Source organism: Stegostoma tigrinum, chromosome 47 (genome assembly GCF_030684315.1).
Source record: "Stegostoma tigrinum isolate sSteTig4 chromosome 47, sSteTig4.hap1, whole genome shotgun sequence".
NCBI classification, from domain to species: Eukaryota; Metazoa; Chordata; class Chondrichthyes; order Orectolobiformes; family Stegostomatidae; genus Stegostoma; species Stegostoma tigrinum.
In genome coordinates, this window is record NC_081400.1 from 8,256,134 (window position 1) to 8,328,222 (window position 72,089).

Here is a 72,089-nt window from a genome sequence, read left to right on the forward strand (position 1 = left end):
AACACTTATGAGGATTTTGCCAGGACAAGGTTGACCAAAATAGGGGTTTATTCCTTGGAATGTAGGAGAAGGAGGGGGGTTCTTACTGAAGTGTATAATGTCATTGGGGGGGGGGGGCAGAGGTAGGATGAATGTATATAGCCTTTTCTTTTCCCAGCGATGGGGAATTGGAAACTACAGGGCATGGGTTAAAGTTAAGAGAGGGAAGATTTAATAAGGACCTGTTTGGTAATTTCTTCACACAGAGAGTTTTGCATAAATGGAATGTGTTGCCAGAGAAAGTGGTTGGTGCAGATACAATGGCATTTGGTTAGGTACCTAGCTGGGAAGTGTTGGGAGGGATATGGACCAACTGCATGCAATTGGAACTAGCTGAGCGAGCACCATTGTCGGCATGGACTGGTTTGGGCAGTATTACTTTATGATTCTATGATTTGTTGATGGGTTGATGTCGTCTGTGGAGTTACTTTACATGTATGTTATAAACAGTCAGACAATAGGACGAGAGAGACAGGACACTTCTCAAATATTTGTAGCAACTTAGGATGTGTGAACGACCTGGAAAAAGAAATCAAAGCTGGAAAGTTGTGATTGCCTGTGGGGTCATACAGTTTGACAGGGATACGAACAATGATTTCTGCGTTCCTCTGCATTCAAGTGGTGCCCATTGAAGCAAAGTGCACTAAACTGCTGTTAATATTTTTGTGGAGAGGAGAGATTTCCCTAAATGGTTTACAAAATAAAAACCAGAATGCTCAGGATAATAGCATGTACAACAAAATTTGAACTAGTGTATGGCCTGAAAGTTGACCAAAAAGAGAATAAAGTGATGTTTCAATTAATGGTGTAGCATTTGAAAACAGATTGGTCACGGAATAAACCAGGCAGTCATACACTGTGGTTAATTATAATTCAATTTCATATTAAGGAAGTTGACAAGGGAACACGACATGAGAAATAATGAGAAAAACATTCTCAGCTATGAATGCCACCCGTTTTGTCAAGGGGAATGGCCAAATGCAATAAATACATGAATTCAGTTGTCGACTGTAAAGAGGCAATCAACGAGAAGGTGCTGTTGGTGATCAGGATAAATGAGAGGCAACATTAAAAACAGTTTCAAAGTTGATCATTGAAAAGACGAAGACACCATTCAGTCCAGCTGATATTAGGATGGGGAAACATTTGTTTCCAGTCCTATTGCCAGTGCTGAGTGAGTTGAATCTATTCTTTATCATTTTAAAATGCTTTCTCAAACAGGGCAGTCACATTTCAAGGTTTGTATGTGTGTTCATTTCTGGTCTGACTGTTCTCGCAACCACCTGAAAATGGAAACACTTGCATTGCCTGTGTTTTCTATAAACATGTGCCATATGCTGCACACTTACATTAAGTTGTTCTGAAAGTTGTGTGCACATACCATTGGAAACTGATCAACTTGGGGTTGAATACTTTCTGTCCTCTATTTATTAACAATTCTGAATTTCATGCAATGGGTTATTTTTAAAACAACATCGCCTCTTTAGCTGATGCATATATGATAGTTTCACGATTGAAGTAGTGCAAAGAAAAATGGTTCAGTCTACAAGAAAATGTTGTATTTCAATGAACTTGTGGCTGATCTGTTGATTCTTGGAACTCCACATTCACATCTAATCCCAATGACCCTTTGTTCACTACTAACAAAAATCTTTTCAAATCTGTGTTATAAACATTCAATCGCCTCATGCTTACAGCCCTCTGAGCTGCACAGTAAGTTGTACAAACTTGTGATAGAGAAAAAAAATATGAACGGTCTTCATCCTTGAATTGAAAGATTAGTCACTCAACTTGAAGGAGTGTCACCACTGCCACTGCTATAAGAGGAAATGTCAGATCTATACGAAACATGCCAAGACAATTTACAAACCTTTCCAATTCAATTAATTTCACTTCCCTCTTCTAAGTACAGTGGAAACAAGTCAAACCTGTGTCACCTATTCTTACAGGGAAAACAACCCTTGTTCTTATCAAACTTGTCAATCTCCTCAGAACACCTCCAATGGGATTGGACAATCTGGAGGCAGGAAGCATGTTTCCGTTGATGAGGGAGTCCAGAACCAGAGGACACAGTTTAAAAATAAGATGTAGGCCATTTAGAACAGAGTTGAGGAGAAACTTCTTCACCCAGAGAGTGGTGGATATATGGAATGCTCTGCCCCAGAAGGCAGTGGAGGCCAAGTCTCCGAATAATTTCAAGAAAGAGCTAGATAGAGCTCTTAAAGATAGTGGAATCAAGGGTTATGGGGATAAGGCAGGAACAGGATACTGATTGTGGATGATCAGCCATGATCATAATGAATGGTGGTGCTGGCCTGAAGGGCTGAATGGCCTACTCCTGCACCTATTGTCTATTGTCTAATGTATTTACATCATTGTAAAAGCAAGTGATTCATTGTTGCAGATGTGGCACCAAAAATCAGCATTATACCTGAAATTTAACAGCCTTACATTTCTGTGTATTTCCTCCCATAATATACCAGAACATTCAACTATTATTCTTGATTCCATGCTACACCTGCATAGCAGATTTTCTCTGACTAAACCAGTGGAAGATCTAAATTTGTCTGAAGCTCAGAATTCTTCGTCTTCCCCATTTAAGTAATATACTGACATTTCACTCTCGCAAATACCAAAATTGATTTACTGTAACCTTTCACAGTATTCTCTGTTTTGTTTCATGTTAATCTGGCATCTCAGTCAGTCTCATTATTTCACTAGTGCAATGTCTTCCACCTTTTATGCGTGAGGTACCTTTTCAAAATTCATTAGGAAACCAGAGAATATCACAAAAGCAATGGCAGAAATAAAATGACAATATGTATCACGACACTAGTTTGAAATTCTCATATGGTACATCGAATCTGTTGGCTTTCTCAAAGCTCATTCCAGTAAGTAAAAAAAAGCCTCACACCTTCTGTGTATCCTTAAATTTAGTCCTCTTCTTTCCTCTCTGAGAATGTTTGTGCTTGTATGCCATATGTGGCAGGCTTCATTTATCTGTTCCATCTTTTCTGTTCTGCCACAAGTCTGATCCGCCCTCCACCTGTACTTGAGGGTGAATTGGGAGAGTATGAGTTTCTGTCGAAGAAAGATCCCGAGAGGTGATTAGGTGAGTTAAGGTCCCAGTAAGAATGGTTTTATTTTTATTAGATATTTTACTGTCCAAGGGAAATGATGAATCAGAGCCTAAGAGTTGGTGCTCACCTTCTGGAAACAGCAATCAGTGACATGAATCTTTCAGAATTCACTTAAAAACAGTGTTGAGTTTGAACATGAGAGTATGGAGAGAAAGATGTGTATAGCGTAATATGGTAAGAAAGGAAACAGAGAGACTGATATAGCAGTTGATATACAAATAGATCACAATGAAAAAAAAATCAACAAGTTATGAGACCGAAGCAGGGGCCAAAATGGAGAAAAAATAATGGCTATCTGTGAATATTGTGTTGGTAGAGTCATTGATATCAACAGCACACAAAATACCCTTCCAACAATTGAGTCTGAACCTGTAAAAACAATCACCTATTTGTTATGATCTGATTTTGCAGTGATGGCCAGTCCCCTTGCATGCCTTGGTTTCATAATTTGACATCTAAATACTTCTGAAATATTATTCAGGCTTCTACTTCTACCACCTTAACACACAGTGAGTTGAAAAGTCCCACCAAGCTAGAATTATTTTTGTTTCGTCATCCCTACTATGAAACTTCTGAATTTTACAGTACATCTATGACCATTGGTCATTTATCCTTTCAGCAACAGGATAGATTTTTTTTGTTCACCCTCATAATTTTATGCCTCTTCGCCCCAAGTCAGTCGTACCTGCTAGAAGGAAGACACCCCCAGTCAATCCAGTTTCCATTCAGAACTAAGATTCTCCAGCATGGACAATATCCTTGTAAATCTCTACTTTCTTATGCACTTGCATCCCTCCTATGATGTGGATTCCAGAACTGCACACAATGCTCTACCTGTGCTTGAAATGACGGAAATCCTCCAATTTAACAGTACCTGATTCAGTAGATGAGCAAGGTGTAAATTGACAAAAATGCACATAATGTTGGGAACTTGATTTCATGGCTCATAGACTAATGGTTTCCTGCTTCTTCAACAGGAAACGTGGGATCTGTCTTTCATGAGTGAACAATGTCATTATCATTCTTGATTGGAGGTAGATTGTTGGCTGTCCCAACACTGAGCTGTCTGCATTCTTGCAGGCTCAGACATCCTGAATCAGAAGTGCAACAGAGAATATCCCCCTGATAAATTCGCCATTGGAACTGGCGCCGATGATGCACCATTGTCAGCTGTAGGGCCTGTAATCTGTTCTGATTGATCCTCTCATGCCATTGAGATCCCATCATCCATCTCCATCCACACTCATGTCTAACCTGTTTGGCACATAGAGGCCTAGTTGTGTGTCACAACAAATGTTTTCAGTAGATAACAAGGTGTAGAGCTGGATGAACACTGCTCCTCTGATGCTGGTTGGCCTACCGTGTTCATCCAGCTCTACACCTTGTTACCTCGGATACTCCAGCATCTGCAGTTCCTATTATCTCTTATGTTTTCAGTAACCTGTGTTAGTTAACGTCAGGCATTATGAATTATTTTCGGTTGACTAGGCTGCTCAAGCAGAATTTCCACTGCAGCCCATTCATGTTCTTCTGAGGTTGTCTGCTCCTCCACTTGCCTTTGAAGACTCAACAGATTTAGCTGCACGTGCTGTGGACTGGATTCCCCATTTAGCGTCTACAAGCACGTGTAGCCCATCTGACTCTGACACAAAGTAAGACATGCTTTGTTATGTTCCTGTAAAAACCATTACTATAGCCCTCCTGCCACATAAACCCATTTACATAAAGAGAAACATTTCAACGTTTTGAGACTTTTCTATCGGAGTGACATGACAGCTGAATAGTTTATTGTCCATTCACTATTGCAATATCCTAAACACATAGGTTCATATTGTGGACTTCTTCCCAGAATCTGGAGTTTTAATATCCCTCTCTTTCATGAACAATTGTTAGTAGATTAGCAGCAGCAATTGGTTCAGGCAGTTGACGTTTTATTCCTTCATTTTGTGACATCACGGTATGACTTCTTATTAATTGCCAAAGATTTGGAAGAATCAGAACAGAAATTCCTATGTGTATTCTGTGAATGTCTGTTTGCATCTTGCCTGCTTTCATGACTTTCGTCTGCTATTTCATCCATTCAGTCACAAAGTGGAACAAAAACTGACGTTTCCAATTCAGTATTTAATATTTTACTGACAGTTGTGACAGACTTTTGTCTTTGTTATAAACATATCCAGTGAGTCGTAGCACTTTGGGCCACAACAAGTCAGACATCTTTGCATCCTTTCTGCCGCAGTGAGGTCCCAAAGGACTGGAGAACAGCTAGTGTTGTTCCATTGTTTGAAGCGGTAAAAGGGTATCCAGGAAATTACAAGCCTGTGAGCCTCACATCAGGCATCAGGAAATTATTTGAAAAGATTCTCAGTGACAATATCTATATGCATGAAGAAGGAAACAGATTGATTAGTTGAATACAACATGGTTTTGTGCAGAGGACATCGTGCCTCACTAACTTGTTTGAGAATTTTCAGGACGGGAAAAAGAAGACTGATCGGGAAAAGAAGTTGATATTGTCTATTTGGACTTCAGTGAGGCCTTTGCAAAGGCCTCTCATGGTAGACAGGTACAAAAAAGTGAAGTGACATCCTATTGGCTTGAGTTGTCAAGACGGATATGCAACTGGCTTATGCATAGCAGACAGAGGGTAGCGGTGGAAGAAAAGTTTTTTTTTGGAATTGACGGTTGTGACTAGTGGTGTTCCACAGGGATCAGTACTGGGACCTCTGCTGTTTGTGGCCTATATAAATGATTTTGCGGGAAACACAGCTGGTCTAATTACTAATGTTGTGCATTATACAGAGAATGGTGTATAGGCAGATAGTGAAGAGGATTGTCAAAGGACACATGAGGATATAGAACAGTTGGAGGGGCATGGACAGATAAAAGGCAAATACTGTTTAATCTGGGCAAATGTGAGGTGATGCATTTTGAAGGTGAGGTACATGTGGAAATTATACGGTGAATGGCAGAACGCTTCAGATTTTTGTTATGCACAGAGATCTGGGTGTGCAGATCAACAGATAACTGAAGTTGACAGCGCAGGTGGATAAGTTGTTAAAACGAAATCCTATGGCATGATTGCCTTCATTGGATGAGCAATTGAGTATAAGGATAGACAGGTTTTGCTGCAGTTTTATAGAACTTTAGTTGGGCCAGAGTTGGAATATTGTTTACAGTCTGGTTACCATGCGACCACAAGAATTTGGCTGTTTTGGAGAAGGTACAGAAAAGATTTACTAGAATGTTGCCTGGCATGGGGGATTTTAGCTTTGAAGAATATTCAGATTGTCTGCTCTTTTTTCACTGGAAACCAGGAGGTTGAGAGGCAACGTGATAGAAGTTTATCAGATTGTGACTGGCATAGAGAGAGTTTAAAGCATGAGACTCCTTCCCAGGACAGAGTGGTCAAATGCTAGAATCACAGGTTTGAGGTGCAAGAGAGGAATGTTAGAAAAGATTTGCAAGTCACCTTTTTCTCACAAAGGGCATTGTGTGCCTGGAAAGCGCTGCCAGAGGAGATGGTGAAAGTAAACGCAACAGCAGCATTCAAGAAGCAACCAGGATGAATGAATACATGAACAGGAAGGGAATAGAGAGATACAGAATTCTGTAGGCGAAGACTACAAAAGTATGAAATGGAATTATATGTAGGCACAGTCTTAGAAAGCAGAAAAGTCCATTCCTGTATTGTATTGTTCTTTGGTCTCTTTGTTCTTAACCAACAAGTTGATGTCACATTTAATCTTTTCGTGGCTTCCAGACTCACAATCAGTCTATCACTAAAATCATCTCAATCTATTGTTGCAACATTCACTACTCATCACATATCACAACTGAACTTCTATTTAATCCTTCATTCTCACTTTTGTTTTACCTCTAAACTTGCATATTCAAGCACATTCCGAGCTGGTATGAGATAATCTATCCCTGTATGCTTCATGTGATCGTGAGCTCTTCCAATTGTGCCTCTATGTAGTATATTTCAGCTATTTCGTTCAAATCACATATTACTTCAACTCATGTGTTATACTACAGCTGAATTTCAAAGAGCTCATTCCTCTTTTCAAATGACCTCATGGGTTAGTGCTTCTGCTTGATTTCTGCCCCTTCCTGTGAGGAATTTTGGCCTATTAAGCCTATTTTAATACAATAACAGCACAATATAAGTATTTCCTGTGCCTTCTTTTATTAGAGGACTCAGACTTTTTACAATAAATTGCACAGTGAAGAACACAGTTAAATTTTCAGTTCAGAGATCTTCCATCAGCATTTCAAGTGCCTGGGATCTCTCCTTACATCAAATTATCATCAACCTTGCTGTCTGTTATTTGAGCTACAATGATTCAATACTTTATAAGATATAATAATGTAACTATAAATCTAAATCTGTTAACATTTTCAAATTTTAATCCATAGTTTGCTTGTATTTTTCTTTTTCCTTCCTCCCAGTTAATATATTGACGATTATGATTCTATCTCGGGAACGTTGCGGTCTCTCCAAATGTGTGACTCGATATTTGGTCGCCATGGCACTGGCAGATTTATTGGTCATTATCTTTGATCTGATATTAAGACACATTCCTATTGCTTATAAGGAACATTTCATTTTTGTGCAATCTATCCATGTATGTAATATCCACGCTGTTCTACTTTATGCAGCCACTGACTGTTCAGTCTGGTTCACCGTCACATTTACCTTTGATCGCTTTGTGGCAATTTGTTGGGGGAATCTGAAAAATAAATATTGTACAGAGAGAACTGCAGCAAAGGTTCTGGCTGCATTGACTGTATTGATCTCTTTGAAGAATGTGTTCTGGTATTTTATGTTAACAGGTCAGTATTGGTTGTGGAACGATCCTTGGTTTTGCAAAGTGACTCCGGATGTTCAGATGTCTCATACCTGGGGATTAATTGAGTTGCTGCATCACTTTATAACCCCAGTTGTCCCATTTGTCTTAATTCTGCTGCTAAATGCACTAACCATCAGACACATTTTCATGCAGAACAAAACTCGGAGGAGACTCATGGCTCATAAAAGAGCTGTCAGTGACAGAGACCCGGCAATGGAAATGCGACGAAAATATATATTTCTGCTGTTTTTTCTATCAGGAAATTTCATCCTGTTATGGGCAGTGTTTATGGTATTTTCTATATGGAGGCGTATGTGGGATTTGGGTCAATCTTCTGTATGGATAGAATTTTTTGTGCTGGAGTTAGCTTTCATGTTGCAGCTCCTAAGTTGTTGCACAAATACAATGATATATGTTGTAACACAAAAGAAATTTAGAAAACAGTTGAAGCATGTTATTACATATCCTTTTACTCCCATATTACAAATCACTCAGTGTCTGTAAAACTGAATCACTACATCTCATCTTTGTATCTTCAGTTATATTTATGTTTTGGGAAGATATCATTCTCAATAATTACAAGTCTAGCTGTAGCCAATTCATTAAATTTACACAGAACTGGAGTACTCTATTTGTTGAGGACACCGATACTGCAGGACAAGAAATTTCCACATGTCTATCATCATGCACATCATGATCACATTTGCATGATGATAGACATGTGGAGGTTTTGAATGTGTTTCATTGAAATGGCCATTGGAAAGGTGAACATCTCATCTGCATGATGATAAGTTCGTTCAGTTGCAGCCTATTTTTATAATGGCTTGTGCGTGAATTTCACTTATTTGATTGTAGTACGATAGAAGCAGACCGTTATCAATTACTCCTTGAAGAAATGAATAAGTTCGAAGCATATTTTGCATCATAAAAGAGAGGAAGGTGATGGAATGTTAACCGTTTTGACTGGCAGTGGTGTTACCTATCAACATTGTGAGGAAGGAATAGGGATTTTACGTTTGACATGGTGGGTCCTTCCTGTTTTAAACTGCTTGAAATTTGGTCAGGAGTGTATGGGGCAGAGGAGAGGGTTCCCAAGGGTAAAGGCGGAGTGTGGAGCAGAGTTGGTCTCCATGTAATGGGTGTTGAGTCTGGTTTTAATAGTCGACTATAAGAAGAAAACTGAGGTGGGTATGTGCCACTTGCTGATGTGATGATTATAGTCAGTGTCATCAAAATGGTTATAGGGGATTGGGGCTACAGTCACTATTATGCCAAGTCACTGTAGGAATTGATCCAGTATTGACCTTGGAGTGAGAACTTAACTACTTAGCATCGCCCACGTGGGCAAGTGTACACAATGCTGAGTGAAATTTGTGGCGACTTTCATGACACCATGATGGGAAGGAATTAATAGTGATTGAAATGTTCTCAAAGTTTTTTTGTGAGTGTTTTTCTTTAATATGATTGCATGTGTTGGTTATTAGAACCTTCTCCAGTCATGTTGAGAATATACGTGAGTGCCGTTGTTCACTACAATTATGACTCATTATGATGAATCATGATCAGAATAAAATTTTATATGAAATTTACTCTTCACTTACTCTTCAGCTCTGCCTTAATTATGTATCTCCTTTTTCTAAATTATTAATCTTTGATCCTAGTTGTAGTAGTTGCTGAATCTCCAAACAACAGGGAACCACATCTTACGAATGTTATAGACGCCCCGTAGAAAGCATCCTCTGCAGATGCATTATGCTAGGTATGGTAAGAAGGTGATGCAAGACTGCAAGAAATTCGAGAGAATTATGAATGCACCACAGTCTATAACAAAAAAAAGCTTTCCTTTCAACGACTCCAATTGCATTTCACCCTGCCTCAGGAAAGCAGCCAACATAATCAGCCCCCTCTGAACCAGTTACATTCTCATCCACCCCCTTCCATCAGGCAGAAGGTACAGAAGTTTTAAAAACATGCACTGACAGATTTAAAGACTGTTTCTTCCCCGCTGTTATCAGACTTTTGAACGAACGTTTCATACATTAAAAACGGTTAATTATCTGCACTTTCTCTGCAACTATAATCCAATTTTCTGCATTCTGTTCTGTAATGCTGATGTGCTCATGTATGTTATTATTTGCTTTTATAGCATGCAAAGCAATACCGTTCATCGGATTTCAAAACGTAGTAATAATCAAATTCAACCAAATCAAAGATGAATTGTTTGATTATAAGTTTGTGTTGACAGTATAGGAATAAAACACTCATTAAGCAAGCAAATTAAGTATTGACAATATTACATGAATAAGAACCGAAATAACTGCCAATGCTATAAATCAGAGACAAAAATAGAAATTGCTGAAAAACAACTCAACAGATCTGCCAGCATCTGTGGAGCGAAATGAGGCTTAACATTTCGGAGCAGATCAAAGAATTTGATGAACCAGCAAAAGCTGAGAGTGTCTGGAAATTTAAAGGAACGAGTGGTTAAAAGTGGAGATGTCACATATAAAACTGTAAATTTTTAATCACATCTTTGCTGTCTTTGAATAAAGTTGTGACGAGCTTCATTCACTGCTAACTTGTAGTATGGAGTCATCTTTCTGATAGAAATAAAAGTACCTGGGTAAATTATTTTTATGCATAGAGGTGGAGGAGTCCGCAAGGTTCTGGAAACAAACTGTCACGGACAATATTTTGGCACCTCTGTCAAAAGGCGTCCATTGAAATTGACACTTAAGGTCCTTGGAACACAAGCTGCCAAGCTGTGCTGGATTTTCATACGGCTGTCTTGGGCTGGTTTTTCGGAGGGCATCTACTCCATGTGAAGATTGAGGTATAACTTGAATGAGAGCACCTTCAAGGCAGAGACCAGGCACCCTGACTGGCAAACCATGATACAGTTGCATCCACAATATAAAGTTGACTTTTAAGTGGATTAGATTAGCGATAATGCGTTTATTACGACGAAGAAAACATAACCCCAAACTTAGCAAGGCATTTCAGACAATATCTGTGTTAAAAATGACACAGATAAACAGGGTTTTGCAGTACGCTGGTCTGTTCTTGTACAGAACATTGCCCAGCACAGTAACTATGGCAGGAGACCATAAAGAGCGAGGGAAGAATTTTGGAAAGCACACCCCGGTGACTGCTGCGGCTTGCAGCCTGGAAGACTCCCCGGTCAGCAGTTGAGATACGTTCACTACAGGAAAAGCAACTAACAACGATTGATGAAATTGCAAGGTTTGAGATCTTAGACGTAAAACAGGACATAAAGTTGTCTGAAATAAATAATTCACATCGGACAGTTCCAGTCAACTTTGAAAGAGCAAATTACTACAGATGCTAGAATGTGTGCTGACACCCACAAATGCAGGAGATAGCAGTGGGCCAGACAACATTCATGGAGAGAGCAAGCTAATGTTGTGAGTCTAGCAGACTGTTAATCAGATTTCAACAAATTTGAAAGAGCCTATTCAATTGAGAGGATGGGCATTGAAACAGCGAGGCAGCCTTGCATATTGTGACAAGCTGGAACAACAGTGTAGGAAGCTCTACTCAGCAACGTGGGTCCGTCTATGTCTGGAAAATGGAGCAGGGTAAGTCAGGCCCCAGTACAGAGCATTCAAAGTTACAGAAACAAATGCAATTGTTATTGATAATAAAATGTGAGGCTGGATGAACACAGCAGGCCAAGCAGCATCTCAGGAGCACATTGCTATTGAAACAGGTCTCCACTCAGAATGGATCATGCCTGCAATTGGGTTCCACCCCACAGAACGATAACAAAGGATTCCACACTGATACATCCACATCCAGTCCTGAGCCACATATCTGCGACCCTGCTGCATTTCTCCCCTGTGACTGCACCTTCAGACCCACCCCAAAACCGCAACTGAAACCGGAACCCATGATTCTTGTGATCACTCAGCATAGAACAACTGATTGTCACATTCCAGCGAACCAACTGGTGGACATTGCCATAATGTGGTTTCTATTTGATTCCATTTCTAATCTCTTTAAAGTTTTGATGAGGTCCACCGACAGATATTAAGATAGACCAAAACCTTTTCAAAGACTTCACCTGTATGGGTAATATTTACTCAGTTTGAACGAGGGAGTAGGTGCAGAGATATTGGTGTTAGTCCATCTCTAATAGTAAATGATGAAAATATTTGCACTCTTCCTGAAATATTGCCCAAGACAGTGGCAGTTTGTGAATAAATGGAGAGAGGTATGGTTTTCTCTTGTACAATATAAGGCTAGGAAGCCCAGTAAAGACTGCGGAAGTGATAATGGAATAATGGGGAATAAAACTGATTATTCCAGGAATACAGTTTATTTTTGGAATGACTGAGCTGGATCACAGGTTAAAACAATGCCCATTGTAGTGGAAAATCCAAAAGAAAACCAGTGAACTGAGGAGTTAAAGGAAAACTAACCTGGAATTTTCCGGTCTGTGTGGTGACCAGATCCACAGCCATGAGGTAGAACAAGAAGGGAAAACAAAAGAGAAAGATGAAGGATTTGTGATCCAAATAGGTGACACTCTGTTCAATGATAGTAGGAGCTGCAGATGCTGGATGATCTGAGTTAACAACGTGTAGAGTCGGATGAACACAGTCGGTAAAACAGCATCTTTGGAGCACAAAAGCTGACGTTTTGGTTCTAGACACCTCTCTGATGAAGGGTCTAGGCCCGAAACGTCAGCTTTTGTGCTCCTGAGATGCTACTTGGCCTGCTGTGTTCATCCAGCTCCACACTTTGTTCTCTTGGATTCTCCAGCATCTGCAGTTCCCCTTATCTCTGACATCAAGATGTTGTTGGTTTTTGTTGCACCTGTCATACGTTTCAGATGGTGGTAGGTTAGCCACAGCCAGTGATACGATCAGTGTCTTTGCTGTCAATTCCCGTGTTTGAAGAACCATTCACAGGCATTACAATTGGTTATGTTAGTAATCTCCCGAAAAACCAAGACAGAGCCAGTATTTCCTAACCATATCGGATGTGTCTACCAGGTTTCTAGTTGCGATCCCATTACCATATATTGACACAAAAATGTTTCTGGAGACATTTTTTGCTTTCTTCAGCCATTATAGATTACCCTATAGATTCAGTCAGACCAAGGGTCCAATTTTACTGCCACATTATTTAAGGAGGTCGTGGATAGTTTCTGCATCAAGCACTTAAATCTAGTGTGTACCATCCTGAATACCAGGGCGCATTGTAAAGTTGACATCAAACAATTAAGTCAATGGTGAGGGCCTTGACCCAAATAATTGGGGAAAGGTACCCCGTTTATATTATTTGCTATTAGAGATGCTTCAAATGAATTGACTGAGTTTACTTCATTTGAATTGATGTTCAGACACAAAGTAAGAGGACCTTCAAAATTCATTCAGGAAGTGTTGATCTGTCCAAATTCAGAGGTCTTACACTTGGATTATGCATCTGAAGTGAGAGAAAGATTAAACAGTGAATTAGTTAGAAAACGTTTGAAGGTGGCACAACACCCAGTGAAACAAGAAGAAGAGAGGGAATCTAAACTGTGTATGCTTGCCCAGGGGATAAAGTATTGGTGCCGTTGCCAATGGTAGAAGATCACTTCAAAGCAAGATTTAGTTGTCCGTATCAGATTGGAAGTTAAGTCAGGTGAATTATCTGATAAATGTGTCAGATAGGGAAAACAATAAAAGTGTTAGCTGTCTCATGTGAACATTCTGAAACCTTACTATGAAAGGGAAAGGGAACCGAAGAAACAGGTATGAGTTCCTGCCACTCAGATTGATGAATCAAATCCAGATGATTTGGATTTTGATGTGCCTCAGAATTAAATGAATAATGGGGAAGTCTTAAAGGAATGGGAAAGGGTATTGAGCTATCTGTCCCAGGAACATACATTGAATTGAAAGGCTTACAATTACAATGCTATGAAGACATAAGTAGAAAAAGAATGGCGAGGAATAATGTCATAGTGCATGAGGTTGACGTACAGAATGCTGGCCCAATAAAACAAACACCCCCACAGGCTGAATCCTCTCAAAGCAGCAGTGATTCAAAAGGAAGTGTAAGTGATACTCCAAGAAGACATTCGAAGGATTAATGAAATTGAGTGAAGTACGCCGACCATGTTGGTTCCCGAACCTAATAGTACTCAATGATTCTACGTAGATTATTGGAAGTTCAACACCGTGACAAAGTCTGACTCATACCCAATTCCAAGACTGGATGATTGTGTTTAAAATGTAGCACAATCCAATTGCATCAAAAATTGGAATACTTCTCTGTTACTGTGAAGTACCTTTGTCGCAGTGAGCAAAAGACATTTCTGCTTTTGCAACCCCAAATGGGCTATATCAATTTAAAGTAATGACCTTTGGATTTTAAAAAAATGCACCAGCTACGCTTCAAAGGCTTACTAACAGAATTGTTTCAGGATTGACTAATTATTCCATCTACATTGATGATGTAGTGATCTTTAGTCATTTGTGGAATGATCAAATGGAGTATTTGCTATCTGAGACACAGGGGAAGGCAAAGTTGGTCATAAATTTGGCAAAACAGAATTGGCAAAAGCAGAAGTGACATTCTTTGGGCACAACACTGAATACGGAGGAATAAAACTGAGGAATGTGAAGATGAAGACCATCGAGCAATTTCCAAGGCACCTTCAAAAAAGAAAGTACTCCGATTTTTAGGATTGTGGGAATTCTACAGTAAATTTGTACCAAACTTTAGGAGAGTAGGGGCAACATTGGCAGATTTGTTTAAAGAAGCACAACATTTTGATGGCTAGAACAATGCCAGGATGCATTTGAGAATATAAAAGCAGTGTGTGTTAACCACTGCACCAGTTTTGGACACACCAAATATTTTGGAGCCCTTCAAAATCACCACTAACATAAGTGGTGTAAGTGTTGCAGCTGTGTGATTTAAGGAGAATGATTGTGTAATTGACAGGCCAATACAGTAGTTTTCAACAAAATGTAATATCTACCAGAACAAAAATAGCCATTGTCAAAGAGTTATTGAGTTTGGTAATGGCTTTACAACATTTTATTGTCTACATTACAACCAATGCATCAGAGATGATTGTGTACACCGATCACAATCCTTTGACATTTATGGAAAGATTTAAGGACAAGAACACTAGGTTTTCACTTTGAAGTCTCATATCACAAGCATTAAATTGCAGATCTTTCATGTTGTGGGTCGTGAAAATCATAGAATGATAAATCATAGCATTCCTGCTGTGTCAAAATATGCCCTTTGGCCCAACAAGTTCACATTGATCCTCAGCGCACCCCACTGTGAACCTATACACCAGCTAACCTACACCTCCCTGGGCAATATAGCATGGCCAATTGTCTGCACATCTTGGGACTGTGGGAGGAAACTGGAGCATGAGGAGGAAACCCACGCAGATATGAGGTGAATGTGCAAACTCCACACAGACAGTTACCTGAGTGTGGATTTTAACCCGGGTCCCTGGCGCTGTGAGGCAGCAGGGCTAACCACAGAGCCACTGCTCCACTCCCAAGATATTATCTCGGATACCTTGTCACAAGTTTAAAAGAAAAATGTCTGTATAAGATCGAAACGACAGTGTTCAATTTAAGTTGAAGTTTTAAAAGAAAAATATACATCTTTTCATAATGAAGGTTCATTATATTTTGTATTAGGGGAGGTGTTGCCAAGTTAATAAGCGAATTTGTGGATTGGAAAGCAGAAAGGAAGAAGTTGGTCAAAGTAAAGTGCTCAGAGGGAAATCATTGCTTAATCCCTTTAAGTGAATATGTGCATTGACTGTGCTTGCAGATTTACAATGTATGTCTGAGAGTGGCAGCTTGGAAGTTTGGAAAAGGGCACACAGGACCTGAATTGAAGCACTCGTATCAAAATACCGAACAGCAAACATGTCAAACATCAGTTTTCTTTTTAACAAGAGATCAAGCTTCTGAATTAAACCAATCAATTTGAACCATGGACTCAGATACCGGAAACCAATGAAATTTAAATCTAATGGGTTTGACAATATGGCACCAATCCTATTGTGAAAAATATTGATGTATCATCAGGGGTAAAAATGAAGGGGGGCGGTGGGCATTTGGACAAAACCTCAGATCCAGCTGCGACCCACCAAAGCTAACTACCTTCACCTCACAAGACAGAATCGTTGACTCTCATAACATCCCCTATGTCTTAGAAAAGACACCAGCCAAATAGCAATAGTACCAATAGCACACCAAGTTATCATTGCTAACAGAAGGTTCGGCAGAGAATGCATAGTACATTGCGGAAGACACATAACCTAGATGCTTCTTTTAAAACCCTGACACGGGCAGCACGGTGGCTCAGTAATTAGCACTGCTGCTTCACAGTGCCAGGGACCCTGCTAATATTTGGCATGAATTTCTGGAAAGAAAAATCAATCAGGGGCAAGAATCGCAATGCTTCCCTCTTTGTTGGGAAGTGACATGGACATGGGAAATTACCCAGTCACCTTTGTTTACATATCTGGTGCGGCCTTCTCTCCATGTCCAATATGATGGCTGAGGAATGTGATTTCAGCTTTTGCGAATTCGCTCTTACCCATTTTTATCACCAAGCCTGTCTCCTAATGTCGTCAAAAAAATTCTGCTAGATGGCCAACATCATCCTTCCATGTGTCAAAATAAAAACACCCAGACATCAATATCCACTGCACGGTGGCTCCGTGGATAGCAGGGACAGCACCAGGGACCCATGTTCAATTTTAGCCTCGGGTATCTGTCTGTGTAGGTTTTGCACATTTTCCCTGTGTCTGCGTGGGTTTCATTCCACAGTCCAAAGGTGTGCCGGCAAGGTGGATTGGCCATGCAACATTGCCATAGTGGTCAGGGATGTGTAAATGAGGTAGCTTCCAGGGCAATGGGTCTGGGTGGGATTCTCCATGGGTTGGTGGACCTGTTGGGCCAAAGGGTCTGTTTCCACAATCTAGTGATTCTATGGTTCTAAAATGTAAGTGGAACAGCATGCAATTGGAATCATTCTTTATTCTGGAACAGTTAGTTGTTCAAAGGCATTTATTCAGTCTATTAAATGATTAGCTAACTTGTTCACTGTTAGAGTTAAATAAATAAGTTGTTCCTTGTTGATTGTAAAATGAGTGCCAGGGATTTATTTTATTTGACCACTAGAATTTGCCACAGGAATGTTATGCCACTTTTCACACCCCTTTTACAAATTATGGTGAGGTGCTTCTCTTTGGTATTTCGGTATTACTTCTCAGGGTGGAGGAGGTCACCCTCCACTGTATTACAATATTGCATTCTGGTAATGTGTAGTAACCACAATTTACTATTGAATATGTAATAGTTGTGATACAGCTCACTTTACCATCTTAACCTGCATGCTCATTTCAGAACCTGACTGTATCCACGATGGCTTATGCTATAGGTCACGTATGCAGAGGTTCACCTCATAAAACATCTACCTCACGGCAGGTCGACCTTGTGTTTTATATTTAGACAGTGAGCAACTTTCACCAAAGTTCTTTTTGTTCAACAGGAGGAATGCAGCTGCTGCGTCTGTGAAGTAAAATAATGTTAATGCTCAGAAAGAGGAAAGCCAGAAATACACGCATAGTAACTGAAATAAACAGGGGACAGAAATTGTCCAGAAAGCATGGTATGTTAGGAATATGATAACGAAGATATACAGACACACAGAGTCAATTTTGCCTGTGCACTGTTTCTCACAGAAGGCAAGCACAGAGGGTTGAAAACTAGAGAGGCACCAGAACATATTAGAAAAAGAAAAAAAGTCAATTCAGCCTTTGCTGACAATCAATTCACCACGACTTACACGGGCAGAAGTAGAACACAGAACATAGAACATTACAGCGCAGTACAGGCCCTTTGGCCCTCGATGTTGTGCCGACCTGTCAGAACAATCTGAAGCCCATCTAACCTACACTACTCCATGTACGTTCATATGCTTGTCCAATGACGATTTAAATGTACTTAAAGTTGGCGAATCTACTACCGTTGCAGGCAAAGCATTCCATTTCCTTACTACTCTCTGAGTAAAGGAACTACCTCTGACATCTGTCCTATATCTTTCACCCCTCAATTTAAAGCTATGCCCCCTCGTGCTCGCCGTCACCGTCCTAGAAAAAAGGCTCTCCCTATCCACCCTATCTAACCCTCTGATTATCTTATATATCTCAATTAAGTCCCCACTCAACCTTCTTCTCTCTAACGAAAACAGCCTCAAGTCCCTCAGCCTTTCCTCATAAGACCTTCCCGCCATACCAGGCAACATCCTAGTAAATCTCCTCTGCACCCTTTCCAAAGCTTCCACTTCCTTCTTATAATGCGGTGACCAGAACTGTATGCAATGCTCCATGTCAATACAATAAAAGATGAGGAACAATTCTTGTTCCACAAACAGGCATGTCAAAGCATCCACTGATAGCAAGCCATTACAAAATTAACAACATTTTAAGATAATAAAACAAATTAATTCACTGTCCATGATTAGTCAATTCCTTGGACAATTTGCGAAGGCAGTCAGGAAGGAATAAGATCTCAGCCCTGACAACATTAAACATAACTCCCATTCTATAGTCTATCGAGAGAAATGTCTGGACACAGGAAAAGCCAGACCAGGTTGCTGTCCGCTCAGAGTGAGTTGAACAAATATATTTAGAGAGAGAGAGAAAGAGACAGAGACAGAGAAGAAATACAAAGGATGCGATGGCTCAAAGACAATATAATCAAAGAGAGTTGCAGCGGCTGGAATTCACCCAGAGTAATGGTGTCAAAACCAGACGGTACCCAACAGTAAGGTGTTAACCACCGCAAAGTCATTCAGTTGCAAAGTCTGATTCATACCCTGTTCCATGTTTGGAAGACTGTGTTGAGAAGTTGGGAAAGGTGACTTATATTTCAAAGGTGTACTTCCTCAGAGGATATTGGCATGGACCTTAATCTTGAAGAGCAAAGACAATTTCAGCTTCTTTGCAAATGACTGTACAGTACCAATTTCAAATCATGCCATTTGGTATGAAAAATATGCCAGCCACATTTCAAATACTAACCAATGAGGTCATTCCCAGATTACTCGATTGTGTGGTGTCAATCGATATGGAAAGAACATTTCCAACATTTGTCAGAAATATTAGTTCAACTTTGGGAGACAGCCTTGGTGATAAACCTGGCTAATAGTGAATTTGTGAAAGCCTCTTTCCTGGGCCATGTTACTGAACATGGAGAGATGGCCCCACAAAAATGAGAAAACAAAGGTTATTGGGGAGTCTTCAATACCAACAAAGAAGACTGAATTATTACGATTCCTGGGATTGATTGGGTTTTATTGGAAGCATACCAAATCTGAGCAGTGTGGTTTCTCCACTGACTTAAGTATTGAAGTGCAGAAAAGTTTAGCAGGTGGCAAACTATCAGAAGTCGTTTTATAGCCTGAAAGCTGTGAAAACCACTGTCCCAGTATTGTACAAAGCCAATCAAGGTGGCTATCAATGCAACTCACATTGGTGTTGATTCTGTACTCTTCCAAGAAGACAACGAGAAAATAGAAAGACTTCTTGTGCTTTTATTCTAGAAAATTGAACACATATAAACATAAGTATTCCACGATTGAGAATGGAACCTTGAGCTTCATAATGATGTTAAAACAGTTCAATATTTGAAATGCCAAACATTTGTCTGAAAAGATTATATATACTGAACATAACCCATTAAAGACTTTTTGGAGAAATCAAAGGGCAATATTTCCAGACTTTTTAGATAGAGGTCATTATTGCAGCCATTTCATTTGAAAATTATACACATGGAAGATCAAGAAAGCATAATTGCTGATGCATTCTCATGATTTGGATGTAGTAACATGGAGGAATTCAGTGACAGGAGTAAACAGACTGAAACAGAATGCAGTAGTGAATGCATACATGTTTAGAGTCAACACAACCTCTACGTATTTTAACGTACAAATAGAGTAAGGCTAACAGTTTTTAAATGAAGCCATGTTTGTATATTAATAGTTCATTTTCTCTAATGGTGGGAGGTGTGATTGTGCTGTCTCTTTTAAAAGGTAGTTTCGCAGTTTTTTTTGAAGAGAGTTTGTAAAGGCAGAGCTGTCGAAATGACTACTGAAGATGGACTATGTTACAATCAGAGAAGGCTGTTAGATTTTATTTTAAAAAGTTGTAACAATGGAAGGGAAATAGCCAGTTCTCACAGATCAGGTTTTCTGGTTTTTATTAACTTTGGCAGGCAACAGCTGTTTGGATCCCAGAATTTTGCCCTCAAATTTATCCAAAAGACTTTAATGGGTTATGATCAGTATATATAATCGTTTCAAACAAATCTTTGACAATGTAAATGTTGAAATGTCGGAGCTTCAGTCAAATGATTCCTGGCTGATGCATTATCTGAAATCTCTCCTAAATGTTGTTTCTTCCCAGATTGGAGAATAGCACATAAGAATCTCTGTCTGAATTTACCATTTTGACAAGGGGTGTGTTTGCATGATGTTTACAGGCCTGTAGTGAGCTACACTTATTTCAGTTGATATTCGCAGTGAAGTTTGGATCATCCCAGAGCTTGAATTGTAATACTTCACATTTGTGATATTTCGTGGAATAATGGGGCATGCTCAGTAACTGATGATTTCCTCTAGGACAGAGGCAGTAGTAACAATTGTAAACTAGAACATTTTCTCGAAGTGTTAGATATGTAAGGAACACAGATGAATTTTGAGAGATAGTGAAGAAGTCGATTAGCATTTTCAAACATGTTAATATGCTGCAAAGAGCCTGGACTGCAATAAATATGAAACTGAAACAACACCGCATGTTGTTTAAATGGTGATACATTGTGAAGTATAGATGCCCAAATCGGTCTGGTGTCATTGCACATAATCTAATTAAGTAGCCACATTGGTAAAGAAGGTAATTCCGAAGAGAAATCGTTTATTGTCCTCCATTGCATGCGGGTGTGAGGTCAGCAGTAGGATGCACTGATACAGGTGTACAGTGCCTTGGTTAAAAAAATAAAAATCAACTGAAATATTATGGGCAGCTTTGGTATTCCCACGAAAGAAAGTGTATACCTACTAAGGGAAGAAACACAGCAAATCCTTCCAAGTCAGTTCCTGAGATGCCAGAACGCTACTATAAGGAGAAATTTGCTTGACTGGCCCGCTATTATTTTCATATTAAGAAAGATGAGGGGAGATCCAGTTGAAGTAAGCAACAATATGTTAGAATCCAGGTTATGCAGCTTAAAATCTATCTACCTAGCGACCTATCAATCTATCTATAAGTTTCCTAATGGATGAAGGGATGGCATGGTGGACGAGTGGCTCAGTGGTTAGCACTGCAGCTTCACGGTACTGGAGATCCAGGTTCAATTCTACCCTTGCGTGACTGTCTGTGTGGTTTTAGCACATTTCCACCACGTCTGTGGGCTTCCCCCCACAGTCTAAAGATGTGTAGGTGGATTGGATTGGCCATTCTAAATTGCCTGTAGTGTTCAGTGATGTATAGTTTGGATGGCTCTGAGTGTTGTGCACCAAGGGTCATGATGGGACTTGTGGGGCCTGAACTACTAGGAGGCATTGTTTTAAAGTGAGTGGAAGTAGATATAGGGGAGATGTCAGAGGTAGGTTCTTTACTCAGAGAGTGTGTAGGGGCATGAAATGCAGTGCCAGAGAGGGTAGTAGAGTCGGCCACATTAGGGGCATTTAACCCGCTATTAGATAGGCATAAGGATGATAGTATAAGGCAAGGGTGGAGGTTAGATAGACCTTAAGATTAGGGTAAAAGTTCAGCACAACGTCATGCATTGAAGAGCATCTTCTGTGCTGTCCTGATCTATTTTCTATGTTCTAAATGATTCCAAGCTGTTATTTTCTCTGAAATCTGTCTGATGCTGTTTTGTACTGGATTGGAGAACTGAATGTAACAATCAGCGTCTGAATGTATCTTTTTCCCAAGGGCTGTGTTTTTTGACATGTTACTGTACTGGAACAGTTAAGTACTAACTGGTACAGCAACTATTATTTGTTTAAGTTTTTGTTTTCAATCGTTAACTTATTCTAAATTCATCTTACTTTTATTTGTGTTTAAACTACAGTGTTTAAGCAAATTATGTTCTGCTTAACTTCGAGTATTTTGATCAATTGAAACAGATCTTGGAACATGCACTTGATGTTGACCAATAAAATGTGGAAAATCTAATATCGTGTCTACCTTCTCAAAATGTTTTGAGGGAGTCTGGTCTGGTGCAAAACTACGTGGACAAATGGTTCCACAGGATGTGGAAAAAAATTATTGGGGAGTTTTCCAAACCAACAAGAAAGAGGAAAGTACTATGTTGTCTGGGAATTAATGTTTTTTAGGGGAGGTTTGTACTGAATTATTACATTGTGGTTGCGTATTGAAGAAGTGCAGAAATTTTCATTAGAAGGAGGAATCTCAGAAGCCATTTGACAGTCTGGATGCTGCTCCAGTGTCAGGCGCATGTAATTACACAAAGCAAAGCCATTCAAATTGACTGTCGATGTGAGTATAAGTTGGTGTCAGTATTGTACACTTGCGAGATGATGATGGGAATATTGGAAGGCCTACTGGACATTTTTTTCACAATATATTGAATACAATCAATACAGATAATCCACGATTGAAGAGGAATCCTTGAGCAACATGTCAATATTTATATTGCCAGTAATGTGTCTGAGAACATTGCATCTACTGATCATAATCCCTTAATTTTTGTTTTTGGAAAGAAAGGATTTCCCGACGGTCTCGATTGAACTTATTATTGTGGCGAAGAGAGCATATTTACGAGGCATTGCCACGACTTTGTAGAAGGAAGACAGAGGTGTTTGCTGATGACAAAAACGTACCGTAATAGACACTAGTAGTGAATGTTTGAATGCTTATAGTTAATGTATATCATTGTTATTCACTAAGAATGTGAGAATAAATGACTTTTTTTTCAAAATGATATCATGTCTGTATATTGATCAGAATGGGCCACTGGACCTGGACCCGAACTGTTAACTCGGATTTCTCCCCACAGGTGCTGCCACAATGGCTGAGGTTTTCCAGTGATTTCTGTTTTTTCTTTCTGATTTGTACCATCCACAGTTTTTTGGTTTTAATTTTGTATGTTGATGGCTCATTTTTTTAAGGTTGGAGATTTAGTGCTACAATGGCTCTAAGAGATGTTTTATCTTTTATGAGGAGAGATTGACATAGAGGTGCTGATCTGTTTGCTTAGAGACAATAAAGTAAACAGCCGTGAGACCCTTTCTTTCAAAGTTGTAACATCAGAAGCAGGCTGAATTGTCAAGCTCCCACAGGACCAACAGTCTTCAAGCTGAATATGGATGACCTTAACCCTTTCTCTGTCACAAGGAAAGCTGGGATGCACTTCCTGCTGCTAGAGTCACCTGAGAGACTGTCTATTCTCCCGGATTTGTCTTTGCGAAGTGTGTTTTTATGGGATGTTACTATTTTGGAACAGTTAATTAGTAATAGTTAAAAGCATTGATATGTGTGCATGTGAGTTTGTGTTTTATATATATTATTTTGTTTGGCATTTCAAACAAGCTGCAGTGAAGCCACTTGTATCTAATAAAAGAAAAATGTTGGGTCTCAGCTATCTTCTTAAAGTATTTTGAGGGTATTTGGCCTGGTTCATATCTGCACTGTTTACTTACTACACTTGTACCTACCGACACTGTCAAAGCTGTCCGGCTCCCGTATTTCATTTTGTGTTGTTCATTATTTGCCATGTTAGTGAGAATATTTTTCTCCTTTTTCCCTTTCAGATGTTTTGGAATGCAACCTTCAAATCCTCTCATGTAGCGATGCCCCGCTGGATTCTTCACCACTTGCCCTCTGACTCTATCCGTTCTTCTATTCTCATTCATTGCCATAAAGTACTTGCTGACCCATTATAACCAATTTTCATAGGCCCAGTGTTACTTGAGCACCACCAAAACACCTTTTTCTATTACATCAATGATGTCAACAATGCTGCTTTCAGCCCTCACGCGCAATTAAACAACATCTTCAGTTTGGATTCTAAATTCCATTGTTCGGCTTTACCTGGACCATCCCATCTTTCAATCCTCTTCTTTGACTTCACTGATTTTCAAGCTGAGAATATGTATTGAAGACAAACCTAACGACACCCACAGTTGACTCGACTATACTTCGCCACATCTTTCTTCCAGATATTTTTCCATGCCTTTCATCTTTCTTGCATCCTTCATTACGATGCCTCTTTCCAATGAACTTTTTTTTTGTCTCAACACAGGACACCAGCATCCCAACATTTTTGGCAATGGCTGAATTGTGTTTTTCCCAGAACTAGTCATTCTGGTCTTACTCTTACCATCCCTCCCAAAGCATTAACCTTCCTATGTCTTCACTTTCCACACCACATAAATTCGAATTCAAAGGACCATTTTTCACTGTTTCCATCAAATCTAGCAGGATCCCACCATTAAACTCATTTTCATTATTCCACGGTATCTATTCCCTCCCTCCCACCCTGATACATGCCTCCATAAAGGGGAATATTTCCTCACAACTCTCACCCTTCCTTACTCACCAACACCAATTCGACCTTTTCATGCGATCGTCAAATTTGTGGCATTTGCTTATTCACTTCTAACCTGTTCACTGAAGGCTCAAATACATCTTACAGGTGAAGTTGTGTTTTACTTTTTTTTTGTTTTAAAAGTCTAGTTTATTGGTATTCACTCTTCACAATGACCTGTTCTTTTTCATTGATGAACCAATAAGCAGACTAAATGACTACTTTCAAAAACATCTCCATTGCGTTAGTGGGAATGAACCTTGCATTTAGTTTCTTTCTGTTACTGTAAACCTCCTGACCCATGTTAACATTTCCCTTCTGGTATTACTGCTATATTCAACTGAAGCTCAAAACAAGCAGTAGGACAAAAAGGAAGCAATCACACCTCATTATCTGCTTTGGAATGTTATAAAATCTATGACTCCATTTTATGTTCAGCAACTTTAGAGCCTGGTGCCTGCGCTCCACCTTTCTTTTCTTAAATGCCAACACCTCCTCTGATGAAGGGTCTGGGCCCAAAACATCAGCTTTTGTGGTCCTAAGGTGCTGCTTGGCCTGCTGTGTTCATCCAGCTTCACACTTTTTTACCTCGTCTTTATTGTTGTGTTTTGTTTGTGTTGTATCTACTTTGCTTCCTTCAGACCAGAACATTTAGTTCATTTCATAACTCGTGATTATATTCTTTTTGACGTGTATCACCTTTTATCTTTTGCTCTGGTCTCGCTAAAAATCTGCTCCGCTCATGTCTCCCTCTGTCACCAGCATAATAAAACATGAACCAACACCTTTTAGTACTGAAGGAAAACAGGACTAAACTCGAAATGGTAATCCTGTTTGTCTCACCATATGTGCTGTAAGACCTCGTGAGTTTTACACTACTACAAACAAAGAAATCATTTGAATGTTGTGGTGTCTAATGTTTTAAATGATCTCCCCATAAACGATCAAGGCACAGCAGCAGCGTTTAAATATCATAAGAAGCAAAATCTCGCTCAGACCATTTGACAGAAACTCTCCAAACGGTTGTTACCTTTTGTCAAAAATTTCTAATACTCACCAAACGGGGATGTACTGCATAGTCCAACCAAAATTAATGTTGAAGTGCAAATATGCTATCATTCTTCCATTGAAATGACCTCAACATTTTGGCACTGCCCTCCAATGGCACTTTGTTTTTTATGCTCAGCACAAGATGGTTACATATTAAATATATTGAAGTAATCTCCTCAATGGAAATGTTGCATTCACGCAGACTGTTGGCCTTATTAGCAATGCCCACATATTTTGAAGAATAAAAATAAGAAGAAAGAAAACAGTAGCAGCTACATCATTTCTATTTTGGATGATCTCTGATCAGGTTAATTATTCATTATGACAGATATATGTAACATTTGGCAGAAATGATGCAACCTTCATCAAGTGGATATTCAGTTTTCATTGTATCACGTGTTCTTCTGAACCAATCTTCCAACTATATGATTTTGGGATCCAAAACACACTGGCATAGCACAGAATCGAGGAAATATTCATTTGATTAGTCATGAATAAAGTTTCTTACAGACTTCAGAATGAGAGAAAACAAAAAAAAAGATTGGATATGTTCTTCAATTCATGAATGTGAGTCCCATCAGAACGTTGAATCTCCAGTAAATGCTAAATGAGCATACAGAGTCTATGGAGGAAAAAAAAATACCATCAGCATCTCGTAAACCGAGCTGCAGTATGTGTTCTTTTGTCATTTCTGTTTGATATATCATTCAGTTAGATGATAACTAACATTTATCTCCATATAACCGTAATGATTTCCACTTCAACGACCACCTCAACATTGAGTGGCTTATGGATCTCCACACTCTTACACTCTTCACCACTTTTCCCATTGGTACCCACTCCTTCTGCAGAAAAAAACAGCTTTTTGCTGTTTACTGATTATAAGTTACAGCCTCTACTATCCTCATAGTCAGTGTATTCCAGATTTCCTTTCCCTCAAATACTCTTGACAGCCTCTGTCATTCATCTTAAAATTAGGCCTATTGTTATTGATTCTTCAATTAAGGTAGGATGGCTGCCTCCTTTCCAATATGACCGTGCTGCTCACTATCTTATGCACTTCAGTTAAGTCTCTGTTCAGCCTCCTCTACTCTAAAGGAAACGAGAGACTGTGCAATCTAACTTTATAGTGATACTACTCCATCCCAGGTAACATGCTCGTGAATCTCCTCTGCACCCGCTTCAGTGCAACGACATTACTCGTGGAGAGCACATTTAACCAGTTGGTTACATCAGGTGAAGATTACACAGGCAGAAAGGGATGGGTGACTATCAAATAAATTAAGAGAATCAAGGAGGAAGTGTTGGAATCCATTGTGGCCATCACACTCTCAAACAGGAATACTACCATGGATACTTTGGGTGTTTGGCCTCTCAGGGGAAATTAGCAACAGTCACGTTTATACCAACAAGCAGAGTTCTACTGCACATAGGGGAAGGGAATGAGCAACAGGGTTTTAGTGGTTGGCTTCAATAGTAAGGGGTACAGACAGATGCTTCTGTGACTGTGGAGGTGAACTCAGCATGATATATTTATTGTGTCCTGTTCTGGTCACCTCATTACAGGAAAGATGTGGAAGTATTAGAAAAGGTGCAGAGGAGATTTACCAGGATGTTGCCTGGAATGCATCGAAGGTCTTTCGAGGAAAGATTGAGTGGGAATGGCTTTTCTCTTCAAAATGATGAAGGATGAGAGGTGACTTGACAGAGGAGTACAAAATGATCAGAGGTACAGATAGAGTTGACAGCCAGAGACTTTTTCCCAGGCTGGAGGTACCTATTACATGGGGTCATATTTTTAAAGTGAAAGGAAGTAGGTATTGGGGAGACGTCAGTGGTAGGTTCTTTACTCAGAGAGTGGTAGGGGTGTGGAATGCTTTGCCGGAGAGGGTAGTGGAGTCGGCCTCATAAGGTAGCGGTGGAGGTTAATTAGACCTGAGGTTTAGGGTAAAAGTTCGGCACAACATTGTGGGCCGAAGGGCCTGCACTGTTCTATGTTGTATATTTCCTGCCTGGTGCCAGGATCAAGTATGTTCAGGAGTGGGATGTTGAGCAATCGGTGATCATGGTAAACATATATGCCAGTGACATAGGTAATCAACGATATGAGGACATGAAAACTGAATACAGGAAGTTAGAAGCAAAATGGAAATGCAGGACCTCAAAAAGACTAATTGCAGGATTACTGCCAATGCCACTTGCTCGTGAGTGTTGGGACAAGACAATATGTCAGGTGAATGCATGACTGAAGAAATTATGTGTCAGTCTGGGGCTTCAATTCTTGTGGCATTGGGACCATTTCTAGGGAAGGGGGGGGACCTGAGAAACCTGACAGGCTGGTCAGAGCTGGGGCAAATAACCATGCAGGGCCTTTTGCTCGCTCCATCGGTGAGGTCTTAAGCTGGTGTGACAAAGTGTAGGATAACATTGGCCAGATACAGATCAGAAAATATGAGATAGGATGTTAGTTTGTGATGGAGCCAGCAATTTGGAATGACAAAGAAATAGAATTTAAAAAAGTGTTCAGCAAAGGAATTTGATAGGTTTCCGTTGTTTATTCTTCAATACGAAAGGTTTAACAAACAATGTAGATGAATTAATGGAACAGAAAGGCATATAGCAGCACAATGGCTTTGCTACATCGGAAAATTGAATAAAGAAATTGGCTACTCACTATCCCTGGATGTGGATTTTTCAGGCACAGTATAGTGGATTACTAAAAGCAGAGGGAATGCAGCAATATTGGTTAAAGACCTAATGAATGGTATACCAAACAGATTAAGAAACAAGGCTTCAGAGATAGTAGGAACTGCGGGGTCTGAAGAAGGGTCTAGGCCTGAAACATCAGCCTTCCTGCTCCTCTGATGCTGCTCAGCCTGCAGTGTTCATCCATTTCTACACCTTGTTATTTTAGAAACAAAGCTTTTTGGGTTAGGTTTAGGAATATAAAGTGGGGGCAATAACACCGCTAGGAGTCTACTAGAGACTCTCAAATAGTGAGAGGGAGACAGATTAACCTGCATTTAGACAAATTTCGGCTTGTACGAATAACAGAACAATAAAAGGAGGAGACATTTTTTAACTTCCCCAGTAGCAAACAGAGGTAAAACTATATATGGGACATGAAAGAATCATGAAATGTGTCGAGGAAACTCTGAAAAAAAAACAGGCAGTACATGACCATACCAATGAAAAGAGACACAATTCTCAAGGTTTAGTCTTGGGAGATGAAAATGGGTCAGTGATTGACCATCTGACAGTTGGTGATCATATCGAAGATAGTGACCATAAGTCAGTTCAATTTTGTACTATTATGGAAAACGGCAGAATTAAATCAGGACTAAAAGTTTTAAACTGGTGGGAGGCAAGTTTTACTAATCTGAGAATTGATTTGGCTGCATTGGATCGTACAGGACTACTAAAGGATAAATCAGTGATGAACTGGTAGGAAGCACGAGTAAATGAGATCCTTTGGGCATAAAACAGACAGGTTCCCTCAAAAAATAAGCATGGTACTGCCAAATCTAGACCATAATATTTGTCCATAAAAGTACTGGGGAAGATTAAGCAGAACAAAAACTTGTGACAGTCACATAAAATGAAAAGGAAGTTGACACTGCAGATAACCTCCAATAATATAGAAAGAATTGGGATCAAGTTGAAAAGAATGACAAGATGGAGGATGGGAAAAGATTTTGCCTGTAAGAGCGTGGCACCTTTCTTGAGATATCTTCAGTATTAGAGCTGATATGCATGAATTCTAGGAGCAGCAATTACTGTTCCATAGGTTGTTACGGTGTTTTAGAAAAGGAGGAAGGAAGACCAAGGCAGTGACCACATAGTGGCAACAGAATCAATGTAGAAAGAAAACTACGCTGCAGTCTGAGAAAACAAAGTGTGAAGCTGGATGAACACAGCAGGCCAAGCAGCATCGTAGGAGCACAAAAGCTGACATTTCGGGTCGAGACTCTTCATCGGAGGATACTGCAGTCTGACTCAGCCATGACCATTTACAGCGACTGCCTCTACTGTATGATTTCAAGGACCTCTGGGCCTCAGAGTTTGTCTAAGAAAAATAAACCAACAGCGAAATTCACAGCTGATCTTGTATAAACCTGTCAGGTGAGGTCACTGCATGGGAGCACCTCAGTGGCTAGGTATCTTTTTGTGAATCTATAATAGAGTCAAGAGCATATTTTCTTTTGATTATACGTTTCTATTGAGATCTGACTCTTGATTAAACTTTAAAGTGATAAAACCTAGGTACTAAGTTAGTATAGAACAGTGTTTTTCGAACAGTAAGGCTGTGCTATTTTCTGATTCTGTACATTGTTGAGTTGCAAAGATGGCCTTTCTTAGAGGGAAATGCTCTTTCTGTCGGATGTGGGCCATTAGGGAAAGTTTCCATGTTACTGACGATTATGCCTGCAGGAAGTGTGCTTGGTAGCGAATCCTAATGGATCATATAGGTTGATTGGAGCAGCACTAAGAGACTCTGATGAATTTACGGGAGCTAGTGGGTGTGGTGGATGGCCATTGAAGAACTGAAGAATTGGCAATTAATGCTGGCCTTGCCAGTGATACCCACTTCCGGTAAATGAATTAGAAAAGATAATTATAGAACATAGCACAAAGAACAGTACAGAGTAGTACAGCCCCTTCGGCCCATGATGCTGTGCCAACCTATTATCCTACACTAAGATCAAACTACCCTGCACACCCTGCATTTTACTATCATCCATGTGCCTATCCAAGAGTCAGTTGAATGTCCCTAATGTATCCGACTCAATCGTCGCTGCCAGCAGTGCATTCCACGTCCCCAATATTCTCTGCATAAAGAACCTACCTCTGACATCTCCCCTATACCTTCTTACTATCACCTTAAAAGTATGCCCCCTCATAATAGTCATTTCAGCCCTGGGAAAAAGACTTTAGGTCTCCACTCTATTTACACCTCTCAATATCTTATACACTTCTATCAGATCACCTCTCATCCTTCTTCACTCCAATGAGAAAAGACCTAGCTCCCTCAACCTTTCCTCATAAGCCCTGCCCTCCAGTCCAGGCAGCATTCTGATAAATCTCCTCTGCACCTTCTGTACAGCTTCCACATCCTGCCTATAATGAGGCGACCAGAACTGAACACAATATTCCAAGTGTGGGCTAACCAGAGCTGCAGCATAACCTTGCAGCCCTTAAACTCAGTTGCCCTGCCAATGAAAGCCAATACATCATTCGCCTTCTTAACAATGCTAACTACTTGCGCAGGGTCTATGGACGAGGACCTGAGGTCTCTCTGTTCATCCACACTTCCAAGAATCCTGCCATTAACCATGTATTTAGCATCAAATTTGACTTTCCAAAACAAATCATTTCACACTTTTCCGGGCTGAATTCCATTTGCCACTTCTTTGTCCGGCTCTGCATCGTGTCAGTGTCACGCTGCAAACTTAAAAAGCCCTCCATACTATTCACAACTACCACCAACCTTCGCGTCACTGGCAAATGTACCTAGCAACCTTTCAATTTCCTCATCCAAACCATTTATGATGATCACAAAGAGCAGTGGTCCCAGAATAGATCCCTGCAGAAAGCCACTAGTCACTGAGCTCCAAGCTGAATTCTTTCCATCTACTAACAGCCTCTGCCTTCTATTGGATAGGCAATTCTGTATCCAGACAGCCAAATTTCCCTGAACCTCATGCCGCCTTACTTTCTGAAAGAGCTTACCGTGGAGAACCTTATCAAATGCCTTGCTAAAATCCACATACACCTCATGTACTGCTCAACCTTCATCAATGTGTTTTGTAATTATGGAACGTCATCTTCATTGGCTGATTTGTAGAATAGAAATTTTTGGAGAAAATGGTGATACTGTATAAGATATTTGTCACCACATTCCAAGAAAGACATAATTGCTTTGGAAATAATGCAGAGAAAATTTACGAGAATTTTGCCAGGACTTGAGAATTGTCATCATGAGGAAAGGTTCGGGTTATTCTGCCTTGGAACAGAGAATACTGATGGATGACCTGATTAATGTATACACAGTTGTGAGAGGATCAAATGCAGCAGATAGGAGGAAACTGTTTATCTTGGCAGGGAGTTCAAAAACCAGGTTTCATAAATTTGAGACAAATTGCAGAAGGACTAGATTGGATATGAGCAAAAATGTTTATGAAGAGGTTAGTGCTTGACTGCAGTTCACTGTCTGAGTATACACGCTAAAGTCATTTTGGAAGTACCTGGATCTGGACTTTAAGTTCTGTAAGTTGCAGGACTGTGCGCCATGTGCAGGAAACTGCAAATAGAAATTGTGTCTGGGTATCAGAGATAATGGGAACTGCAGATGCTGGAGAATTCCAAGATAATAAAATGTGAGGCTGGATGAACACAGCAGGCCAAGCAGCACCTCAGGAGCACAAAAGCTGACGTTTCGGGCCTAGACCCTTCATCAGAGAGGGGGATGGGGAGAGCGAACTGGAATAAATAGGGAGAGAGGGGGAGGCGGACCGAAGATGGAGAGTAAAGAAGATAGGTGGAGAGAGTATAGGTCGGGAGGTAGGGAGGGGATAGGTCAGTCCAGGGAAGACGGACAGGTCAAGGAGGTGGGATGAGGTTAGTAGGTAGATGGGGGTGCGGCTTGGGGTGGGAGGAAGGGATGGGTGAGAGGAAGAACCAGTTAGGGAGGCAGAGACAGGTTGGACTGGTTTTGGGATGCAGTGGGTGGGGGGGAAGAGCTGGGCTGGTTGTGTGGTGCAGTGGGGGGAGGGGACGAACTGGGCTGGTTTAGGGATGCAGTAGGGGAAGGGGAGATTTTGAAACTGGTGAAGTCCACATTGATACCATTAGGCTGCAGGGTTCCCAGGCGGAATATGAGTTGCTGTTCCTGCAACCTTCGGGTGGCATCATTGCGGCAGTGCAGGAGGCCCATGATGGACATGTCATCTAGAGAATGGGAGGGGGAGTGGAAATGGTTTGCGACTGGGAGGTGCAGTTGTTTGTTGCGAACTGAGCGGAGGTGTTCTGCAAAGCGGTCTCCAAGCCTCCGCTTGGTTTCCCCAATGTAGAGGAAGCCGCACCGGGTACAATGGATGCAGTATGCCACATTGGCAGATGTGCAGGTGAACCTCTGCTTAATGTGGAATGTCATCTTGGGGCCTGGGATAGGGGTGAGGGAGGAGGTGTGGGGGCAAGTGTAGCATTTCCTGAGGTTGCAGGGGAAGGTGCCGGGTGTGGTGGGGTTGGAGGGCAGTGTGGAGCGAACAAGGGAGTCACGGAGAGAGTGGTCTCTCTGGAAAGCAGACAGGGGTGGGGATGGAAAAATGTCTTGGGTGGTGGGGTCGGATTGTAAATGGCGAAAGTGTCGGAGAATGATGCGTTGTATCCGGAGGTTGGAAGGGTGGTGTGTGAGAACGAGGGGGATCCTCTTAGGGCGGTTGTGGCGGGGGCGGGGTGTGAGGGATGTGTTGCGGGAAATGTGGACTTCACCAGTTTCAAAATCTCCCCTTCCCCTACTGCGTCCCTAAACCAGCCCAGTTCGTCCCCTCCCCCCACTGCACTACACAACCAGCCCAGCTCTTCCCCCCCACCCACTGCATCCCAAAACCAGTCCAACCTGTCTCTGCCTCCCTAACCAGTTCTTCCTCTCACCCAACCCTTCCTCCCACCCCAAGCTGCACCCCCATCTACCTACTAACCTCATCCCACCTCCTTGACCTGTCCATCTTCCCTGGACTGACCTATCCCCTTCTTACCTCCCGACCTATACTCTCTCCACCTATCTTCTTTACTCTCCATCTTCGGTCCACCTCCCCCTCTCTCCCTATTTATTCCAGTTCCCTCTCCCCATCCCCCTCTCTGATGAAGGGTCTAGGCCCGAAACGTCAGCTTTTGTGCTCCTGAGATGCTGCTTGGCCTGCTGTGTTCATCCAGCCTCACATTTTATTATCTTAGTGTGTCTGGGTATCTTTGGTTTGGTATGGACAAGATGAATTGAATGGCCCCCTTCAGCGCTGTATCATTTCTTTAGTTCTATGGTTCCTAGAAAGAGATGAGCAGAATGACACATGGCAGTCCAGTTGTGACCTAAACAAAGTTTTGCGCAGCTCCCACATAACTTCACTGCTGTTATAATCTATGCAATGACTGAAAATGTTTAGTGTCCCATATGTCTTCTGAACTACCATGTTAATTTGGCCTGGAGCATTCGAGAATCTGCAGACAAGGAATCCAAGTTTCTTCTGAATTTTGAGCTTCCTATTATCCTAATTTTTGGTGAAGATTGCTCTTGTTTTTAACTTCTTTAAAAGTGCATCACCTCATTCTGTTCTTCAGGATTAAATTCCATCTGGTAATCATCTGCCCGTCTGACAAACCCTTGTCTATCTCACCCTAATCTGAAATGTTTTTTTCTGAATATGAAAATACCGGTCAAAATTCGTGCCATCCATAAACTTATTTTTTCATTCCATCTCTAATTTCTCACTAGTTTGCACCTTCATTTTTTTTTATGATGAGGGATTATCTTCAAACCTGCATCATCTGTTCTTGGAATATAACCATTAAAAACCTGTTGTCCTTGAATGGAACATTCCTTCTGAATGTATGTGTAATTAAATTCATTTAATCAGCTTCATTCAGTATCCATGTGTATACTTTCAACAGCTTTAGTTTCTTCGAAAATGTTAAACAATGCCATTTAGCATTGTTCTCACTGAAACCTTTAGAATAATTGTTTCATGCTGGTCATCATTCTCAAACATTCATTTCTGAAGCTAGGGTAATTAAAGTGCAGTTTTAGAAAAAATTAAAATCTTCCTGCATTTACCTCCTGATTTGAATCACGTGGTCTGGCATCTGTGAATGAATCCTTCTCCCACTTGCCTGAAATAAAGAAAGAAAATTAGCTTTTAAATATTGTAAAAACTACTCTTTCTCATTTTGGTGATCCTATGGCTTTAGGAGGCATGTACTTTTTGAATACAGGTTTTGAGGCAGAGATTCCAGCTGTTTATTAACAACTTATGATTAGTTTCTAAGTCTTAGCGTTTTCTCTAAAGTTGGAACAGCAGACAAATCTTGAATATGTGCGGTCAAGCACCCACAGAACAAAGGGATTAGTTTTAGATTCCAACAGTTGTTGCTGGTGTCTGTGCAGGATTGGAACCAGCAGCACATCTCTCCCTGCTGCACTCTCAGAGTTTTCCCTTGATGAGCTTTAAGCCTGGAGTTGCATGTGAGACAGCCTGTCTTCTTTTTCAGAATTTACCTTTGTGAAGGGTGTGTTTGTGGGGTGTCACTACATTAGAAAAGTAAATTAGTAACAGTTACCATTTCGAGTATTTTGTTAGGTATTTCGATAATGTTACAACTTTTTTTGTTGTTACAATCGTTTTGTTTTCTTTCGTTTTACCTACAGTGTACGAATAACGTCCTTTAGGCATTAACTGGAGTATTACAAACAATTGAATTGCATCTGGATCGCAACACCTTGCATTTACCTTTAGATGAAGAGAAAGGTCGGGTCGAGGGTATTTTCTTTATATATTTTGAAGGGGTTTGCTCGAGGCCAAGACAGTAATCAATCTAATCATACACCAGATTTTGGAAAGATGTGAAAAGAGCAGGGTTGTGTTGGGTGATTTTAACCTCCCTTATGTTGACAGAGACTCACTAAATGTGAGGAGCTTGGATGGGGAAGAATTTGTAAGGACCATTCAGGAGGGACTCTTGACACAATATGTAAACAGTCCAATGAGGGAAGGGATTATACAACACCTGGTTTTCAGAAATAAGACCGACCAGGTGAGCGAAGTTTCAGTGGGGGAGCATTTTGGGAGTAATAGTGATAATACCGTGAGTTTTTAGATACTCATGGGTAGAGATAACAGCAGTCCTACAAGTGTTAAACTGGAGGAAGGCAAACGAGAACAGTGTTATGCGGGAATTGAAGAATTTTGATGGAAAGCGGCTGTTTGACGGTAAATAAACATTGTACATTTAGAAGTATTTGCAGCCAGAAGAGGTAGGTGAGGTCCGAAATGAATATTTATATCCATATTCATGAAATTGTTGGAAGATGCTGTTAAGGAAGGCAGTGTCAAGTCTTGAAGCCAAGCCACTATTAAAAAGGAAGATGTGTCATGTATCTTTAAAAAAAGTATTAAGGTAAATCAGTCCCAACTCCTGATGGGATCTATCACACAATATCGAAGGAGGCAAGGGAACAAATGCTTGGAGCATTGACAGACATCTTTGTATCCTGCTTGGCAGCAGGTGAGGTCCCAGATGACTGGAGAATAAACAAGGTTGTCTGACAGTTTAAGCAGGGTAGCAGAGATTATCCTAGCAATTACAGGTAGACTGGTACAAACCATGAAGTCACATGGTATCGGGGTGAACTGGCATGCAGAACTGCCTTGGTCATAGGAGATGGAGTGGAGAGGGAGAGGGATGCTTTTCAGAATGGATGGCTGTGACTAGTGCCGTTCGATAGGGATCAGTGCTGGGACCTCTGCTGTTCATCATCTACATGAAAGATTTGGAGGAAAATGTAGCTGGTCTAATTAGTAAGTTTGTGGATGACGTAAAGATTGATGGAGTCATGGATAGCGAATGGCATTGTCAGAGGATACAACAGGATAGAGATCAATTCGAGACATGGGCAGAAAATGATGGCAGATGCAGTTTAATGCAAGCAAATGTGAAGTGATACATTTTGGAAGGTCAAGTAGAGGTGGAAATTGAAAACTGAATGTCAGAACCCTTAGGAGTATTAAAGTGCAGAGGGGTCTGGGCATGCAGACCCCAGACCACTGATGTTGGCAGCGCAGGTAGATAAGGTGGTAAAAGCAGCCTTATGGCATGCTTGCTTTCATTGGAAGAGGCATTGAATAGAAGAATAGCCAAATTATGCTGCATCTTCAGAGAACCTTAGAGGCCACACTTGGACTGTTGCATGCAGTTTTGACCACCACACAACCAGAAAGATATGGATGCTTTGGAAAGGGTACCAGAAAGGTTTGACACGATGTTGCCTGATACAGGGGATTTTAACTATGAATAAGGTTGCCTAATGAGTTTATTTGCACGAGAATGCAGGAGGTTCAGGGGTGAGCTAACAGAAGTCAATATGATTGCAAGTGGCAGGGTTAGCATGGAAAGGGTAAGGTTTTTTCCCATGGTGGAGGAGTCAGTTATGAGGGGGTGCAGGTTCAAGGCGTGAGTGGGGAATATTTAAAAGTGAGGTGTGAGGCAATTGTTTCACACAAAAAGTGGTGAATATCACCACGCCTAGGTGGTTGAAGGACACACAGTAGCAGCATTCAAGAATCACTTGGATGAATACACGCAGGTGAAGTGAATAGAAGGTTAGGGATCCTTGACGTGAAGACAGTTTTAGTGTGGAAGGGCAAAACGTGGCGGGTCAGGATTGGATAGAAGAAGGGCCTGTTCTTTTGATGCACTGCTCTTTGTTCTTTGTACATCTGGAATAGGTCCATCTTGTGCCTGGGCCTCCTAGTCCAAGGGTAAGGACATTACCTCTGCACCACAAAATGACATGCGTGCTTCAGCTAATTAACTCAAAACATCGAAGAACATACTGACTCTGTACCCGGGGTATATGGCATGATGTAGTTCCAGCAACAATGGACATATCCTACCTGAAACACATTTGCTGTAAATCCAAATTGTGACAGCTAACATCGTGAGAGGGAGCAGTATCATCAATGAACACCAATAATACATGAGCTGGCAATGGGTCCACCATGGCTCTGAAGAAGACAGAGATACCATTAAAAGTCCAGCATCAAGCCACCAGTTACTTGAATTCTCACCATCCCAATTCAGAGTAACAGAGGATAGGGACAACAATATAATTCTTTTCAGAATCGCCGACAGCCCAAAAACTAAAATAAACACGAAACTCCAATGATAAACAGAAAACAATGGAAAGGAATAATAACATGAGAAGAGAGAAAAGAAATGTGAGAGATAGTTGGAATGGCTGATGCAAGAGTCTGAGATAACAAGATGTAGAGCTCAATGAACACAGGCAGGCCAGGCAGCATCAGAGGAGCAGGAAGGCTGACGTTTCGGGTCTAGACCCTTCTTCTGAAACTGAGATACATGTGGAAAGGAATGGTGTAGAAAAAACATTACTTTGAAATCTTTGATTGTTATGCTTGGATTGAAAGTATAAAATTCTGAAATTTTACGAGTTCCTTTATACCCGAGTGTAAAATGATTACTCAAACCTCTCTAGATATATTTGTATCTATCTGTATCTAATCTACACAATGGCACTTCATTGCAGGCGACACTGATGACGTTACCCAGCAGGGTAATGAAACGCCTGTGGAACAACAAACCAGCTCAGTGAGCCAAACCAACCACAACCTGAGCTACAAATTTACCCTAAAACCTTAGCTACAGTTTTATCTGCCTACTTTAATGCAATTTCTCAATCTTTCCACCAATGATCCAATTTAATATTCAACCATTTGAAAAAGCTGATTGCTTCTTCCCTGTCTTCCAAATTCTCATCCGTGTTCTCAGATTTAGTTTGTAACATGCAATAAATTGTTTATAAGCCAACATCTTCAAAGACACTGTACCAAGTCTTGCTGCAATTTTATGCAACTAAATCTCCTTCAAACATTTAACTAGCCATGCAGCAATAACTGTCAACAAATATTCTGTTAAGTAGTTTCACAAATCAATAATAATATTTTGAACTAAACTTTGTGCATAAATTATTGTCAAATGTAGCTCTATTTGGAAAGGTGATTTTTACCCAAACATCATGACATCTTAACAGGTGGATCAACAAAACAGCTCAGTGAGCCAACCTCAACACCCATATCTTGCGCTCCAGATCTACTCCAAAACTTTCGAGACCTACGGGAGTAACACGTTTGAACTGACCAGGAAATGAGAAAACTATGGCAAATGAGAGAGCACAAATCGTGAACAACTCTACTTCCTTGCAGAACAACAAGACAGCTCGGCCAGCCAACCAACCTCAACACCTACAACCCAAGCTACAGATCTACTCCAAAACTTTCGACACATTAACACACCTATAATTATGGAAATGTTCTTCTTCTTCTTCGCTACTGAACGATATATTTCAGAAATATAATTTGATCAAGGAAATTAAGGAGGATGCACTGAATCTTTTTTTTTCACTTTGAGGGCAGAAGAAGAGTGAATTTTCACCACTGTTTAAAAAAAAGGTCATATCGTTTATTAACCATATTAAATGCAAGTGAACTAAAGTCCCACATTCAAATTCACATTAATTCAAAGAAATGAACTTATGGAGTTAGCCAAGAGAATATTGATTCGATCAAACTCTGATTACGAAGAATAGAAATGCTCTGAAAGTGCCAAGTGGATATTTAAGCTAGGCAGATTGTGCAAAAAATATTTCTTTCGATGAGACCAGATTACAATGTTTGAAACAATGAAAATGATTGAAAAATCTAGGCTTTTTTAGTCCCACTAGCAATGGGTAAAAATGGTGTCCTGACAGGTGGCTGTTATCTATGGATGTGTTTGACAGAAAAGTAGAGGGGAGGATGCTTCTACTCTTGAGGAAAACTGAACCAAAAAGAGGTCATGCTCATTGCTCCCTCATAGCAGCAACCCGAGTGGATAAAGGTGATAAGAAGGAATACAGAATGCTTTCTTTCATCAGTCAGGGCACTGAGTGGAAAAAGAAATGGCAAGAGGTGTTCCAACTGTTTCAAACATTTGTCAAGCAACATTGGGATGACTGTGTACAGTTCTGATAGGCTTTGGAGAGGATGTAGAAGAAATTTATTGGGATGTTTCCTGGAAATGGAACGGGGAAGTGGGCCAAAATTGGATTTTTTTCTGTTGGAGCATGGAGGCTGAGGAGCAATCTGATAGAATTATACAAACTTATAAGAAAAAAAAATGGTTTGGACGGAGGAGTCTCTTTCCCAGCATGGATGTTTTAAATGTTTGAGGCAACAGTTTTAATGTGATGGGGGAAATTTGAAAGTTGTGGGTGAGGAAATGTTTTACAGATTGTGACAGGTGCCTGGAAACACACTGCCACAGGAGGCGTTTGAAGCAGAAGCATTAACAAAGTTTAAGAGACATTTGTAAAGGCACATGAGCAAGCAGAGAATAGAGACACACAGACATTAATTAGTCAGATGGTCAAATCATAGAGTTCTACGCTGTGGAAAGAGGAAATTTGGCTCCGAAGTAACCCTATGAAGAGCATACCACTTAGACCCAGTCCCCGACAACTGAATAACCCTGTATTTACCCTGATAATTCCCTTTAAAACTGCAGGCCTGGATAATTCAGAGCAAATTAGTATGATGACTCCACCGAACCTACACGTCCTTGGACTGTGAGAGGAAACCGGCGCACCTGACGGAAAGCCATACAACCATGGGAAGAATGTATAAACTCACAGACAGTCACCTAAGGCAGGAATCGAACCTGGGTCCCTGGCGCTATGAAACAGTGGTGCTAGATTAGTTTAGAACAGAATCATGGTCAGCATATACATGGCAAGCTGAAGGGCCTGTTCCTGTGTCATACTGTTCTGTTTTATGTTCTCATATAATGGCATCACTCCCACATCAGAACTGGGATATGAGTCGATAATTTCTATTCAGTTTGTGCTAGCATTTGGAAATACTTACGCTAAAGATGATCTAATGTGTTGGAGATCAGTAGGAATCGAGTATCTTTAGTGCATTTGGGAGCACAAAATATGTGGATGTAGGTATGTGATGATGGCATTACCAAAACATTGTTGGGGCGATATTTGTGTGGAATAGGAATAATGACTTATCTATTGTGTCTAATCGTCTGTTTCCAGAGTGAGACTTTTATTTTAGAAATGCAGGTGGAGATTTGTGTGCATTAAATGGGAAAGCAGCAAATTGGAAATGCAGCTGTATTTTCCAATTTTATTCAGTGAAAGCATAGAGTTCTTTCTTAGACATTAATATGCATAAATGGCCTGATCAAATGGACTGAAATTATCATTCATACAGTTAAATAGTGTAGCATTGAGGAAGGAAATCTGTAAAAGTCCAGATAATCAGAAGCGGATACGAAAAAGGAGCAACATTTTACTAGTTATGCATCAAGCATTCGCCTCACCTATGTCAACATTTACCTCTGTGATAGGAGATAACTTCGCTGGCAAGAATTTCTGTTGAAGTGATTTGAACTGAGCAAGTGCAGGAAGCGACTTGTTTCCATGTTTCTGTTGGGACTCTGAAGTGACTTATGATAGCGAATCCTCCAGCAGAGACGATTGTCCCAGAATGTGTCCAATGCTTGCCATCCCAAGTGGAAATATTCCAGCCGATGGGAATTGAATCAGAAAGCACGTTGTTTACTAAGCACACCAATGTGTTAGCCTCCATATGAAACATTTCATCCAGCGGTAGTGATAAGAGAAAGATGGCTGGGGGTTCTGTTGTGTTGGAGAAGCATCACAGAATCACAAAATTGCTATAATGCCGAACTGGACTGACTGGCCTATTGTGCTGCATAAGCTCTTCAAATGAGCATAATAATGTAGCTGTACACTCCTATTTTTATTTTTCTGCGTGCCTTTGGCACACCATTTCCATCAAAAAGATCATCTGATGTTCCTGGAAATGCCTCAATTGAATTTGCCTCTCCCACATTTTTAGCCAGTGCATTCAATAGCCTAAATACTGTGTGAAATAAAGTTTAATTATCACAACACTCTTGTTTCTTTTGAAATCATACGCGATAGTCTATGTTCCTTTTATGAGTGGGAAAAAGATTCTCCCATCTACTCTACCAAGCTGCTCTTGATTTTGAAAACCTCAATCAAGTCTTCTCTCATCCTTTTTTCTCCAAGGAGAACGGTCCAAATTCCTTCTTTTTATCAACATAATTGAAGTTTCTCATTTCTGGAAGCATTCTTGCAAATCATTTCTGCCCTATCTCCAGTGCATTCTATACTTTCCTATAATGTGACACTTATAATGTTACAAAATGCTGATACATTACCTTGGTCTTGCGTCCTTTGCTCCAATGAATAAAATGAAAGATTACTGTATTCTTCATGAACTGTTCTGTCTGCCCAGGTCCTGACACCTTCAATGATGTGTGCATATACACACTTAGGATCTCCTGTCCCTGCACCCACTTTAGTATTGTACTGTTTATTTTCTTTCTTGCATTTCAGTGTTTTTCCAACCAAAGTGACTTAACTCACACTTCTGTGCATTGAATTCTCTATGTCGTCTATATGCTCATTCCAACACCTGGTCGATGTCCTTTTGTTGTCATCCTTACAGCTTACAATTCCTTCTGATCCCTTGTAGTGACAGAACTTGCTGCTCTATCACTATGGCCCACGACAACATCCTCCTCTTCTGCAAAGTTATAATGTGTTCATTTATGCTCTATGTCAATGTGTAAACCAATTTTGTGGGTTTGAATCGATGCTACTCATCCATTAACAATTCTAATATGTTGTATGTGCCTATAGGTGACTTTGGGATTCCCTCTTCTACTTTCTAGTATTTTCTTGTCATTACTTTCGGCTTATTTTGTTTGCTTTGCCAACTCCCCGCTAAAACTGCAGTATTGCACTTGGTTCTTACTTTTAATTCCACCTCATAACCTGTAATGAGCACAACATTCTTCTATCTAAAATAAATTTCCATCTCCTTTACCATCCAGGGAGCTCATATCGTCTCATTAAAAAATGCATTGACTGTGCCTGGTCTATCACTGTTTCAAAGGAGGCAAAGCACTGTCGTAGATAAAGGAGTAGTTGTATGGCAGAAGGCAGAGAAGAAGGATAAACAAATAATGGGAACTGCAGATGCTGGAGAATCCAAGATTACAAAGTGTGGGGCTGGATGAACACAGCAGGCCAAGCAGCATCTTAGGAGCACAAAAACTAAAGTTTCGGACCTAGACCCTTCATCAGAAAAGGGACGGGGGAGAGGGTTCTGAAATAAATAGGGAGAGAGGGGGAGGCGGATCTAAGATGGATAGAGGAGAAGATAGGTGGAGAGGAGACAGACAAGTTAAAGAGGCGGGGATGGAGCCTGTAGAGGTCAGTGTAAGTGGAGAGGTCGGAAGAGGATAAGTCAGTCCGGGGAGGACGGACAGGTCAAGGGGGCAGGATGAGGTTAGTAGGTAGGACATGGGGGTGTGGCTTGACATGGGAGGAGGGGATAAGTGAGAGGAAGAACAGGTTAGGGAGGCGGGGACGAGCTGGGTTGGTTTTGGGATGCAGTAGGGGGAGAACTGATTTTGAAGCTTGTGAAATCAATATTGATACCATTGGGCTTCAGGGTTCCTGAGTGGAATATGAGTTGCTGCAGAGGAGGCCTGCTGCCATCTGCAATCCGACCCCACCACCAAAGGCAATTTTCCATCCCCACTCCTGTCTGCTTTCTGGATGGACCACTCTCTCTGTGACTCCCTTGTCTGCTCCACACTCCCCTCCAACCACACTACACCCGGCACTTTCCCCTGCAACTGCAGGAATTGCTACATTTGCCCCCCATACCTCCTCCCTCACCCCCATCCCAGATCCCAAGAAGACTTTCCATATCGAGCAGATGTTCACCTGCACATCTGCCAATGTGGTATACTGCATCCGCTGCACCCATTGTGGCTTCCTCTACATCGCGGAAACCAAGCGGAGGCTTGGGGACAACTTTGCAGAACACCTCAGCTCGGTTCGCAATAAACAACTGCACCACCCATTCACGAACCATTTTAACACCCTCTCCCATTCCTCAGACGACATGTCCATCATGGGCCTCCTGCAGTGCCACAATGATGCCAGCCGAACGTTGCAGGAACAGCAACTCATATTCCGCCTGGGAACCCTGCAGCCCAATGGTATCAATATGTATTTCACAAGCTTCAATATCTTGCCTCCACCACCTGCACAACTACTGCATCCCAAAACCAACCCAGCTCATCCCGTCTCCTTAACCTGTTCTGCCTCTCACCCATCCCTTCCTCCCACTTCAAACCGCACCCCCATGTGCTACCTACTAACCTCATCCCACCCCCTTGACCTATCCATCCTCCCCGACTGACCTATCCCCTCCCTACCTCCCCATCTACACTCACATCTACTGGCTCCATCCCTGCCCCTTTAACTTGTCTGTCTCCTCTCCACCTATTTTCCCCTCTAACCATCTTCAATCTTCCTCCCCCTCTCCCGATTTATTTCAGAACCCTCTCCCCCTCACCCTTTACTGATGAAGGGTCTAGGCCCGAAACATCAGCTTTTGTGCTCCGAGTGAGGATAAAGACCTCTTTTTCAGGTTGGCAGCTGGTAACTAGCGGAGTTCTAGAGGCAGCTGTGTGGAACCACAGCTATTCAAGTTATACAATAACTGTCTGGTTAATAGAACAAAGACAAGCGAACGTACCAGTAGTGTTGAGGAAGCAGCGAGTTTTTCAAAGGATTTTGAACATTCTAGGCAATTGTGCCAAGGAGCAGCAGTATCAATAGAATGTGGGAAAATGTGAGTTTGACCACTATGGGAGGAATGTCACAGGCGTGACAGACTATTTTCTAAGGAGCTGACGATTAAAGGACAAGCTTAAATGTTCTGTGCCTTATTGCACAGACCATGCAATAAAATGTGTGAATTAATCATGCAGATAGATGTAAAAGTACAATACAATTGGGATTTCAGAGACCCGATTGCAGGGTGACCAAGGATGGGACCTGAAAATCCCAGAATATTCAGTCTTTAGGAAGTACAGGCAAAAAGAGAATGGTGTTGGAGTGGCAGTGCTGGTTATATATGAATTTAACACTACAGAGAGAAAGGATATCAGCTCTGAAAATGTGGAGTCTGGATGGGTAGAGTTGGGAAGTACCGAAGTGGAAAAAAAAACAGCAGCAGGTATCATACATATATGCCCTAAACTGCAGTGGTGATGGTGAGGATGGCATTAAACAGGAAAATAGAGGTGCATGCGATAAGGAAATATGGATGATCATGGGTGATTTTATTCTGCACATAAATTGGACAAATCAAATTAGCCACAATGCCACAGATGTAGAATTCCTGAAAAGTGTACAGGATGGTTTTCTTGACCAATATGTCGACGAACCAACTGGACAAAAGGTCATTTTGGATTGGGTGTTGTGCAACGGAAAGGGAATCATTGCCAATCTAGCTGTTTGGAACACCAACGAGAAGAGCGACCAAAAAAAAAGATAGAATTATTTATCAAGACGGAGAGTGGGGTTTCTGATTTGCACACTTGGGTGCTGTACCTAAATAAGGAAACTACATGGATATGAGGTTTGGTTTGGCTTTGATGGATAAGGGAGAGTTACGTCAAAGGATGCCAGTGGATAGACAATGGCAAGCTTTCATGGAATGCATGGGGCAAACTGCAACAACTATTTATTCCTGTCTGTGACAAAAGCAAAATGGGTAAGTGGGCCAATCCATGGCTTACAAAGGAAATAAGAGATACTTTCTGATCCAAGGAAGAAGCATGCCGATTGTCCAAGAAAAATAATAGATCTTAGGATTGGGAGCAGTTTAGGATTTGGCAAAAAGAAATCAAGGGATTGATTACGGGGGAAAATAGAGTAGGAAAGTAAGCTTGCAGGAAACATAAAGACTGACACTTAGAGTTTCTATAGGTACATGAAAAGAAAGCGATTAATAATGACAAATATAGGTCCCCTACAGACAGAAATGGGGTAATATATAAAAGGGGATAAAGAAATGGCTGAGGAACTGAATACATATGTTGATTATGTCTTCACGAAAGAGGATACAAATGAAATGCCAGAATTGTTCGAGGATGCAAGATTTAGTGAGAGGGAATAACTGAGAGAGATCAATATTGCAGAAATAATACAGGGAAAATTGTTGGGATTTAAGGCTAATAAATCCCCAGGGATTTGATAGTCTACATCCAGAGTATTTAAGGAAGTAGCTCTAGAAATTGTTGCTGCATTGGTGGTCATCTTCCAGGATTCCATTGACCCCGCAGATTGGAGGGTGGCTGATACCACTCCAATATTCAAAAAGGAAGGTAGGGAGAAAATAGGGAATTATAGACCAGTAAGTCTAACATCGACAGTGGAAAAATTATTGTTTCTATTTTGAAAGATTTTTTAGCTGAGCATTTAGAAAACAATGGCAGGATCAGATCGAGTTGGCATGCATTTACGAAGGGGAAATCATTTTTGACAAATCTGTTGGAATTCTACAAAAATGTAACTCATAGAGTTGACAAGGGGAGCCAGTCGAATTAGTACATTTGGACTTTCAGAAAGTGTTTGACAAAGTCCCACCTAAGAGATCGACATGTAAAAATAGAATACATGGGAATGGGGGATATTGAGACGGTTAGTAAACTGGTTGACAAAGAGGAAACAAAGTATAGAATTAATGGGTCCTTTTCAAATTGCCAGGGAATAACTAATGGGGTCACAGCGATTGGTGCTTGAATACCAGCTATTCACAATGTATATTGAAAATTTGGATGATGAAACAAAATGTAACATCTCCAAGTTTGCAGATGACACCAAGTTGGGTGGGAGGGTGAACTGGAACGAGGATGCAGAGATCCTTCAGCATGATCCCGACAGGTTAGGTGAGTGGGAAACTTGTTGACGGATGCAGCATAATTTGGATGTATGTGAGCTTATTTACATCAGGAGCAGAAACAAGAAGGCAGGTTACTACTTGAATGGCTGTAAATTTGGAGAGGGGAGTGTGCAGCAGGACAGTTTGCATGTAAGCAGACAGATGCAGTAGCTGGCAAAGAAGGCAAATGGTATGTTGGCCTTCATTGCGAGAGGTTTCGAGTACAGGATCAGGGATGTGTTTTGGCAGTTGTACAGAGCCTTGATGAAATCACACTGAAATATTGTGAGCAGTTTTAATGTCATTTTTCTGTGGAAGCATGCTCTTGTTCTCAAGGGACTGCAGCAAATGTTTACCAGACTGATTCTGGAGAAGGTGCGTTTGACATAAACAGAGAGATTGATTAGGTTGGGATTGTTTTCACCACAATTCACGTGAATGAGGGGCGACCTCATACAGACTTAGAAAATCAAGGGGTACGGGAAGAGAGCAGGAGGACGGGGCAGAGGAACTTATCAGCTATGATTGACTGGCAGCGCAGTCTTGGTGGGCCGAATGGCCTAATTTATGTCTTATGGTGTTAAAATCCTAACAGGGCTGGACAGGGTAAATGCAAGGAGAATTGTGGCTGTGTCCAGAAACAAGGGTCACAGTATGAGGATTTGGTAGATGATTTATTACATAGAATTCTTACAGTGTTGGAAACAGGGCCTTCAGCCCAACGAGTCCACACCGACCCACAGAGCATCCCAACCCAGACCAATCCCCCTATAACCCACCTCATCTACACATCCCTGGACACTACAGGGCAATTTAGCATAGCCAAACCACCTAACTTGTACATCCTTGGACTGTGGGAGGAAACCAGAGCACCTGGAGGAAACCACGCAGACACAGGAAGAATGGGCAAATGCCACACAGACAGTCGCCCAAGGGTAGAATCGAACCCATGTCCCTGGTGCTGTTAGGCATCAGTGCTAACCCCTGAGCCACCATGATTTAGGATGAAGATGAAGAGACATTTCTTCACGAAAGAGTGGTGAGGGTGTGGAATTGATTACCGCAGGAATTAGTCGATGCCAAATTATTGAATGTATTCAAGAGACGACGAGATATAGCACTTGAGACCAAAGGATCAAAGGATATGGGGAGAAATCAGCATTAGGCTATTGAGTTGGATGATCAGCCATGATCGTGAAGAATGGCAGGGCAGGCTTGAAGGGCCAAATGGCCACACCCTACTCCTATATTCTATGTTTCTAAATGGAATAGGCTTTAGAAATCTGATGTGCAAAGAGACTTAGGAGTCCTAGTTCAGAATTCTCTCAAGATTTACATCCGGGTAATTTGATAGTTAAGAAGACAAATGCAATGTTGCCATTCATTTCAAGAAAACTAGAATACAATAGCAAAAATGTGCTGACTATGGACAGACCTCATTTTGGATATTGTGAGCAGTATTTTGCCTTGTGTGTGAGGAACGATGAATGATTTTGCTTCAGTATCTTATAGTCTTATTGTTCTCCTTTTTTTCCCTTCCACCAACCTTTGTTTTCCAGTCAATTTTGCACAACTTTTTTCCCCATTTCAATGTCTACTTCTTCACTGATTTTACTTGTTTCATTTTACCAAACTCTTATAATGCACATACCATTGAGTACTAAATGTTTGCTCAACGGCAATTGATCCACTTTTCCCACCTCATTTCCAAGGACCACATTCAATTATTATTCATTTTCTGTTTTTTATTTGAACAAACACTTTTTTAGGAAACTGTCATGAATACATTATAGAAACCCCTGTTTCTCGTTGTCCCATACATGACCAGTGACCCAGTTTATGTTTGGCTCACAAATGCCTTCCATTATAACCATTCTAAAATGTTGGTATTTTCCTGGAAATTTCCTGCAGATTTGCTCTTCTAAATCTTCTCCTCGAGGTGATTATATCTGTGCTTCACTAATCAATGTACATGTTCCAATAATATTCCTTAGCTCAAAGTCAGTTATTGACCACCCTGAAAAACACTGAAATACCATCCTTAACATATAGTTCTACTCTCCCCCTCCTGTCGTACATTTCTAACCTTTGTTTTTGAAGAATATATATCCAGGAATATTTAAAACCAAGTCTTTCCCTCTTTTAGCCAGTTTTCTATCATTGTCACAGCATTGTATTTCTATATGGCACCATGTCTGTAGCTACTGAATCGTATTTCCTATATGCCAAGGATATTAGGTCTATATTAGATTTCATTTCTTTCTCCCTATCTCTGCCCTCAGCTATTATCTTGTTATTCTCTTTATAGTGCCATCTGTAACCTGAAGTAAAGTGGACCCGAGAATTCTCTACGATTATTCGCTTTTGTTTCCCACATCGCTTCCAATTTAGGTTAAATCCCTCTCAGTAACAGAAGCACAACATTTCATAAGGAAATTCGCTCCACCTCTATTCAAACACAGTCATCCCTTGTACAAAATCTATCAACTCTGCATAAGTCTCAGTGTTCCAGGAATCTAAAGTCCTGCTCTATCTGTGCTACTAGCATGATAATCCTTCGTGTCCTAATTGTAAATTCACTAACACACAGCATTGGCAGTGATGTGGAGACTACCAGAGGTAACACAAAATCACAGTTCCAACTTCCTGGTAATTTATGATGAAATGAGTGAAACAGTCTTACCTGTTATAAACAACTTTGATCCATTTCCCACTTTGTAGGGCTCTCCATAAAGTTCTCTGGCTGCACAGAAATAGTGACCTGAATCATTTCTCTGGACATCCCGAATGACAAGGGTATAAATAGTTGAGTCGTCGTTAATTTTTCCAGAAAATCTTCTATCAGGAACAAAGTGCTTGTGCACAATGTAAACAAGTTGCAGATGTTCTTGTAGCTGTTGTTTATACCAGTGAACACCTCCACTTGTGTAACAACTAGTGTAGCAATTCAGCATTACTGTGCTTCCAATGGAAACTGTTTGTACTGGAGGAGTCTGTGGGAGAGTTTTCTGAACAGCAGTAACTAATAAAACAGAACACGTCACAAGTAATACAGACTTTGCAAAAATGGAATGAATCAAGGGAAACCTGGGTGGGATGAAGGGAGAAAGGAGGAGAGTAACTAAACTCATATTTGTATGAATCTAGGAAAACTGGTTGACAATTTCGCTCAATGGAAGATTCTGAAAACAACAATTGCATAATAAACATATAATCTATATTCATCATTTCGGTAAAGAGATGTGTATTAGTCTAGAATGCTATGTAGATTCATCAGTGTATTTGTTTTTCTTCATCCCAATAGTATCAAAGAGATGTGGATGGTTGGTTAATTTTACACCATTTCAGATAATACAGTTCCTCAATATGTTAAAGTTAAAGACACTTTGTGTTCCACTAGTTGAAACTACCCATTTACTTTACTCTGCAAGTAGTCTGGAATAAAAGCATAAAAATCTAACCTGGCATCAGACTGAAAAGTGTACCGATACAGAAGATATTCATTGTTTTCAAACAATCTTCTCACTCTGATCTTCACACTGCCTGCTTCTGTTCTTTTTTCTCCTAATGCCCAACCTTGAGGCGCCACATGCTGAAAAGCACAACCGTCAAAATGATGTACTGCGTTTACAAATAGCTGAGTGGAAACAGTACAGCAATGCACAGGATCGTTGTGGGTTTCCTGTTTACACGATAAACATCCATGTATAATTTTTTCTGCAAAGGTCAGTTGTTAACTATTGGGTTTCAATATGTTAGAAAGGTGGTTTGCGGTACAAAATGAGAATAAAAATAACTGTTCTACACCGAATTTTGTAAGGGTCATAAGAAGTGGCCTGGCACTAAACATTTTGCATTGGTCCAGAACATAGCCATTTTGAACCTTGTGCATGAATGACGGAAATCATCATGTTTTGGAACAAAATTGTGTCTGTCTTTTAGTAACTTGTCACGCAGAACATAGCCTGCCTCATTTCATTTTCCATCTGCTCTTTGTTCCCCTGATCTGGTGTTGAATGTTAGTCAATGGATAAAAGATTAGCTTGAGAGGAAGAATATCTTTATTTGATGCGTTCCTCCAAAATTTTGAACACAATGTAAAAGACAGTCGCAATGTTTAGGGTACAGATGTGCTGTACTTGTAAAGGTATTCTTTCACCTGGGATATTAAATCGATACAGCCTACTTGGCTTTTCAGTTATCATAAAATATCATATTAAAACTGCATTTTCGAAATTATCAGGAGAGTTTCTACAATTTTCCTGTACATAATATCCCCATAACACAATTTGGAGGAAGAGCCTTTGGTTATTGGCTGTCATTGTTTGCACAAACTTGCTTTGTAAATGTTTGCTATCATATAATCAGCATTAAGAAAGTGGTGACGTATTATTTCTACTCTTCATGTCTTTATGACATTTGAGTCACTGTCGCTGTCTAAATACAGGTCCTCATCAATTGTCCTATATGTTTCTCTCTATCTCGTTGATAACCATTGCTGTCAACGTGGAAGCTGCTGGAGTGGAAAATGACATAGAAATCTGTGGTTGAACTCTGCATAATTTGTTTGACTTTGCTTGCTTAGTTACAGAAAACAATACAAGTCACAATTAAGTAGCCAACCGTTTATACTTTGGATTAAGTATTGTCTAAATTGTTTAATTGCCTGTGACAAGTGTGCAAATATGCACATAAGTCTGCATATGAAAAATTAATCTCAATACAGAATACAAGTGGAACATAAAATGATTGTTATGCGTGTTAAATAAGTTCTTTTTTTAATTAGATTCCCTACAGTGTGGAAACAGGCCCTTCGGCCCAACAAGTCCACACCAAGCCTCAGAGCATCGCAACCAGACCCATCCCCCTATAACCCACACACCCCTGAACACTGTGGGCAATTTAGCATTGCCAATCCATCTAGCCTGCACATCTTTGGACTGTGGGAGGAAACCGGAGCACCCGAAGAAAACCCACGCAGACACGGGGAGAAAATCAAAACTCCACACAGACACATGCCCAAGGCTGGAATAGAACCCGGGCTCCTGGTGCTGTGAGCCTGCAGTGCTAACCACTGAGCTACCGTGCCGCCCAAATAATATAATAGGCTTCAAGTAAAAGTACTGTCAGAGTAAGAAGCCTCTGTAGGATTTTGTTATTTGACAAATAGATGCACGAATGAAAAATGCTGGAATAACAATAAATTCTGCGTAGCGGAAAATAAGTAACAGAAATTTTGAGACATAGTCATGCCGTTTCTAAGACAATGAATTGATTGTTCGAATATACGACAGAATAAAATTCAGCCGAGTGCTAAAATGAACATGGATAAAGTATATGAGATTTAAGGTAAAAACATGAAACAATATATTTGTTGTTATCAAATAACTTTATATTTCTAACCAGAAAGTGAGCAATAACGTTCCAATTGGTCTTCGGATGAATATAATGACAGCGATTTTTTAATGCTAAAGTTTCATGAATGATGTCGGTGCTTGTTGTATAGGGAAAGACAATGCTAAGAAGGGAAATAACTGTAGAATAATTTGATGTTTTAATACGTAAACAAATAATAAAATAACATCTTGTGATCAAAATGAGCCATAGCCAAATAAATTCTGCTGTACACATATTTGTTTCAGCATGAATCTGTAAACTACCTTTTCTGCCTTTTCCCAATTTCCCTCCATATGAAGCAAGCACTGTAATTCAGTCACCGCACTGACAATTCTTTAACACATTTCAACTGTCAATTCAAATCATTATCAATACTCCATTCAAAATAAACCTGAATGGCCGTTTTCTTCAGATAAGGCCCGGTTGACCTTCAAATTATTCCTTAAAAATGTCTGAGAATAATGCAAAAATTGGTTGAACTTTTTCACAGGATACTCAAGCAGATTACTCAAGCCTGATAGATTCACACACGTGGAATCATACCTGACAACGTCCCAGACACTACAATTACAATGTCTGGGTAGATCCTGTCCCTCGCCAGTGTAGCAATATACAGTAGGGAGGATGTTGCCCTCAACATTGACAACAGAGACCAGGATGTGTCACAGCTTCAGGTTAAACATGGCAAATGAAATCTCCTGCTCATTACCGCCTATTGCTCTCCCTCAACTTACAAATCAATCCTCCTCTATGTTTAACAACGCTCATAGGAAGTACTGAGATTGGCATGGTTATAGACTGTACTCTGGGCGAGGGATTTCAGTGTCCCTCACCACCTCTGTTTTAATAGTAGGACTACAGGTCGCCTGGTCGAGGTGAAAAGGAAATGGCTGTTAAACTTTGTCTTCAGCCAATGGTGATGGAACCAGCAACAGGGAAAAGCATACTTGTCCTCATTCTTTTCCGTCTGCAAACTGCAAATGCATCTCTCATTGACAGTACTGATCAAAGAGCACACTTCTTATAGAAATGAAGTCGACAGAATCTTGATCCATTGAGAATACCCTTCACTATATTGTGCGCCAGTACCCCCGTGTTAAGTGGGACAGGGTCGATAAAATCAAGACTGTGCAACCGTGGAGTGCTGTGGGCCAGCAACAGCGGCAGAATTGTACTCCCCAACACAAACTGCAAAATCATATTCTAGCATATTCCACTGCCATTAGCTCGTGGAATCAGCCCTTGTTCAATGGAGGTGCAGAAGGGCATGTTAGGAGATCAAAAGCCATTTTTAAAAACTGATATGTCAAACTGGTGAAGTTACCGAGCCTGCATGCCAAACAACATTCGCAAATTGACAGTCGGAGCTAAGCGATTGCACAATCAATTGATCAGATTTAAGGTCTGCACTCCTGATACATCGAATTGTGAATGTGAGTGGGCAATTAATCAAAATACTGAAGAAGTAGGCCCTGCAGATATTCCAAGCAAATGTTCCACTGTTGGTGAATTGGATTCTATTGTTTTCCTCTGATGTTTCGGCAGCGCTTGCAGCAGTATGGAGCAAATGATCGCTCCATTCTCAGGAATTAATTTGGACAATCAATTGGTTTTCAGAAGCTGAGATAAGCCTTGGTCCTCGAGAATTGTGTCAGTTTCCTGGGGATGGCAGCGGCTGGAGTTTCTGTACGTATGGCTTCAGCATCATTTTGGGTCCAGTCACCAGGGTCACGGGCTGCTTCAGAATGCTTTTGCCTTGGTGTTGCAGTCTTCGGAAAACTTCGGCAAATCGAGTGTGGCGGCTTGCTATAGCTACTTAGGAAATCATTCAGCCATGAATATGAAAAAAAATCAACATTTGTCTGAACTTTGTATGATTCATTTATTTTTTATAATTAATGTAATTAAAATGGTGCTGGCTTCTGGCGACTTAGACAAACTTTTTTTTCATAAATACACGTGAAATATCTGAACAGAGACCAGTGTCCCGTCACCAAAAAACCCCTTATTTACATTGCACTGGCTCGGACGAGACACCTCAAAGCCAAACCCTAGACTGAAGAGACGTCTGAATCTCTTACTTATATTTGTCAGCCAGGGCTCCCAGGTTGGCCTGGTTAACAACTCCAATCAAGGATCTCTCAGTAAAAATAACAGGCCGACATCACCACCCAACCTACCCCCAAGTCGCGGAATGTTGTCGTTTCTCTTGTAGCTTCTTCTGGGAAGTTTTCACCACAGGTACATTTTCTCTGGTTTGGCCTCGGGAAGTATGTACAGCTCAGTAGCCTGTTCTTATGCTGAGAGCGTTTCAGGAGAGTTTCCTGTTCACCTTCTCATGGTAACGTTACCAAGAATGTTTCCACCTTGAACTGTGCTTAGTGCTAGTCAGAGGGGAGCAGCCCACAGTTCCTAATAATCTTTCTGGTTGTTCTGAAGGGACAGGTATAATTTGCTCCTGCTCCATTTCCATGGTAGCAGCTTTGAGGTGATTGATATGTTTGTTCAGGACCCAATTCACCGACCCGAACTTCGTATGGCATGGCTCCTGACCTTGCATCGATTTAGCGTCCTGCCCATGCTGGGACATTTCCATGATTCGGGCAGCAAACTTCTTTCTCCAAAGTAAACTGCCTTTCTCTATCTTAGAGGAAGCATGTGGTTGGCTTTGGCTCTGCTGATATCGTTTAATGCTCCCCGCCAGGTACAGGAATATTATGTTTAATCTGATCAACAAATCTGCTGGAGCTATTGTGGTAGTTGCAGAGTGGTGGCTCCAGAATCACATAGGAACCCGGACAGTTTGGTATGGAGTGAAGGTGTAGGTTGTTTCTTTAAGCCCACCTTCATAGTCTTTACTTCTCTTTCTGCCAGACTATTGGACATCGTGAATGCCATTCGACTTTAGGATGTACTCAATCGCCCTGCTGGGAAATGACACCCCATTGACCATGGCCAAAACTTCTGGGAGCCTGTGCATTGTAAATGATGCTCACAGTTTTTCAATCATCATCCCTGACTTTGCCGAATGCGCTCTATGTACACCCAACCATTTTGAATGGGCATCAACACTCACCAGGAACATCGAGCTCATGAAACAACTTGCACGCTGGACATCGACTCCAGGTTTTACCCAGCCATTCCCATGAGTGTTGCTGGGGAAAATATTTGTCCTTGTTGACGCTCTAGGAACTGGCCTAGTACGGCAGCTATGTTGGCAACCAATCCTGGTCACCAGACATAACTTCTTTATTTTGGAAACCCCTGGATGATCCTGTTGGAGTTCAGCCAGTATCCGAAAATGATCTTTGCTTGGGACATTCAATCCTGCTCCTAATAAACCATCCTCTGCAGCGATCTGGTCCCGTCGCATCTGGAAAGGTTTCAGCCCTGCTTGTAAGGGCCAGTCTGTTTCCCCCATTTCCAGTAGCTTGTTGTTTTGCCAGAACGCGATTCTTTTGAAAATAAGTTAAAATTGGAAATATATTAAGGTGTTCAGAATTACAGTGTTCTCAGGTAAAGACTGTTCTGTCGCACCAGTCTCAGGACTCACTGCAATGTACTGTCCCGGGTATTGCTACCCATGTGCTGTTGTGGGGCTTATTCTCTGCATTGCTCCAGGCTTGAGGCCCACGTGCTGCTCCAGGGCTCATTGCTCGCAATGTTCTGCGGCTCACCGGGCTTGACTGCAGGCCCCTGAGTTCAAGGCCACGCTGTTCGCTCCAGTTCTCCACTGTTTCGGCCCACCTGCTCCGGTCTGCCATGGTTCTTACCCGCTCTGGTCCTTTGCTGGCCTCAGCCTGTGCTCAAACGGGTCTTGGCCTGCTCACTCTCGCCCGTCGTGTGTGTCAGCCTGCTTGTTCCGGCCTGCCTTGGATCTTGGCCCGCTCACTCCAGCTCTCAGCAACTCTATACTCCGAAGTGGGTGAGACAAAATGGGGAAAGGTTAAAGGAAATGGTGAGCAGAGGTGTTCCAAATGGAGCATCATATTCTGCCACCATCTTTCTTCCACTATAAGGTGACCTCTCAGCCTCCGAAGTTCAAAATGTAAAAAGTCATCAAGCTATCCAGGCTTTCTTTATTACTCAAAATTTCCAGTTTCTCTAAAATCCTTGTTAATCTTTTTTTAACAACCTTTCCAATTTAATAACTTCCTCTAGCAAGGCAATCAGAATTAAACACAATTGTCACACAAATGTGACCTTACCAATCACTTGCACACCTGTAACACGATGTCCCAACTATTCTACTTAATGCTCTGTCCAGTGAAAGCAATTGTGCCAGTTATAAAGGAAGGAGGCTGTAACAGAACTGTGCAGAAAACTGTTTCGGCCACAGATGGTGTACAGTGTACATTTCTGTTCACTGCATATTCACCCTAATGTAAGATAACAAGGTGTGAAGCTGGATGAACACAACAGGCCAAGCAGCATCTTACGAGCAGGAAAGCTGATGTCACGGGCCTAGACCCTTCTTCAGAAATTATCTCTGATACAATCTTCACCCAAATATCGTCTGGGTTGGAGTGTTTCAGTTCTAAAGAGGCTGGATCAGCTCAGGTACTTTTCTTTTGACTGGATCAGTTTTGTGGGTCGGGATTATGGTTGTTTTAGGTATCATTGACAGGGTGAATAGATAATAACTGTTTCCCTCAAATCAAGGGCCAACAGCAAGGGGGTGTAATTGTAAAAATGAAAGGCAAGCAGTTTAATGCAAATGACAAATTTTATTCAGTGTCTGTACAAGGAGTCTAATTGCTTTCAACTATGATACAAAATAGGCTGAGCTGTTCCTTTTTTCTGCTCAAAGGAAAAACAGCAAGCAAATTTCCCTAGCTTAACCAACATTTATTGCCAATTGCTAATTATTCATGACGATGTGGTCATGAGCTACTCCTTTGAACCACTTCAGTCCACATTAGTAATGTATTTCGCCCCCAACTTAACCTTGCCATGCATTGTCACTACCTTTCCGCATCGGCTCCAATTTCCCACATTGTGTCAATTATTCAATAGGGGACCAAATCCAGATTGGGTGTTAAATTTATGTGACAGCTCTACCCAGTCTGCGAACATGACACTGGTATTCTGCTCATAACCTCCTTCAGTGCTCCAGTAAATCTCAATTCAACCTTCAGAAATATTTATTGACTATCTTATTGACTTCTGGTATTAAGGTTAATGGCCATTGTCCCTCATTTGGATTTTTTGTTGGGCATTCAGGTATTAGAATATTGTTTTTGATGTTTGGGGGTTTTTTCTCTATTTCAGACAGAGCTATTTCTTATGTTGATATTTAAATTAATTCTGGACAAATACTTTTTTTTCTCTTTACAAGAATCATTGTCAATTATTTTGCTTGAATAGACATGAATTCTCTATCATTCAACCCCTTCGTTACAATACAAGGGAACAAGTTTAAAGAAGATTTGAGAGACAGATTGTTTTAAACTGAGGCAGTTAATTGCCTGGAATTGCTGTTAAATGAGGTGATGGAGGCAGATCCAGTTAGGTTTAAGATATATATTGCCAGATGTAAAAAATAAACAGGGAATAGAGGGATAAGAACAATGCAGAAGGAACTGTTTTGTAGTATAGAAAGGAGTCATGTGTTGGAGTAGTTTGGATAGACCAAAGGGTCTGTTCGTGGTCTGTATTGTTCTCTGTCTTTGTTCTGTTTTTCAGTTCATCCATTTTACTGCCAATTGCCTATGCATTAAAATATAGAACATTGATATCTGTGTGGTTGTTGACTTGCTCATCAAGCTGGTATGTTTGTTCACAAACATTTTGTCACATGCTAGGTAAAATCATCAGTGCACCTCCAGTGAGGTGTCAGTGTTCTGTACTGCTTGCTTTCCTAGGAGAGATAATTGCTTTTCCAATATGGTTTGACCTTGTTTTTGTTGTTTTTTATATGTCTCAGCTTTCTGTGGTACAAATCTCATAAACATTCATAAACATCTCCCTAGCTAATGAAATAACAGATAAATCATTGTATCCTCACTAGCTAGAGGGGAAGTCCTAGAGGATTGGAGAATAGCCAATATCGTTCCTTTGTTTAGGAAGGGTAGCAGGCATAATCCAGCTAATTACGGGATGGTGAACCTTACAAATGGCAAACTCTTAAGAGTAACCTGTATGGAACTTGGTGTACAGGTACACAGGTCATTGAAAGTGACAGTGCAGATAGACAAGGTCATCAACAAGGCAGAGGATATGGTGGCCTTCATCGGTTGGGGAAGTGAGTTTAAAAATTATTGGAGAGGATTCTTCGGGAAAGGGTTTATTCCGACTTGAGCATAAGTGGGCATATAAGTGAGAGGCGACATGGATTTGTGAAGGGGTGGTCATGTCTCACAAACTTGATTGAGTTTTTGGAGGAAGTGACTAATAGGATCAATGACGGTAGGGCAGTGGATGCTGTCTACTTGGACTTCAGTGAGGCATTTGACAATATCCCACATGGCAGGCTGACACAGAAGGTAAGGTCACATGGCATCACAGGTGAACTTGCACGATGGATAAAATACTGGCTCGGTCATAGAAGAGAGAGGGTAGCAGTCGAAGGGTACATTTCTGAATGGTGGGCTGGGACTAGTGGATCGGTTTTGAGACCTTTGCTATTTGTTTACATTTCTGATTTGGAGGAAAATATCACTGGTTTGGTTGGTAAGTTTGTGCATGATACAAACCTTGATGGAATTGCATATAGCAATGAGGACTGTCACAGGATACAGCTGGATAGAGATCGGTTGGTGACCTTGACAGAGAGATAGCAGATAGAGTTTAATCCGGAAAAATATATGAGGTAACGCATTTCAGAAAGTCTAATCTGGATGGAAAATGTACAGGAAATGGTAAAACCCTCAATGATACCCCTTAAGGAACTGGGTGTACAGGTACACAGGTCATTGAAAGTGACAATGCAGATAGACAAGGTCATCAACAAGGCATGTGGCACGCTTGCCTTCATCGGTCAGGGCACTGAGTTTAAAACGTAGTTGGTAATGTTGCAGGTTTATTGAACCTTAGTTCGGCTGCATTTGGAATACTGTGTTCACTTCTTCACCACAATGCCAGAAAGATATGTTGGTTTTGGAGAGATCACAGAGAAGATTTACGAGGAAGTTGCCTGGTATGGAGGGCCTTAGCTATGGGGCAATGTTGGAGAAACTTGATTTGTTCTCACTGGAATGATGGAGGTTGAGGAGTGACCTGAAAGTGGTCTACAAGATTGTGAATGGCATGGACAGGCAGGACAGTCAGAAGCATTTTCCCAGGGTGGAAGGGTTAGTTAGCAGGAGGCATGGATTTAAGGTGCGAGGGGCAAGGTTAAAAGGTGATGTACGAGGCGTTTTTTATACAGAGGTTGGTAGGTGCCGTGAGTTCACTGCTGAGGCCGGGGAAGGGGAGGTCGTGGAAGCAGGTACGATAGTGACTTTTAAAGGAGTCTTGATAAATAAATGAATAGGATGGGAATAAAGGGATACAGTCCCTATAAGTGAAGGGGATTTTAATTGTGATGGACAGCTAGTCGGTACAAGTTTAGAGGACCTAGGGACCAGTTCCTGTGCTGCAACTTTCTTTGTTCTTTATTCACGACTAGACAGGCCAGAGATACAGACACCAACAACACCAACACCATTTGCAAAGACGGAATCCTCAAACCATGGATCTGTGCCTCACAACCCACTCCACATGCAAAGACAAAGTCTACGGACAAACCTACGGCACACCCAATGGATCGCCAATACCAGGATTCATATTGGAAGTCATAATGCAAAGACAGGTACAGACAACCCTTCCCACCACCCAACTGAAACAATGGATCCATTATGTGAATGATGCCTTTGTTGTTATCAAACGTTCTAAACTGGAGGAAACCCGTTCACTTATAAACAACATCCTCAGCAGCATAAAATTCACCCGGGAAGAGGAAGAGCAACAATAAACTTCCCTTTCTGGACATTATGGTTGAATATATGGCTGATGGTGAACTCCAGCCCAATGTACACGGGAAGGCCACCCGTATGGATCAGGTACTGAATTACATTTGAAATCCTCCCAATACCCAAAGTGGAAGAGCATCAAAACACTGTTCAAGTGAGCTGCGACACGCTGCAGCACCCCAGAGTTATGCAAACCTGAGGAAGAACACCAAGATAATGTCTTCAGGAGCAATGGTTACCTGAAAAGCTTAGTCCATTGATACCTACACAACAGACCACAACAGGAAGACACAACATGTCCAGAGATGCTAATCACACGACTGTACATTAAGGGCATATCTGAAATGACCACTGGATTACTCCGCCCCTTGGAATCATGGTGGCCACAAACTGACAGCTACACTAACATAGCTACTGACGAGAATCAAGGACTCGACAACCGCAACTATTAGAACAAATGTGATTTACAAGGTACCATGCAAAGACTGCCAAAAAATATTACATAGGGTAAACCATAAGGAAAGTACCCATCAGGATTCATGAACGCCAACTAGCTACCCAGAGACATGACAACTAGTACTCGCTTCAATACATATGGACAAAGAGGAATATCAATTAGAATGGGACAATGCACATCCTAGGACAAGCCCAGCGACGACACACATGAGAATTCCTAGCACTCAAAATGGAACTCTGTTAAAAAAAAGTGTAGGGCCGGATGTCATATGCCAAGCACTAAGAAACAAATCAAGAAGTGATGCCACCCCCCTCCAGCAAACTGAGACACATAAATATCAAGTGGGACAAAAGACTCACACTTCACCAGATGTGCACTGATGATGTTATCTAGTTTGATGATGAAAGATTTGTGAACAAATTTACCAGCTCAGCCAGCAAGTCGACAATGGCACCAGCAACCAAATGCACAAATCTTTTCAAAAACTTTTAAGCTCTGTCTTTTCGGCATTTTTTAGGCCAATCTGCAGTGGTTCTGAACTATTACCCCCTTCAATTCTCCACCTAACACCTTTCTTACTCATTTCATCTTTTTTTGTTAACTTTTATTTTTCCATCATCCATATCCCTGTATATGTTACCATCCACCTGCTGTTCATTTGAAACCTGCCTCAAACACACTCACTAAAACATTACTTAAGATATCATTCTTATTCTGACCATGTTCAACACCTCCAACCTGTACTACAATCACCTTCCCAGCTTGACTCCTATTACTCTACAAATCTGAAACACTAACCTTTGTACCAGCTCTTCAGCCATGTTTTCAGCACATATCTTGATACTTATATTGTGAAAAACACGTGGTTTAGTAGGAATCACGAGATCATGACCTTTCTGATCCTATATTTTCATGCAATTCACAACTCCAATATTCTGCTTTCAAGATTTCATCTCTTTCCCTCATTTAGGGTGTTGATGTCAATGTTTTCCATGACTACAGGCTGATCACGCCTGCACTTCTGAGTGTTCTGCAGTCACTCTGAGACATCCATGTTTCTATGAGGTACGATACCATGCTGGAGAGCCGTCCACGTGCTGCCCATGGTATTGAATTCCATATTAGTATAGAATTCCCGCTCTTTCTCATCCTCTCCTAAACAGTGGGTCCAAACATCCTGCAATGAGTTTGTTTTCTGCGAGGCCATTCTCCATAAACTGTCCAAAATGGTATATCTGTTTTGAAACGGATAGCTACATAGGAGCTTTGCACTCTAGAACATAGAACATAGAACAGTACAGCACAGTATAGACCTTTCGGCTCATGATGTGGTGTCAACATGTTATTCTATTATGGTCAAACTGCCCTGCATACGCTACATTATGTATCACCCATGTGCCAATCCAAGAGTCTCTTAAAATTGTCTAAAGTATCTGACTTCACTCCGGCTGCCAACAGTGCATTCCACCCGCACACCACTCTTTGACTAATGAACCTACCTCTGACATTCCCCTATACCTTGCTGCAATCGCCATGAAATTATGCCCCCTCGTAATAGTCATTTCCACCCTGGGAAAACATTTTTTGGTGATCCACTCTATCTATGCTCTCATCATCTTGCTCTCCTCTATTAAGTCACTTATCATCCTTTCTCGTTCCAATGAGAAAAGCCCTAGCTTCCTCAACCTTTCCTCATAAGAACTGCCCTCCAGTCCGGGCAGAATTCTGGTAAACCTCCTTTGCACCCTCTCTAAAGCTTCCACATCCTTGCTATAATGGGGTGACCAGAACTGAGCACAATTTGCCAAGTGTGGTCTAACCAGGGTTTTACAGAGCTGCACCATAACCTCACTGCTCTCAAGCTCAATTGCTGCCAATGAAAACCAACACACCATATGCCTTCTTTGTAACCCTATCAACCTGGGTAGCAACTTTGAGGCATGTATGGACATGGACCCCAAACCTTCTGTTCCTTCACACTGCCAAGAATCCTGTCATTAAACCCTGTATTTAATTAAAATTCGATCTTCCAAAATGAATCACTTCACACTTTTCTGGGGTGAGTTCTATCTGCCACTGCTTTGCCCAGCTCTGCATCTGTCAATGTCCCGTAGCAACCGACAAAACTCCTCCATGCTAACCACAACTCCACCAACGTTTGCGTCATTGGCAAACTTACTTACCTACCCTTCCACTTCCTCATCCAAGTTATTTATAAACATCACAACGAGCAGAAGCCCCAGAGCATATCCCTGTGGAACACCATTGGTCACTAAGTGCCAGGCTGAATGCTTTCCATCTGTGATGTCTTCTGTTAGACAGCCAATTCTGTATCCAGACAACGAAATTGCCATGCTTCCTTACTGTCTGAATGAGCCTATGATGAGGAACCTTATCAAATGCCTTGCTAAAATCCATATACCCCACATCCACTGCTCTGCCTTCATCAGTGTGCTTTGTCACAGACTCAAAGAATGCAATAAGGCTTGTGAGGCATGACCTGTCCCTTATAAAACCATGCTATTTCTAATAAAACTGTGCTTTTCCAAATAATCATAAATGCTATCTCTCAGAATCCTCTCCATAATTTTCCACCAAGAAGTAAGACTGACTGGTTTGTATTTCTCAGGATTATCCCGATTCCCTTTCTTGAACAAGGGAATGGCATTTGCCACTCTCCAATCATCTGGTACTACTCCAGTGGACAGTGAGGATGCAAAGATTAACACCAAAGGGGCAGCACCTTGCTTTTGCCCCGTCTGGCCGAGGGGACTTATCTATCCTCATTTTTTTTTCAAAATTTCTAGCACATCCTCCTCCTAACATCAACCTGTTCAAGCATATACGCCAAAGTCCCTCTCACTGGTGAATACTGAAGCAATGTATTCATTAAGGATCTCCCCTATCTCTTCTGACTCCGTGCACAAGTTCCCCCCGCTATCTCAAATTATCCCTACCCTCACTCTGGCCATCGTCTTGTTCCTCACCTAAGCATAGAACGCCTTGGAGTTTTCCTTTATGCTGCCTGCCCAGGCTTTTTCATGTCCCCTTCTAGATCTCCTAATTCCAGTCTTCAGTTCCTTCCTGAATACTCTGCAGACCTCCAGACCCCTGTCCGACCCTTGCTTTTTCAACCTTAAGTAAGCTTCCTTCTTCACCTGGACGAGATGTTTCAATGTCTTGTCATCCAAGGTTCCTTCACCAGACCATCCCTTCCTTGCGTCAGTGGGAAAAACCCCTCCAGTACTCGCAGCAACTGCTCCCTAAACAACCTCCAAATTTCTGTTGTGCGTTTCCCTGAGGTTTTTGTCTGAAGAGAACTGTGGAGCACAAATTGGGAACAGATATCTTACTGTGCTTAGTTGTCACCAGTCTTTCACTACGTGTGCAGTCTTAGCCAGCTGAGTGACCATCTCTCTGTATTTGCTACCCACTATATTCTCTGCGAACGCTCCGTAGTTTCCCCAGATGCCTGTCCAGATCTGAAATTTAGTCTTCCAGGAACTGCAGCTGAATACAGCCCCTGCACATGTGCTGGCCTCGGTCACAGGATCTGATTCAACTTCTCACGTACAGCAGTGGATGCACTGCATAATATTGAGTCCTACTTCCATATTTTAAAACAGCAAATCTTTTGCACATTTGGATTACTTTTAAACTGAAATCATACTAACTCGAATGTCCTTAAATCCCTGATGTACTTTAAAACAAAAATAAAACTTTTGAAACAATTAACATTAAAGGCACAGTTTCAGTATTAAATCTTGACTGTAAAAACAGCTAAAATAATATAAAACTGTAAAATTTGTACAGAATAACATAAATTTCAGCTGGTTGGTCTTGCCTGTTTCACTCTGTGACATTGACATTGAAGCTTTTCCCCCATATTCCAGAAGCCCCTTGCTACCCAGCGCAGCATTCGCTGTTTTTAATCGTGAAACCCCGACTCACCACTTGTTCTACTGAACTGCGAAACTCCCAATTCAACACTCGACTAATCAGTCACTTATTAAATGTTATTGTTATTGATCTGATAGCGTTCTATACTTGAAGGTTTTCCCCCTTATTATTTACAACACTATCGTTTTTTGTGCCAACTGCAAGTGTAGTTATCATGCTTCTTGCATTCAGTCTAGATCATTAATGTATTCATCATGCATCAGAGGACTGAGCACCAAATCCTCTAACACTCCACTGAATGCAGGCTTCCTGTCACAAGAACACCCAACGACGATCACCCACAGCACTCTGCCTAATTAAGTCTGATAAGGATTCAATTGCCAAATTCCCCAACATCCTAGCGTCTCTTAACTATCTTCCAGTCTTGTTAATGGGCATCACTGAAGTCTATGTATTCTATATGATCTGCATTTCCCTCATGTATGCAGCTGGTCACCTCACCAAAAAAAAATCAATCAATGTTATTAGACAGTATTTCGTTGATCAAATCCATGCTACTTAATCCTTGCCTGTCCAATAGAAGATTAATTATGCTCCCCGATGCTTCCCAATATCCGCTTTCAACCATTTTAAAACTGCAAATATCTGTTTTCCTTTAATATACTTTCTTCAAGTATACTGCAGTCCCCTTCATGATTCATTTGCTTACATCATCCTTTTCTACAGTGAAACCAATGCAAACATTTTATTTGAAAATCCATCTCTATCTTCTGTCTCCAAACACATTCTGACACTTTCATTACTTATGGTCAGTATGGTGTGCCTGGCACCATTTTCATGTATTTTTGAATCACACTTAAATTTTCCGTAAAGTTAGGGATTCGTATTTTTAAAAAAAATCTACTCTTTGGTTTTCAAACAAACTGCTGCACATCATATACTTCTCTATGTCATCGACTATTTTGAGCCCATTTACAATAAGCTTCTTTTTCCCGTATTTAATCCTGCATATCCCTTGACATTCAGGGTTCTCGACCTTATTGTTTCCACTGTTCAGCTTTGTCTGAAAACGTTGAGGCCACATTTGTACTATTGTTCTATATTACAACATCCCATGTAACCATATTAAAATTGGCATTCCGAAATTCATAACCTTTATCGATGACTACCTTAAGTCTGATTGTGTTATAGTCACGATCACTGAAATTGTCCCCTCCTGTCATGGCTAACACTTGACCAGCTTTCGTGTCTAAAATGGGTCCAATGCCAATCCGTTTATGGTTGATGTTCTATATGTTGTCTTTAAAAACAGTTCTCCTGCACGCATTTCAAGAATTATGAAATGCATAAAAGCCAATCACATGCTTTTCATCCTAATTAATATTGAGGAATTTGGAATCTTCTATTCTTACTACCAATTATTATTACACACCCCTGAGCTATGCCTGCATATCTGTCTCTCTATTTTTAAGGTCTATCCACATTTGAAAAACCTTTTTACGAATCAAAATTCCATTCTACACAAAGTGATACTTTGATCAACAGTGGGACAAAATCTTCTCTTCGACACACGTCCTCGTCTTCCAAAGGCATCTCAACTGAAGACCTCAGTGCCCGAAATATATTGTAGAATCAGAGAAAGGACATGAATTTTAAAAAAACTTAACCTCAGCCTTCTACCTTTGATTAACTTCAAACTATAAAAACTGGTCATTCTCTTGGTAGGCCATTGCAATAGAGAAATGCCTGTAGTCTCATTATCAATAGTGTTTTAAGCAGAATATGTTAAAAAAATTGAATTCCACAGCTGCTGAGTGGTAATGCTCATTGTGTTTGCAGTTCTGGTGCTGAAACATAATTGGTTTCTGTGTGTTTTTTTAAAAAAGGGATAGATAATGATGTAACATATGACATAATGGGAAATGTTTCGGGACAAGTACAATAGAGCTTCTTCGCTATCCTGGGTTGCAAGAGTCATCAGAAGCTGTTGCAATCCTTCAACATGAGGAGAGATGCAGCAGTGAGTATCATAAAGCAAATTGTGTTTGAAGAAATGACTGAAAGGATGGGTGCACGTGATTGGAAGAGTGATAACTGAATTGCATTTGGATACTGGATCGCAGTCAGGAGTAAAAGGATGACTGGATATCTATCTAGAAGACAGTAAACTCAGCAGATGCTGGAGTCAGAGATAGCGCAGTCTGGAGCTGTAGGAACACAGCAGGCCAGGCAGCATGAGACGAGCAGGAAAGATGTTTTGTTGTTCTGGGTGTCACACTGTGCACAAAACTCTTTCCCCTACCCGAATTTCCAGGAGAAAATACTCATTTGTCTTTGCTTTTGTGCAGTTTGCATATTTACTAGACTGTGCATGTGCAATTCTTCATGACTGAAAATATATGTACAGAAAAAGAAGAAATAAAGAAGGTCTCCAATCCGAAACGTGACCTTCCATGCCTTACTCATACTGGCTGACCTGCTGCGTTCCTCCAGCTCCACACTGTGTTTTTCTATCTATTTATGTTTGTCTGTCTGTCTGTCTATCTATCGACCTACCTACATACCTAGCTACCTCCCCACCTACCTACCCACTTATTTACCTTCACACCAGTTGCAGTTCCCATTAAATCGTTTTGTCGATCTTGCTTGTTTTCAATTGCCAAAGTGTCTTATTCGTTTTCAGTGCATAGTCGCTCCATGAAAGAATAAGAACTATTTAAATCTATCCATAATCTTCCTCCATTAGAAAATGGACGTGGATCTCAGAACCTAATGTGAGCATTGTCATAATTGTTGATTGTATTATGAATGAATATCCACAATTCCTTACATGAATGATTTTCATTCTCCAGATAAATTTCCCTTTTCCTTTCTTTTCTCGATTTCCATGCACACACTGAAAACATCAAATCATGAGAGCTGGATTTTTTAATGTTAAATTTTAGATTTAGCCTTCCCCTTTCACGTGTCTGACATGTCATTTTGTGGCAAAATGAATGGCTCCAGCATTCACCTTAATGTTGTGCTTGAGCACTGTTTCTTCTGCAGTGCCTGAAGTAAAAAAGTTTGCTGTCCACGTAATCCTGCCCTCTGCCTGCCAATTCTGACTCCAGCAGCACTTCGAGTCATTGAGAATACTGGAGACCGCTTTTTTCATATATGCCCAGGCCGATTATCGTTGCCCTATCAAACCTCCTGCCTGTCTCTTTTTAAATTCTAATGACTTATTTTGCAAGAGCAGCAGTCAAACATGGAAAGCATTCAGTCCGTAAATTGTGACCTGGCTTGAAAAAAATACTGCAAACCATTTCACATATTCCAACATCACCTCCGCTGTTTGACGTCGATTTGTAAAATTCTGTGAACAGTACTTTTGTGTCCATTGTTTTATCTGACTTTGTCACAGTTTTAGCGTAGCAATGTTGACCTACATTTTTTCACACAATTTTCTGCTTCAGATTCCCCAGCACACTTTCAATTCACAAATTTTTCAATTTTGATCTTGGTGTCCTGCCGGGGCATGCAGTATTTTGACTTCATACTTTTTAAAGTTACCTTTGAAGGAAATCTTCCCTTCATTTTAATAGCTCTGCCAGATCTGTCTTCCACCAATAAAGCTCAATGATTTGGATGTTAGTCATTGTTACTTCCATATTCAATGATACAATCAACTGTCCCACTTACAGTAATAACGCTAATTTAATTTCTTATTCTCCTCACGCAAATTCGCAACCTACTGTCCATCATCACTGATACACCTTGAATGCTCTCATTCAGTCACAGCTGTGATACTTCTGACAGCCCTCTTATCAAATGAGGCATACATCTACCCTTGTTCCTTTCCTTTCCTTGCACCATACATTGGTATTCATTATTTAAGCTTATTTTTAACACTTAGCCACATATTATAAGTATGTTTTCTGATTCCGGATGTCACACTATGCAAAGGATGCTTCACCTTACCCGAATTTCTGGATTTTTTTTTACATTTGTGTTTGCTTTTCTGATTTTTTGGATATTTATTTGACTGAGCATGTGCAATTCTCAGTAACTGCAAATGTACGTTCAGAATTTATTGTTCATTTATTTTTCTAAGTTTTCATGGATAATAATACAAAAATATGCGTATTTAAAGCTGTAGTTGATGGATACATTGGTCAAGTCTGACTTAGACAAGGCACTTAATTTGCCATCATGGTAACTGCAAAATAATATTTGACCCGTGGAGCAGATGACTAGAGAGATGGGCATTGCTCCAGCTTCAGAGAAAACAACTTACAAATATTACACTAATCCTTACCTATTCATCGTCTTTCAATGGTTTGGAACCAAATGCTGAAGCAGGGAAAAGCAGATCTCCTTCCAGATTCTTTATCGACCCCAACCCTGTGATGACAAGTTCACACAGAAAAACAAGTTTCACTTGCTCATGATCCCTATGATCAGCTCTGTCCCCATCAGTAAGTAATTATTAATTAGAAGTTTTCTGCTGCATTTTCCATGCCACTCTGTGCTCCATCTTCACATTTCATAATAATGAATATCCTCTGTTAATATTCTGGTAGTACAGACATCGAGTTGTACACAACGAAAAAAGACCCTACGATCCAGCTGCCTATGCAGACCAGGTATCCGAAATGAATCCAATCCCATTTGCTAGCATTTGGTCCACATCCCTCCGAACTAGTCCCATCCATGTAGCCATCCATATACTTATTAATTACTTCAATTGTACCAGCTTCCACCACTTCTTCTAACACCTCATTCCATGTGTGGGAAGGCGGTGCCTAGTGGTATTGTCATTGGTCTATCAATCCTGGGACCTGAATTCCAGGTTCTGAATTTGAAGCCCACCACAGCTGACGGTAGAATTTGAAATTCAATAAAAATGTATGGAATTAAAAGCCTCATGATGACAATGAGCCGATTGTCAGGGGAAAAGCCCACGCACTAATGCCCTTTAGGAAAGGAAACCTCTGTCATTATCTCATCTGACCCACATGTGGCAGCAATATGGTTGACTCTGAACTGCCCTCTGGGCAATTAGGGATGGAAATGATTGCTGCCCCGCCAGCAAAACCCTTGTCCCAGTAAGGAATAATAAAAGCAAAACGAGCAGCATCTGTGAGAAAACATTCCCCCCCAGTCCCTTTTATACCTTGCTGTTTCTACCATAAACCTATGCCCTCTTATTTTTGTTCACCCTATGCAGGGGTCAAATACCTTGACTATTCACCATATCTATGCCCGTCATGAATATATTTAAAAAATTATAAGGTCACTCCTCAACTTCCAACATGCGAGTGGAAGTAACGCCAGTCTATATAGCGTCTCCCTACAACTCAAACTCTTGAACTCTGACAAGATCTTTGAGAATATTTTCTGCGCAATATCAAGTTGAATGACATCCTTCCTGCGGCAGTGAGACAAGATGTGTTCGCAGCACATCTGGTTCCTGAGACATTGACATGGACTGGAGACGAGGGTGCTGGACCACAGGCCGGTATTGCTCGAAAAAAATCCATAATCAGGTTCTGGAACAGTGAAACAGAGAAAACTAATTAGAATTTTAAGGAGTCACTTGAAGGAGGAATGCAGAAGCCATTTAAGAATCGTAACACTGGAGGGCAGCAGATATAATGGGCAGGGAACATGATTGCGCTGAAGGCCATAATACTGCTGCTGAATTTATAGTTTTGTCACGAATAGTTCTGTTCACCAGACCACAGTACCAAAAAGATATGGGAGCAGAATGTGGGGACTCAGCTCATCAAGTCTGCACGATCTTTTGATCATGTTTCTCAAACCCATTCTCCTGCATTTTCCCGATAAACCTTGACCCCATCACCAACATCTCTGTCTTAAGTGTGTTCAATAATTTAGCCTCTACAGGACTCGATTGGAAATATTACTGCTTGCCGTTTTATTTCCCGAGAGGAGGTCAAATCATTTCCTGACGAAGAGAGTAAAATTGCGATTCTTGGGCCTGAGTGATTTTTCTTTCTGGAAATTTATGTCAAATGTACGGTGTTTTGCGCCGCATACTGACCCATTGAGGAAGTGCAGGAAATGAGAGTAAACGCATCAATGTATGAAAGCATTTGACAGCCTGGAAACTGTGTTGAGCATCGCTCTGGCTTGACCAACACCCAATCACATGCATCTGTTCAGAGTGATTATTAATGCAAGTCAGTGAGTGTACAGAAATAACATATTCGGTATTGTTCCATCAGCGTGAATGGAAATGATGAAGCGTTGAGAGCTTGAGTTTGGAATTGACGTCGCTACATTTCAACAATCATTTCTGAGAGGAAGGTGTCTACTCATCTTAAACCCTTGACAGTTCTTTTATTTTTCTTTTTATTCAGTAAATTAAAGGAGAAAAATACCAAATGATTTTAATAGAGTCTATTGTTCCATAGATTCACTTTGCAAATTAGACGTTTGGCAAGACTGGAGACTGTAATCCCCAATGTGTTTCATAAACAGTGCTGGAGAAGAATGGAGGTGAATGTTTGCATGCTAGAGTCAATATATTTCACAAGTAATGACGCTGGGAAGTTGTTTCTGTTTGACGGGAAGACGCAGACCCGTGGCATAGCCTGAGAACTAGAGGGGGGAAATTTAAAACGGAAATGAGGAGACATTTCTTCACCCAGAGAGTGGGAGGCCTGTGGAATTTTTTGCCACAGAGCGCAGTGGATGCCGGGACATAAAATGCCTTCAAGGCATACATTAATAAATTCTATATCTCACAAGGAATCAAGGGCTATGGGGAGAGTGCAGGGAAGTGAAGTTGAAATGTCTATCAGCCATGATTAAATGGCAGAGTGGACTCGAAGGGCCGAATGGCCTTACTTCCACTCCTATGTCTTATGGTCTTAATGTAGAACACTACCAGAGTGAGATTAAGCACTTTGAAACTGGAGCTGTCTTTATTCATTGGTAAATCTTTTCTTAAGGCGGGTGTGTAATGACACTTTGCCTTTATAGATTTGTTTCTATCCTGCTTCTCTTGTAGAGGGGTGTTGTCACATTGGTGTCAACATGTCTCATTCATACATGCAGTTGGTTAACATCTTTGAGTTCTCCCTGTGTGGTTTTATTTAAAATTGTGATGAAATGTAAGATAAAACAATCACAAAAAGTTGGAGTCAGGATCAGAGAGTCGGAAAAGGACTTTAGCTTTGCTTTCTGTTGTTCGGGTAGATTTTTGCTGGCTGCTGGAGCTAAAAGCTTCAGTTCTGTGCTGCTGGATTAATGTCTTAGACAGAGAGGTTTACTTTTAAGATTAAACAAAACGGATTTTATTTCTTAACGGTGTTAATTTCTATTGGATTGGAGGCAGACAGCACGTGGGAATAATAAGTGTTTTGCTGAATTGTGTTTGTCAACAGTGTGTTTGTGACATGCCGTCTGCCTTGGAACTGTGGTGGATTAATGGTTAAATAATTCATTATCTTACGAAGAATTTAATAGATTATAGCAATGCCAAATCTTCCTTTTGCTGTATTTTCATTGTTTCATTGCAATAACATGTACTCTGATTAAGGTTTAGCAATCGACCAACTGAATCTTATCTTTAACAGCACTTCATATGTACCTGTCAAAAAATTCAATGTTAGGGTGTTGGCTATTTCCATGATATACTTGGGCAGATTAGCTATGGGAAGTGCAGGCTTGTTTGGATAGGTTGGGGAGTTCGATCTAAGTGTGCTGTTCTCCAAAATGAACTCGATAGGCCTAATGGAGTTCTTCCACACTGAAAGTTACTTCTCATGAGATAATGCTAATAATTGGTGATGTAAGAAAATCGAAGAAAATGAAGTTTGTCAACTGATTAAGAAAATCAATTTATTGACAGATTTGGCTGCGGTGATGACATTCGGTTAATATGAATCTGCAGTGAATACTTGAATTGGACTTGGTAATTATTGCAAGCAAAGAGACATTTAAAGTTGGCCTGACACAAATTAGTTTTCAGCATTTTCTCTTCAAATGTCATTGAATTAAAAACTTTGACATATGCAACATGTGCAATGTTTG

General features: G+C 40.8%; 1 protein-coding gene across 1 annotated transcript; it reads right to left on the reverse strand.

Moving 5' to 3' along the window:
* Positions 1-26,047: 26,047 nt before the first annotated feature.
* On the reverse strand, positions 26,048-49,919 carry LOC125449850 (uncharacterized). Its single transcript, XM_048525795.2, has 6 exons — positions 49,799-49,919; positions 49,021-49,359; positions 40,874-41,176; positions 37,365-37,475; positions 34,529-34,584; positions 26,048-26,320 (listed from the first exon to the last, which is right to left on the reverse strand). Exons 1-6 carry the CDS (start codon positions 49,839-49,841, stop codon positions 26,276-26,278), a joined length of 897 nt encoding a protein of 298 aa, XP_048381752.2. The 5' UTR covers positions 49,842-49,919; the 3' UTR covers positions 26,048-26,275.
* Positions 49,920-72,089: the final 22,170 nt, after the last annotated feature.

Bases quoted from the DNA above. Each gene is read 5' to 3' on its own strand.
- LOC125449850 (XM_048525795.2), bottom strand. From the start codon at position 49,841: ATGAATATCTTCTGTATCGGTACACTTTTCAGTCTGATGCCAG. The intron at 37,476-40,873 runs GTAAATGTTGAC...TGTCTTCTTCAG, and splicing joins AGTTATCTCCTATCACAGAG to AGCCATGGTGGACCCATTGC. The intron at 26,321-34,528 runs GTAAATGCAGGA...TTTCCTCCATAG, and splicing joins CACGTGATTCAAATCAGGAG to ACTCTGTATGCTCATTTAGC.